General features: G+C 41.3%; 2 protein-coding genes across 2 annotated transcripts; both read right to left on the reverse strand.

Moving 5' to 3' along the window:
- Positions 1–25,661: 25,661 nt before the first annotated feature.
- Or10ak7f (olfactory receptor family 10 subfamily AK member 7F) lies at positions 25,662–26,609 on the reverse strand. Its single transcript, NM_001000411.1, has one exon. The coding sequence runs from the start codon at positions 26,607–26,609 to the stop codon at positions 25,662–25,664; it is 948 nt and encodes a 315-aa protein (NP_001000411.1).
- Positions 26,610–53,914: 27,305 nt separating this feature from the next.
- On the reverse strand, positions 53,915–54,862 carry Or10ak13 (olfactory receptor family 10 subfamily AK member 13). Its single transcript, NM_001000412.1, has one exon. The coding sequence runs from the start codon at positions 54,860–54,862 to the stop codon at positions 53,915–53,917; it is 948 nt and encodes a 315-aa protein (NP_001000412.1).
- Positions 54,863–72,089: the final 17,227 nt, after the last annotated feature.

Here is a 72,089-nt window from a genome sequence, read left to right on the forward strand (position 1 = left end):
GAGAAGGAGACCAAGCAAAAGTTCTGTTGTCAAGGTCTCGTTTATTGAGAGAAATGTATAGCATTTAAAGCTCTGAGGCAGGAATAGAAGCGGGAACTGAAGCTTAGGGTGGGGGAATTTGGGAAGTGCCCAAGGATATAAGGTGAATCACTACACTGCAAGATATCCTCCTATAACAAAGAGGCAACAGTCTTCCGGGGACATGTTCTTTGAAAAGGTCGAACCCTTCTCAGGAATCTGCTCAGGAACATCCTGTGTTTTGCTCAGGCTGAAACATCCTGTCATTGCTCCCAGAGTCTTCCTGGGAGAGGCTTTAGTTCAACAATCTCATGTCTGTATGGCAGTCATTTCAAGGTTGAACCTCTGTGGCCATGCAGCCCAGAGTCAAGTAGCCACCTTGAGCTATGCAGTCACAAAGCAGCCAGGCCCAAATCCAATACGGCTCCTTACAGGAGAAACCAAGACATTGATGAAAAAACCAAAGTTACATGATATCTTTCTACAAATACATCACTAAAAAAGATAATACAAAACTCTAACACAAGAAGGGAAATTACATGCTGGAAAAAGTAAGAGAGTAATCTAATTTCAAGTAAACAAAAAGAAGATAGCCACACAAACATAATTCTGCCTCTAACAACAAAAATAACAGGGAACAACAAACATTGGTCCCTAATATCTCTCAAAATCAGTGGACTCAATTCCCCAATTTAAAAAAAAAAACATAGACTAACTGACTGGATATGTAAACAGGAACCAGCATTTTGCTGCATACAGGAAACACACCTCAATGATAAAGACAGACACTAACTCAGAGTAAAGGGCTGGAAACCACTTTTCCAAGCTGATGATCTAAACAAACAAGCTGTAGAAGTCATCCGAATATTGAATAAGATCAACTTTCAACCAAAAGTTAGCAAAAAAGATAAGAAAGGACACTTCACATTCATCAAAGGAAAAATCCACCAAGATGAACTCTCAATCCTGAATATTTATGGTCCAAAAACAAGGGCCCCTACATTCAGAAAAAAACCTTACTAAAGCTCAAAGTACACATTGCACCTCTCACATAATAGTGGGAGACTTCAACAACCCACTCTCATCTATGGACAGATCACAGAAACAAAAACTAAACAGACACATAGAGAAACTAACAGAAGCTATGAACCAAATGGATTTAATGGCTATCTATAGAATAGTTCGTCCATACATACATCCTCTTCTCAGCACCTCATGGTACCTTCTCCAAAACTGACCACATACTAGGTCACAAACAGACCTCAACAGATACAAGAAGATTGAAATGATCCCATGCATCTTATCAGATAACCAATGACTAAGCCTGGTCTTCAATAACAACAAAAATGACAGAAAGCCTACGAACACATGGAAGTGGAACAATGCTCTACTCAATGATAACTTGCTCAAGGAAGAAATACAGAAAGAAATTAAAGACTTTTTAGAATTTAATGAAAATAAAGGCACAACATACTCAAACTTATGGGACACAATTAAAGCAGTTCTAAGAGGAAAACACATGGCTCTGAGAGCCTCCAAAAAGAAACTGGAGGAGGCATACGCTAGCAGCTTGACAGCACACCTAAAAGCTCTAGAACAAAAAGAAAGAAATACACCCAAGAGGAGTAGAAGGCAGTAAATAATCAAACTTCAGGATAAAGCCAACCAAGTAGAAATGAAAAGAACTATACAAAGAATCAACAAAACCAGGAGCTGGTTCTTTGACAAAATCAAGAAGATAGATAAACCCTTAGCGAGACAAAGCACTCGGCAGAGAGACAGTATCAAAATTTAAAAAATCAGAAATGAAAAGGGGTATATAACAAGAAAAACTGAGAAAATTCAGAAAATCATCACACCCTACTACAAAAGCATATACTACACAAAACTAGAAAATTGTGATGACATGGATAATTTTCTACACACATACTAGGTACCAAAGTTGAATCAGGATCAGATAAACCATCTAAACAGTTCCAGAACTCCTAAAGAAATAGAGGCAGTCTTTAAAAGTCTCCCAACCAAAAAAAGCCCAGGACCAGATGGGTTTAGTGCCGAATTCTATCAGACATTCATAGAAGACCTAATACCAATACTCTTCAAACTATTCCATAAAATAGAAATAGGCCCCGGCCCGCAGCAGCTCTCTGCTCCCAGACCCCGTGAGAGAGAGACCCAACCGCCTGGTCAGGTGGGCACTCCTGAGGCTGCAGAGCAGAAGAGACCACCAACACTGCTCACCCCTGCCCACATCCCTGGCCCAAGAGGAAACTGTATAAGGCCTCTGGGCTCCCGTGGGGGAGGGCCCAGGAGCGGCAGGACCCCTGCCTGAGACACCGCCAGAACCTGAAGGAAACAGACCGGATAAACAGTTCTCTGCACCCAAATCCCGTGGGAGGGAGAGCTAAACCTTCAGAGAGGCAGACAAGCCTGGGAAACCAGAAGAGACTGCTCTCTGCACACACATCTCGGACGCCAGAGGAAAAAGCCAAAGACCATCTGGAACCCTGGTGCACTGAAGATCCCGGAAACGGAAGCACAGGTCTTCCTGGTTGCTGCCGCTGCAGAGAGCCCGTGGGCAGCACCCCACGAGCGAACTTGAGCCTCGGGACCACAGGTAAGACCAACTTTTCTGCTGCAAGAAAGCTGCCTGGTGAACTCAAGACACAGGCCCACAGGAACAGCTGAAGACCTGTAGAGAGGAAAAACTACACGCCCAAAAGCAGAACACTCTGTCCCCATAACTGACTGAAAGAGAGGAAAACAGGTCTACAGCACTCCTGACACACAGGCTTATAGGACAGTCTAGCCACTGTCAGAAATAGCAGAACAAAGTAACACTAGAGATAATCTGATGGCGAGAGGCAAGCGCAGGAACCCAAGCAACAGAAACCAAGACTACATGGCACCATCAGAGCCCAACTCTCCCATCAAAACAAACATGGAATATCCAAACACACCAGAAAAGCAAGATCTAGTTTCAAAATCATTTTTGATCATGATGCTGGAGGACTTCAAGAAAGACGTGAGGAACTCCCTTAGAGAACAAGTAGAAGCCTACAGAGAGGAATCGCAAAAATGCCTGAAAGAATTCCAGGAAAACATAAATAAACAAGTAGAAGCCCATAGAGAGGAGACACAAAAATCCCTGAAAAAATTCCAGGAAAACACAATCAAACAGTTGGAGGAATTAAAAATGGAAATAGAAGCAATCAAGAAAGAACACATGGAAACAACCCTGGATATAGAAAACCAAAAGAAGAGACAAGGAGCTGTAGATACAAGCTTCACCAACAGAATACAAGAGATGGAAGAGAGAATCTCAGGAGCAGAAGATTCCATAGAAATCATTGACTCAACTGTCAAAGGTAATGTAAAGCGGAAAAAGCTACTGGTCCAAAACATACAGGAAATCCAGGACTCAATGAGAAGATCAAACCTAAGGATAATAGGTATAGAAGAGAGTGAAGACTCCCAGCTCAAAGGACCAGTAAATATCTTCAACAAAATCATAGAAGAAAACTTCCCTAACCTAAAAAAAGAGATACCCATAGATATACAAGAAGCCTTCAGAACTCCAAATAGATTGGACCAGAAAAGAAACACCTCCCGTCACATAATTGTCAAAACACCAAACACACAAAATAAAGAAAGAATATTAAAAGCAGTAAGGGAAAAAGGTCAAGTAACATATAAAGGCAGACCTATCAGAATCACACCAGACTTCTCGCCAGAAACTATGAAGGCCAGAAGATCCTGGACTGATGTCATACAGACCCTAAGAGAACACAAGTGCCAGCCCAGGTTACTGTATCCAGCAAAACTCTCAATTAACATTGATGGAGAAACCAAGATATTCCATGACAAAACCAAATTTACACAATATCTTTCTACAAATCCAGCACTACAAAGGATAATAAATGGTAAAGCCCAACATAAGGAGGCAAGCTATACCCTAGAAGAAGCAGGAAACTAATCGTCTTGGCAACGAAACAAAGAGAATGAAAGCATACAAACATAACCTCACATCCAAATATGAATATAACGGGAAGCAATAATCACTATTCCTTAATATCTCTCAATATCAATGGCCTCAACTCCCCAATAAAAAGACATAGATTAACAAACTGGATACGCAACGAGGACCCTGCATTCTGCTGCCTACAGGAAACACACCTCAGAGACAAAGACAGACACTACCTCAGAGTGAAAGGCTGGAAAACAACTTTCCAAGCAAATGGTCAGAAGAAGCAAGCTGGAGTAGCCATTCTAATATCAAATAAAATCAATTTCCAACTAAAAGTCATCAAAAAAGATAAGGAAGGACACTTCATATTCACCAAAGGAAAAATCCACCAAGATGAACTCTCAATTCTAAATATCTATGCCCCAAATACAAGGGCACCTACATACGTAAAAGAAACCTTACTAAAGCTCAAAACACACATTGCACCTCACACAATAATAGTGGGAGATTTCAACACCCCACTCTCATCAATGGACAGATCATGGAAACGGAAATTAAACAGTGATGTCGACAGACTAAGAGAAGTCATGAGCCAAATGGACTTAACGGATATTTATAGAACATTCTATCCTAAAGCAAAAGGATATACCTTCTTCTCAGCTCCTCATGGTACTTTCTCCAAAATTGACCATATAATTGGTCAAAAAACGGGCCTCAACAGGTACAGAAAAATAGAAATAATCCCATGCGTGCTAGCGGACCACCACGGCCTAAAACTGGTCTTCAATAACAATAAGGGAAGAATGCCCACATATACGTGGAAATTGAACAATGCTCTACTCAATGATAACCTGGTCAAGGAAGAAATAAAGAAAGAAATTAAAAACTTTTTAGAATTTAATGAAAATGAAGGTACAACATACCCAAACTTATGGGACACAATGAAAGCTGTGCTAAGAGGAAAACTCATAGCGCTGAGTGCCTGCAGAAAGAAACAGGAAAGAGCATATGTCAGCAGCTTGACAGCACACCTAAAAGCTCTAGAACAAAAAAGAAGCAAATACACCCAGGAGGAGTAGAAGGCAGGAAATAATCAAACTCAGAGCTGAAATCAACCAAGTAGAAACAAAAAGGACCATAGAAAGAATCAACAGAACCAAAAGATGGTTCTTTGAGAAAATCAACAAGATAGATAAACCCTTAGCCAGCCTAAAGAGAGGACACAGAGAGTGTGTCCAAATTAACAAAATCAGAAATGAAAAGGGAGACATAACTACAGATTCAGAGGAAATTCAAAAAATCATGAGATCTTACTATAAAAACCTATATTCAACAAAACTTGAAAATCTTCAGGAAATGGACAATTTCCTAGACAGATACCAGGTATCGAAGTTAAATCAGGAACAGATAAAGCAGTTAAACAACCCCATAACTCCTAAGGAAATAGAAGCAGTCATTAAAGGTCTCCCAACCAAAAAGAGCCCAGGTCCAGACGGGTTTAGGGCAGAATTCTATCAAACCTTCATAGAAGACCTCATACCAATATTATCCAAACTATTCCACAAAATTGAAACAGATGGAGCACTACCGAATTCCTTCTACGAAGCCACAATTACTCTTATACCTAAACCACACAAAGACAAAACAAAGAAAGAGAACTTCAGACCAATTTCCCTTATGAATATCGACGCAAAAATACTCAATAAAATTCTGGCAAACCGAATTCAAGAGCACATCAAAACAATCATCCACCATGATCAAGTAGGCTTCATCCCAGGCATGCAGGGATGGTTTAATATACGGAAAACCATCAACGTGATCCATTATATAAACAAACTGAAAGAACAGAACCACATGATCATTTCATTAGATGCTGAGAAAGCATTTGACAAAATTCAACACCCCTTCATGATAAAAGTCCTGGAAAGAATAGGAATTCAAGGCCCATACCTAAACATAGTAAAAGCCATATACAGCAAACCAGTTGCTAACATTAAACTAAATGGAGAGAAACTTGAAGCAATCCCACTAAAATCAGGGACTAGACAAGGCTGCCCACTCTCTCCCTACTTATTCAATATAGTTCTTGAAGTTCTAGCCAGAGCAATCAGACAACAAAAGGAGATCAAGGGGATACAGATCGGAAAAGAAGAGGTCAAAATATCACTATTTGCAGATGACATGATAGTATATTTAAGTGATCCCAAAAGTTCCACCAGAGAACTACTAAAGCTGATAAACAACTTCAGCAAAGTGGCTGGGTATAAAATTAACTCAAATAAATCAGTAGCCTTCCTCTACACAAAAGAGAAACAAGCCGAGAAAGAAATTAGGGAAACGACACCCTTCATAATAGACCCAAATAATATAAAGTACCTCGGTGTGACTTTAACCAAGCAAGTAAAAGATCTGTACAATAAGAACTTCAAGACACTGAGGAAAGAAATTGAAGAAGACCTCAGAAGATGGAAAGATCTCCCATGCTCATGCATTGGCAGGATTAATATAGTAAAAATGGCCATTTTACCAAAAGCAATCTACAGATTCAATGCAATCCCCATCAAAATACCAATCCAATTCTTCAAAGAGTTAGACAGAACAATTTGCAAAATCATCTGGAATAACAAAAAACCCAGGATAGCTAAAGCTATCCTCAACAATAAAAGGACTTCAGGGGGAATCACTATCCCTGAACTCAAGCAGTATTACAGAGCAATAGTGATAAAAACTGCATGGTATTGGTACAGAGACAGACAGATAGACCAATGGAATAGAATTGAAGACCCAGAAATGAACCAACACACCTATGGTCACTTGATTTTTGACAAAGGAGCCAAAACCATCCAATGGAAAAAAGATAGCATTTTCAGCAAATGGTGCTGGTTCAACTGGAGGGCAACATGTAGAAGAATGCAGATCGATCCATCCTTATCACCCTGTACAAAGCTTAAGTCCAAGTGGATCAAGGACCTCCACATCAAACCAGACACACTCAAACTAATACAAGAAAAACTAGGGAAGCATCTGGAACACATGGGCACTGGAAAAAATTTCCTGAACAAAACACCAATGGCTTATGCTCTAAGATCAAGAATCGACAAATGGGATCTCATAAAACTGCAAAGCTTCTGTAAGGCAAAGGACACTGTGGTTAGGACAAAACGGCAACCAACAGATTGGGAAAAGATCTTTACCAATCCTACATCATGTAGAGGCCTTATATCCAAAATATACAAAGAACTCAAGAAGTTAGACCGCAGGGAAACAAATAACCCTATTAAAAAATGGGGTTCAGAGCTAAACAAAGAATTCACAGCTGAGGAATGCCGAATGGCTGAGAAACACCTAAAGAAATGTTCAACATCTTTAGTCATAAGGGAAATGCAAATCAAAACAACCCTGAGATTTCACCTCCCACCAGTGAAAATGGCTAAGATCAAAAACTCAGGTGACAGCAGATGCTGGCGAGGATTTGGAGAAAGAGGAACACTCCTCCATTGTTGGTGGGATTGCAGACTGGTAAAACCATTCTGGAAATCAGTCTGGAGGTTCCTCAGAAAATTGGACATTGAACTGCCTGAGGATCCAGCTATACCTCTCTTGGGCATATACCCAAAAGATTCCTCAACATACAAAAGAGACACGTGCTCTACTATGTTCATCGCAGCCTTATTTATAATAGCCAGAAACTGGAAAGAACCCAGATGCCCTTCAACAGAGGAATGGATACAGAAAATGTGGTACATCTACACAATGGAATATTACTCAGCTATCAAAAACAACGAGTTTATGAAATTCGTAGGCAAATGGTTGGAACTGGAAAATATCATCCTGAGTGAGCTAACCCATTCACAGAAAGACATACATGGTATGCACTCATTGATAAGTGGCTATTAGCCCAAATGCTTGAATTACCCTAGATCCCTCGAACAAACGAAACTCAAGACGGATGATCAAAATGTGAATGCTTCACTCCTTCTTTAAATGAGGAAAAAGAATACCCTTGGCAGGGAAGGGAGAGGCAAAGATTAAAACAGAGACTGAAGGAACACCCATTCAGAGCCTGCCCCACATGTGGCCCATACATATATAGCCACCCAATTAGACAAGATGGATGAAGCAAAGAAGTGCAGACCGACAGGAGCCGGATGTAGATCACTCCTGAGAGACACAGCCAGAATACAGCAAATACAGAGGCGAATGCCAGCAGCAAACCACTGAACTGAGAATAGGTCCCCCGTTGAAGGAATCAGAGAAAGAACTGGAAGAGCTTGAAGGGGCTCGAGACCCCAAAAGTACAACAATGTCAAGCAACCAGAGCTTCCAGGGACTAAGCCACTACCTAAAGACTATACATGGACTGACCCTGGACTCTGACCCCATAGGTAGCAATGAATATCCTAGTAAGAGCACCAGTGGAAGGGGAAGCCCTGGGTCCTGCTAAGACTGAACCCCCAGTGAACTAGACTATGGGGGGAGGGCGGCAATGGGGGGAGGGTTGGGAGGGGAACACCCATAAGGAAGGGGAGGGGGGAGGGGGATGTTTGCCCGGAAACCGGGAAAGGGAATAACACTTGAAATGTATATAAGAAGTACTCAAGTTAATAAAAAAAAAAAAGAAATGAAAAAAAAATAGAAATAGAAGGAATACTACCTGATTTCTTCTACGTAGCCACAATTATGTCTGTACCTAAACCACACAAAGACCCAACAAAAAAGAGAACTTCAGACCAATTTCCCATATGAATATCAATGGAAAAATACTCAGGAAAAGTTTTGCAAACCAAATTCAAGAACACATGAAAATTATCATCCATCATGATCAAGTAAGCTTCCCTGGGATGGTTCAATATATAGAAATACATCAGTGAAATCCTCCATATAAACAAACTCAAAGAAAAAAGTCACACAATTATTTCATTACATGCTATAAAAAGCATTTGACAAAATTCAAATTCCCTTCATGTTAAAAGTCTTGAAAAGATCAGAAATTCAAGGCCCATACCTAAACATAGTAAAATCAATATACAGCAAACCAGTAGCCAACATCAAATTAAATGGAGAGAAGATTGAAGCAATCCCACTGAAATCAGGGACTAGAGAAGGCTGTCAGCTCTCTCCCAATGTATTCAATATAGTACTCAAAGTTCTAGTCAGAGCAATAAGACAACAAAAGGAGGTCAAAGGGATACAAATTGGAAAGGAAGAAGTCAAAATATCACTCTTTGCAAAAGGTATGATAGTATACTTAAGTGAACCCAAAAGTTCCACCAGAGAACTACTAAAGCTGATAAACAACTTCAGCAAGTGGCTGGATATAAAATGAATTGAAACAAGTCAGTAGCCTTCCTCTACTCAAAGGATAAACATGCTGAGAAAGAAATTAGGGAAATGACACCCTTCACAATAGGCACAAATAATATGAAATACCTCAGTGTGACTCTAACCAAGCATGAGAAAGATCTGTATGACAAGAACTTCAAGTCTCTGAAGAAAGAAATTGAAGATCGCAGAAGATGGAAAGATCTCCCATGCTTGTGGATTAGCAGGATTAATATGGTAAAAATGGCCATCTTGCAAAAAACAATCTACAGATTCAATGCAATCCCCATCAAAATTCCAACCCAATTCTTCATAGAGTTAGAAAGAACGATTTGCACATTCATTTGTAATCACAAAAAAACAAAAACAAAAACAAAACAGGTTAGCGAAAACTACCTTCGACAGTGAAAGAAGTTCTGGGGGAATCACCATCCCTGACGTCAAGCAGTATTACAGAGCAAAAGTGATTAAAAAAAAAGAAAGAAAGAAAAAAAACTGTAGGGTATTGGTACAGAGACAGGCAGGTAGATCACTGGAATAGAATTGAAAACCTAGAAATGAACCCACACACGTATGATCACTTGATTTTTGAGAAAGGGTCTAAAACCATACAATAGAAAAAAGCATTTTCAACAAATGATGCTGGTTCAACTGGCAGTTCGTATGTAGAAAAAATGCAAATACATCCATTCTTATTGTCTTGTACAAAGCTCAAGTCCAAGTGGATGGAGGACATACATATAAAACCATACACACTCAAACTAAGAGAAGAAAAAGTGGGGAAGAGCCTCAATCACATAGGCACTGGGGAAAATTTCCTGAACAGAATACCAATGGCTTATGGTCTAAGATCAAGAATCAACAAACGGACCTCATAAAATTGCAAAGCTTCTGTAAGGCAAAGGACACTGTCATTAGGACAAAATGACAACCAACAGATTGGGAAAAGATCTTTACCAATCCTACATCTGGTAGAGGGCTAATATCAAATATATACAAAGAACTCAAGAAGTTAGACTCCAGAGAGTCAACTAACCCTATGAAAAATGGGGTACAGAGCTAAACAAGGAATTCTCATCTGAGGAATATCAAATGGCTGAGAAGTACCTAAAGAAATGTTCAACATGCTTAGTCATCAGGGAATGCAAATTAAAACAACCCTTACATTCCACCTCACACCAGGGTAGAATTGCTAAGATCAAAAACTCAGGTGACAACAGATGCGAGCAAGAATGTGGAGAAAGAGGAACACTCCTCCATTGTTGGTGGGATTGCAAGCTGGTACAACCACTCTAGAAATCAGCCTGGATTCCTCAGAAAATTGGACATAGTTCTACCTGAGGACCCAGTGATACCACTCCTGGGCATATACCCAAATGATGCTCCAACATATAACAAGGGCACATGCTCCACTATGTTCATAGTAGCCTTATTTATAATTTCCAGAAGCTGGAAAGAACCCAGATGCCCTTTAACAGAGGAAAAGATAAAATTTCCTATATCTACATGGTGCAGTACTACTCAGCTATCAAAACCAATAACTTCTTGTAATTCATAGGCAAATGGATTGAGCCAGAAAAAAATCATCCTGAGTGAAGTAACCCAGTCACAATAAAATACACATTGTTTGCTTGCACTCACTGATTAGTGGATATTAGCCAAAAAGCTCAAATTACTCAAGGTACAATCCATAGACCACATTAAGCTCAAGAAGAAGGATGACCAAAGTGCAGATGCTTCAGTCCTTCTTAAAAGGGGGAATAGAAGTATTCTTAGGTGGAGATGTGAAGACAAAGTTTGGAGCAGAGACTGTAAGAATGATCATTCAGAGCCCCACCTGGGGATCTAGCCCATATACACACACAGCCACCAAACCTAGACAATATTTATGAAGCCAAGTTGTGCATGCTGATAGGAACCTGATATAGCTGTCTCCTCAGAGGCTCAACCAGAGCATGACAAATACAGAGGCAATTACTAGCAGCAAATCATTGAACTGAGAATGAGGACCCCACTGGAGGACTTAGAGAAAGGATTGAAGGAACTGAATGGGCTTGCAATCCCACAAGAACAAAAATACCAACTAACCGGAGCTCCCAGGGACTAAACCACTACCCAAAGACTATACATGAACTGAACCATGGCTCCAGCTGCATTTATAGCTGAGGATTGCCTTGTTGGGGACCAATGGGATGAGAAGCCCTTGGCCCTGCCGAGGCTTGACCCCCAATGGAGGGGAACATCAGGGTGGGGAGGTTGGACGGCCTGGGTAGGTGGGTGTGGGAACACCCTCATAGAAGAAGGGGCAGGGCTAATGTGATAGGGTACTTATGGGTGGGAAACTGGGAGAGGAGATACCATTTGAAATATAAGTGAATAATATCCAATAAAAAAAGAATTAAAGCTTCCTGGTTGCTGCCCCCGCGGAGAGCTCGTAGGCAGCACCCCACGAGCAAACTTGAGCCTCGGGACCACAGGTAAGACAAACCTTCCTGCTCCAAGCGACCTGCCTGGTGAACTCAGGACACACAGAGGCAAAATTACTCTAGGACTGGACACTTCCGGTTTTTAGCAGGATTCCCAAACCCGCGGATCCCTGCCCGCAGCAGCTCGCTGCTCCCAAACCTCGTGGGAGAGAGACCTCACCGCCTGGACAGGTGGGTACTCCTGAGACTGCAGAGCGGAAGAGACCACCAACACTGCCCACCCCTGCCCACATCCCTGGCCCAAGAGGAAACTGTATATGGCCTCTGGGTTCCCTTGGATAAGGGCACAGCAGCAGCAGGTCCCCTGCATCTGAGACACCGCCGGAACCTGAAGGGACCGACCAGATAAACAGTTCTCTGCACCCAAATCCCGTGGGAGGGAGAGCTAAACCTTCAGAGAGGCAGACACGCCTGGGAAACCAGAAGAGACTGCACTCTGCACACATTACTGATTCCTGAGGAAAACACCAAACGCCATCTGGAACCCTGGTGCACGAAAGCTCCCGGAAAGGGTGGCACAGATCTTCCTGGTTGCTGCCCCCACGGAGAGCTCGTAGGCAGCACCCCACAAGCAAACTTGAGCCTCGGGACCACAGGTAAGACAAACGTTCCTGCTCCAAGCGACCTGCCTGGTGAACTCAGGACAACAGAGGCAAAAATGCTCTAGGAACGGACACTTCCAGTTTCTGGCGGGATTCCCAAACCCGAGGATCCCTGCCCGCAGCAGCTCGCTGCTCCCAAACCCCGTGGAAGAGAGACCTCACCGCCTAGACAGGTGGGCACTCCTGAGATTGCAGAGGGGAAGAGACCACCAACACTGCCCACCCCTCCCCACATCACTGGCCCAAGAGGAAACTGTATATTGCCTCTGGGTTCCCTTGGATAAGGGCACAGCAGCAGCAGGTCCCCCACGTCTGAGAAACTGCCAGAACCTGAAGGGACCAACCAGACGCACCCAAATCCCGTGGGAGGGAGAGCTAAACCTTCAGAGAGGCAGACACGCCTGGGAAACCAGAAGAGACTACACTCTGCCCACATTTCTGATTCCAGAGGAAAACACCAAACGCCCTCTGGAACCCTGGTGCACGGAAGCTCCCGGAAAGGGTGGCACAGATCTTCCTGGTTGCTGTCCCCACAGAGAGCTCATAAGCAACACCCCACGAGCAAACTTGAGCCTCGGGACCACAGGTAAGACAAACCTTCCTACTCCAAGCGACCTGCCTAGTGAACTCAGGACACAGGCCCACAGGAACAGCTGAAGACCTTTAGAGAGGAAAAACTACATGCCCAAAAGCAGAACACTCTGTTCCCATAACTGACTGAAAGAAAACAGGAAAACAGGTCTACAGCACCCATGACACACAGGCTTATAGGACAGTCTAGCAACTGTCAGAAATAGAAGAACAAAGTAACACTAGAGATAATCTGATGGCGAGAGGCAAACGCAGGAATCCAAGCAACAGAAACCAAGACTACATGGTATCATCGGAGCCCAATTCTTTCACCAAAGCAAACACGAAATATCCAAACATACCAGAAAAGCAAGATCTAGTTTCAAAATCATATTTGATCATGATGCTGGAGGACTTCAAGAAAGACATGAAGAACTCCCTTAGAGAAATGCAGGAAAACATAAATAAACAAGTAGAAGCCTGTACAGAGGAATCACAAAAATCCCTGAAAGAATTCGAGGAAAACACAATCAAACAGTTGAAGGAATTAAAAACAGAAATAGAAGCAATCAAGAAAGAACACATGGAAACAACCCTGGATATAGAAAACCAAAAGAAGAGACAAGGAGCTGTAGATACAAGCTTCACCAACAGAATACAAAAGATAGAAGAGAGAATCTCAGGAGCAGAAGATTCCATAGAAATCATTGACTCAACTGTCAAAGATAATGTAAAGCGGAAAAGCTACTGATCCAAAACATACAGGAAATCCAGGACTCAAGGACAGTCCTAAGGATAATAGGTATAGAAGAAAGTGAAGACTCCCAGCTCAGAGGACCAGTAAATATCTTCAACAAAATCATGGAAGAAATCTTCCCTATCCTAAAGAAAGAGATACCCATAAGCATACAAGAAGCCTACAGAACTCCAAATAGATTGGACCAGAAAAGAAACTCCTCCTGTCACATAATAGTCAAAACACCAAATGCACAAAATAAAGAAAGAATATTAAAAGCAGTAAGGAAAAAAGGTCAAGTAACATATAAAGGCAGACCTATCAGAATCATACCAGACTTTTCGTCAGAGACTATGAAAGCCAGAAGATCCTGGACAGATGTCATACAGACCCTAAGAGAACACAAATGACAGCCCAGGTTACTGTATCCTGCAAAACTCTCAATTAACATAGATGGAGAAACCAAGATATTCCACGACAAAACCAAATTTACACAATATCTTTCTACAAATCCAGCACTACAAAGGATAATAAATTGTAAAGCCCAACATAAGGAGGCAAGCTATACCCTAGAAGAAGCAAGAAACTAATCGTCTTGGCAACAAAACAAAGAGAAGAAAAGCACACAAACATAACCTCATATCCAAATATGAATATAACAGGAAGCAATAATCACTATTCCTTAATATCTCTCAACATCAATGGCCTCAACTCCCCAATAAAAAGACATAGATTAACAAACTGGATACGCAACGAGGACCCTGCATTCTGCTGCCTACAGGAAACACACCTAAGAGACAAAGACAGACACTACCTCAGACTGAAAGGCTGGAAAACAGTTTTCCAAGCAAATGGTCGGAAGAAGCAAGCTGGAGTAGCCATTCTAATATCAAATAAAATCAATTTTCAACTAAAAGTCATCAAAAAAGATAAGGAAGGACACTTCATATTCATCAAAGGAAAAATCCACCAAGATGAACTCTCAATCCTAAATATCTATGCCCCAAATACAAGGGCACCTACATACGTAAAAAAAAAAAAAAAACCTTACTAAAGCTCAAAACACACATTGCACCTCACACAATAATAGTAGGAGATTTCAACACCCCACTCTCATCAATGGACAGATCATGGAAACATAAATTAAACAGAGACATAGACAGACTAAGAGAAGTCATGAACCAAATGGACTTAACAGATATTTATAGAACATTCTATCCTAAAGCAATTCTACCTTCTTCTCAGCTCCTCATGGTACTTTCTCCAAAATTGATCATATAATTGGTCAAAAAACGGGCCTCAACAGGTACAGAAGGATAGAAATAATCCCATGCATGCTATCAGACCACCACGGCCTAAAGCTGGTCTTCAATAACAATAAGGGAAGAACGCCCACATATACGTGGAAGTTGAACAATGCTCTACTCATCAATATCCTGGTCAAGGAAGAAATAAAGAAAGAAATTAAAAACTTTTTAGAATTTAATGAAAATGAAGGTACAACATACCCAAACTTAAGGGACACAATGAAAGCTGTGCTAAGAGGAAAACTCATAGCTCTGAGTGCCTGCAGAAAGAAACAGGAAAGAGCATATGTCACCAGCTTGACAGCACACCTAAAAGCTCTAGAACAAAAAGAAGCAAATACACCCAGGAGGAGTAGAAGGCAGGAAATAATCAAACTCAGAGCTGAAATCAACCAAGTAGAAACAAAAAAGACCATAGAAAGAATCAACAGAACCAAAAGTTGGTTCTTTGAGAAAATCAACAAGATAGATAAACCCTTAGCCACACTAATGAGAGGACACAGAGAGTGTGTCCAAATTAACAAAATCAGAAATGAAAAGGGAGACATAACTACAGAATCAGAGGAAATTCAAAAAATCATCAGATATTACTATAAAAGCCTATATTCAACAAAACTTGAAAATCTTCAGGAAATGGACAATTTCCTAGACAGATACCAGGTACTGAAGTTAAATCAGGAACAGATAAACCAGTGAAACAACCCCATAAGTCCTAAGGAAATAGAAGCAGTCATTAAAGGTCTCCCAACCAAAAAGAGCCCAGGTCCAGACGGGTTTAGTGCAGAATTCTATCAGACCTTCATATAAGACCTCACACCAATATTATCCAAACTATTCCACAAAATTGAAACAGATGGAGCACTACCGAATTCTTTCTATGAAGCCACAATTACTCTTATACCTAAACCACACAAAGACCCAACAAAGAAAGAGAACTTCAGACCAATTTCCCTTATGAATATCGACGCAAAAATACTCAATAAAATTCTGGCAAACCGAATCCAAGAGCACGTCAAAACAATCATCCACCATGATCAAGTAGGCTTCATCCCAGGCATGCAGGGATGGTTTAATATACGGAAAACCATCAACGTGATCCATTATATAAACAAACTGAAAGAGCAAAACCACATGATCATTTCATTAGATGCTGAGAAAGCATTTGACAAAATTCAATACCCCTTCATGATAAAAGTCCTGGAAAGAATAGGAATTCAAGGCCCATACATAAAAGCCATATACAGCAAACCAGTTGCTAACATTAAACCAAATGGAGAGAAACTTGAAACAATCCCACTAAAATCAGGGACTAGACAAGGTTGCCCACTCTCTCCCTACTTATTCAATATAGTTCTTGAAGTTCTAGCCAGAGCAATCAGACAACAAAAGGAGGTCAAGGGGATACAGATCGGAAAAGAAGAAGTCAAAGTATCACTATTTGCAGATGATATGATAGTATATTTAAGTGATCCCAAAAGTTCCACCAGAGAACTACTAAACCTTCATAAACAACTTGATAAACAACTTCAGCAAAGTGGCTGGGTATAAAATTAACTCAAATAAATCAGTAGCCTTCCTCTACACAAAAGAGAAACAAGCCGAGAAAGAAATTAGGGAAACGACACAATTCATAATAGACCCAAATAATATAAAGTACCTTGGTGTGACTTTAACCAAGCAAGTAAAAGATCTGTACAATAAGAACTTCAAGATGCTGAAGAAAGAAATTGAAGAAGACCTCAGAAGATGGAAAGATCTCCCATGCTCATGGATTGGCAGGATTAATATAGTAAAAATGGCCATTTTACCAAAAGCGATCTACAGATTCAATGCAATCCCCATCAAAATACCAATCCAATTCTTCAAAGAGTTAGACAGAACAATTTGCAAATTCATCTGGAATAACAAAAAACCCAGGATAGCTAAAACTATCCTCAACAAAAAAAGGACTTCAGGGGGAATCACTATCCCTGAACTCAAGCAGTATTACAGAGCAATAGTGATAAAAACTGCATGGTATTGGTACAGAGACAGACAGATAGACCAATGGAATAGAATTGAAGACCCAGAAATGAACCCACACACCTATGGTCACTTGATTTTTGACAAAGGAGCCAAAACCATCCAATGGAAAAAAGATAGCATTTTCAGCAAATGGTGCTGGTTCAACTGGAGGGCAACATGTAGAAGAATGCAGATCGATCCATCCTTATCACCCTGTACAAAGCTTAAGTCCAAGTGGATCAAGGACCTCCACATCAAACCAGACACACTCAAACTAATAGAAGAAAAACTAGGGAAGCATCTGGAACACATGGGCACTGGAAAAAATTTCCTGAACAAAACACCAATGGCTTATGCTCTAAGATCAAGAATCGACAAATGGGATCTCATAAAACTGCAAAGCTTCTGTAAGGCAAAGGACACTGTGGTTAGGACAAAACGGCAACCAACAGATTGGGAAAAGATCTTTACCAATCCTACATCATGTAGAGGCCTTATATCCAAAATATACAAAGAACTCAAGAAGTTAGACCGCAGGGAAACAAATAACCCTATTAAAAAATGGGGTTCAGAGCTAAACAAAGAATTCACAGCTGAGGAATGCCGAATGGCTGAGAAACACCTAAAGAAATGTTCAACATCTTTAGTCATAAGGGAAATGCAAATCAAAACAACCCTGAGATTTCACCTCCCACCAGTGAGAATGGCTAAGATCAAAAACTCAGGTGACAGCAGATGCTGGCGAGGATGCGAAGAAAGAGGAACACTCCTCCATTGTTGGTGGGATTGCAGACTGGTACAACCATTCTGGAAATCAGTCTGGAGGTTCCTCAGAAAATTGGACATTGAACTGCCTGAGGATCCAGCTATACCTCTCTTGGGCATATACCCAAAAGATGCCCCAACATATAAAAAAGACACGTGCTCCTCTATGTTCATAGCAGCCTTATTTATAATAGCCAGAAGCTGGAAAGAACCCAGATGCCCTTCAACAGAGGAATGGATACAGAAAATGTGGTACATCTACACAATGGAATATTACTTAGCTATCAAAAACAATGACTTTATGAAATTCGTAGTCAAATGGTTGGAACTGGAAAATATCATCCTGAGTGAGGTAACCCAATCATAGAAAAACACACATGGTATGCACTCATTGATAAGTGGCTATTAGCCCAAATGCTTGAATTACCCTAGATGCCTAGAACAAATGAAACTCAAGACGGATGATCAAAATGTGAATGCTTCACTCCTTCTTTAAAAGGGGAACTAGAATACCCTTGGTAGGGAATAGAGAGGAAAAGATTAAAACAGACACACAAGGAACACCCATTCAGAGCTTGCCCCACATGTGGCCCATACATATACAGCCACCCAATTAGACAAGATGGATAAAGCAAAGAAGGGCAGGCTGACAGGAACAGGATGTAGATCTCTCCTGAGAGACACAGCCAGAATACAGCAAATACATAGGCAAATGTCAGCAGCAAACCACTGAACTGAGAATAGGACCCCCATTGAAGGAATCAGAGAAAGAACTGGAAGAGCTCGAAGGGGCTCATGACCCCTTATGAACAACAATGCCAAGCAACCAGAGCTTCCAAGGACTAAGCCACTACCTAAAGACTATACATGGAATGACCCTGGACTCTGACCTCATAGGAAGCAATGAATATCCTAGTAAGAGCACCAGTGGAAGGGGAAGCCCTGGGTCCTGCTAAGACTGAACCCCCAGTGAACTAGACTGTTGGGGGGAGGGCGGCAATGGGGGGAGGGTTGGGAGGGGAGTACCTATAAGGAAGGGGAGGGGGAGGGATTAGGGGGATGTTTGCCCGGAAACTGGGAAAGGGAATGACACTGGAAATGTAAATAAATACTCAAGTTAATAAAAAAATAAATAAATAAAAAAACAAAACAAAAAAAAAAGAAATCAAAAAGGTAGAGATTGTTACAGGATTTGCAAAGGATTGATGAAGTTTTAGAACTTATGAGAGGATTACAGCCTGTTTGTTTACTCCAACTGCCATTTCAATATAGATTTAGAGGATTATTTTTATGCAGTTTGTTTACGTCCTGGCGATTGTGAGGAGTTTTCATTTCGTGAGCTTGCTTATAATTTTACAGAGCCCATGAAGTGATATCATTAAAAATTTTACAAAAAAAATGGCTAATAGCCTTATATTATGTACTTTTGTCACTTCTTCAATGTAAGAAGTTAAAACTTTAAATCTTTCAGTGTATATGGAAATTTTTACTACAAACCTCTGCTGTCAAAATGAGCTTTAATATTTGGGGATTAGCTGTTACACTACTCTAGAAAAGAATATTTGAAACTAATTTTAAGCTTCTAAGGATATGTTAATTGGCTAAGTACCTCACCTTACCAGAGGACTTAGGCCTTTGTTTGTTATTCATTGGAGATAAAGCTTCAGTTGTGTTAATACAGAATTGTAGGCTAGAGTCTTGAAAATATTTTAAAAAGAAACCTGGTAAAACATATCTTATTCCAAACAGCAATTAAATTGATTATTACAAATACTGATATTTGGCCTATTACATATACAAATCTTTCAGGCAAAATTGATACTTTTACTCTTTGCATGCTTTTGTATTTACTGTAAATTTGTACATACTGAAAGACCCTCAGACAGAGGAGACTCTCGCTCCAGTCCTGAGGACACTCACCACCCCACAAACACATGGGACTCAGTCTTGATGTAAAAACAAGAGGCTTACTTTGGGATACCAATGCATTGGGGCTCGTCACGGTCCTCACGCAGGAGGGATGTAAAGAGCCTCGAACAACAGCTTAAATAGTCATTTAAGATTACACAGTTTCATTAGCTCAGCTATTTCAGTGCCAGAGATAACTATGCAGATGTTTCTCGTCCTAGAATTCCTGGGATAAGGCTGTAACCCCATCAATGCAGCTATTTCAGTACCAAGGACGTCTGACTTGATATATGCTTTCTTATCCTGGGGTTCCCAGGACAAGGACCAAGGATATCTGTCTTGGCAGGTGTTTCTCTTCTGGAGTTCCTAGGACAAAGTTATAGCTATGTCAGCACAGCTGCATTCAGTACCAAGGACATCTCACTTCTATAGTGGTCAGTTAGCTTCCCAGAGATGTTTCTTGTCTTGTAATTGCCCTGCAGTAAATATGATCTATACTATCTGTTCTTATGGTCCGGCAGCTTCCTAGAGAGTGGGTAGGAATGTGCTTTCTGTACTTTCTGGTCTATTGTCTAACAACTAGGGGCTAAACAAGGGCTAGCTTAAAAGATTCTCATTCTTAAGAAATGGCTGCACTAATATCAAATGGGGATCTTTCAATACAACCCATAGAAAATGTGCTTATTGTATTTATAGGCGGTTCATCTAATAAAAATGCTACATAAATAATTGGACCACTTGTTAATTCTATTGAGTTCCCCTGCTTCAGCACAGATTATTTAATTACATGCTGTAGTCACTGTTTTTAAAATGTTAAAAAAAAATCAAGCTTTCAATTCATATACTGATAGCCAATGTGTGGCTTATGGTTTACAATTGATTAAAAAGTTTTCTTTTTTTTTTTAAAGATACTACTAACCCTCAAATTTTACAATTACTTAATGCTTTATCAGAGACAAGTTTTCTACATAAAATCAGTGAGTGATGATTTCAGTGTGAATGTCTGACAACTCACTGTCCTTTTAGTGCTCTGCCTCAGACAACTAAACAAAACCATAGACTCACACCCAGCTCTTTGGAAATGGTAATGGAGTTGATAGCACACCTTCACAGAAAGAGGAAGACTCCATTTGCTTACTCTCAACTCCCAGCCTCACCCTGCCAACTCAGGGATTTCTAAGTAAGGCTAAATGTGGACCTTGTTTACAGGATTTGGCATTTCTAATTAATACTTATGTTTAGGTAAATAAAGCTGGTGAGGGGCTAGAGAGATGGCTTAGTGGTTAAGAGCACTAAGTACTGTTCCTTTATAGGCCATTTAAGAACTCAAACTGGATTGCCTGGACTCCTTAACAAGGGAGGACAATGATACCAGACAGATTATAGGCCTTACATAGGAAAAATTAGTCAAAAAATCTCATTCTTTATATCACCAAAACAATAATGCTGGAGACAATAATTTGGTATAAAAGTCAATTTATAAATATAAGTGCTCAGTGTCCTCAATTTAATCCTCGAGGACTTATCTTAATAAATAATATCTTAACTATATCTTAATAAATAAAAAAGAGGGGAGTTATCCCTGTATGCTAAATAATGCTCCTTTTATTTCAATTTTAAAATTTGGATGCCAAGGGACACTCTGAGTTTATGGCACCCTACAACTAGGCATACTTCTGCCTAGGTGAAATAGAAAGATCCACATATTGGCATGATCCTGTCCAGGTGTTTTTATGCGGAAGAGGAAATCTTTGTGTTTTTTCTACAGGATGCTACAGGAGTGTGCCAGCTGCCTGAGTGGCTGGTGAGACATGCTGATCCTGGGAACATGAAGATTCAGCTCTCCTGGTTCGGGTCCCTGGAGTCATTCCTGTGCCATTGGAGGAAGATAGAGACTTTTTAAGATTTACCCTCACCGAGGTATCCGGGGTGGGAAATTGTATTTTGGGAGAACATATGCTCCCTCCTCACCAGCTGTTAGAAGTATACAACCATACCTTAGTTGTTAACAAACATCATGAGTACCTACTTGCCCCAAACCATACCTATCTGGCATGTTCATCAGGGCTGACTACCTATGTAATAATATCTGATTTCTTGCAACAGCGCGATTACTGCGTATTGGTACAACTACTCCCAAGACTCGGCATTCATAAACCAACAAGCTATCATTTACTCAGCGCTGCAATTGACCAGGACCTAGCTGAACTGAGAGAGGGCTTAGCCAATTTAAAAGATTCTGTTGCCTCCCTTTCAGAAGTAGTACTGCAAAATAGAAGAGGGCTTGATTTACTCTTCCTACAACAAGGAGGACTTTGTGCAGCCTTAAAAGAGGAATGCTGTATTTATGTAGATAAGACTGGACTTGTAGAAGACAGTCTAAGAAAAGTGAGAGATAGCCTGGAAAAACGAAAAAGGGAGAGAGAACAACAGGAGTCCTGGTATAAAAACTGGTTCTTCACATGCCCATGGCTCTCTACCCTGCTGCCTTCAATTTTGGGACCCCTTCTGGGCCTACTTTTGTTGATTTCCTTTGGTCCTTGGGCCTTTCAGTGACTTACACGCTTTATCAAATCACAAATAGATTCTGCTTTGCCTAGAAATTCTTTTTCAGTACATTATCATCGCTTGGAGACCAGAACAGCTGAGGAGAACCAGAGAGACAACAAACAAGATGAGGTGCCCACTACATATCGGGAGAGGCTCAATTTCCACAATCTCTTAAATTAATGCCATCTGGCCCCTACTCTTTCGCCCCTGGGCTTGAGTAAGAGGAATAAAACGATGACCCAATGTAGCCATCCTCAGTGACAGGCAACTTCCTCTGACCCTTGACCAATTTAAGACACGAAGCCCTGAGGGTGACCAGGTAATCCTATGACGGATAAGGCTAGAGTTTGAGAGGTCGATCCTAAGACAGAGGTGGCTGCACCCTGTTTAAACGTACGGGCCGGTCAAATGCTCCTCTGCCCAGTTTCTCCCCCAAAAGACACACACGTATAGCCCAGAACGGTGTGTTACAGCATAAGTTCATTCCTAGCCATTGGGGTGCAGTCCTAACTGCAAGAGTGGCTCACCATGGCCGAGCTGGGCACTCTGTGAAGCATGTCTGATCTCTCTCAGACCACTACTTCCACCTAATGGTCTTTTTATAAAAGAAAAATGGGAGAGATGTAGGGAGCCGTATTGGATTTGGGCCTGGCCGCTTTGTGACTATGGCTCAAAGTGGCTATGTGACTCTTGGCTGCATGGCCACAGAGGTTCAACCTTGAAGTGACTGCCATAAAGTCTTGAGATTGTTGGACAAAAGCCTCTCCTATGAATTTACAGCACAGAAAGATAACATTCACAGGATGTTTCGGCCTGAGCAAACACCAGACTCTGGTGTCTCCATCGCATGACCTCTTCACCTTCTGCTATTGCTGCTGGAATGCCCTCCTCCCTCCATCCTTTGTGTTTCACAAAGGACACTCCCCCTACCGAAAACCTTAAAACCTGTAACGCTCACCCCATTAAATGAGACCTTGACAACAGAACTTTTGCTTGGTCTCCTTCTTCTCTTCACCCCCATTGATACACAGGTAGAAGGCCTCTTCAGGACCCTGAATAACTGGACCCGCTGGATGGGTCACATGGCTCTCTAGGAGAACAGTGGGATGCATAGCCAGAAACCTGTACAAGTGCTGGCTGCGGAAGACATGCCTGTGTCTGTATGGTACATTCATCCTGTCAGGTTGGAAAAGTATGATCGTTAGGACCTTGTGCTTTCTAACTGTAGAATTTTAAAGGTATTTTGCTATTAAATATATCTGATATCAATAGACAAAAAAAAGTGTGTGGTGGCTGGAGACACTGGGCCACCACAGAATTGGGATGTGTATATCTGGCATGGTGGCAACCTGCCTTAGAAACTATATTGGTAGATAGATTGTGGCCAGGCTCAGAGAATAGCCACCGGAAGTGCAATATGGGTTGGAGCTAAGTGGGTGAGACACTTTGCTGACTGATATGAAAATATCTAGCAGATGTCATGGGGCACAATGTCCTGGACCTAGTGCTGGATAAAAGACATCATTTTTTATAATTTTACAGCAACACCAAGTCCAGGGATACAGGTTTTAAAAGCAAAAACTACTGAGATAGATTAGAATTAGATGATGGTGAGAGTAATCTTGAATTGCCTGTTCCTGAAGAGATTAGCAGGCATTTTAGGCATGTCTTGACAATTATTTTGGTCAATACATCTGGACTATAGTCAAGGACATGAAAATCTCAAATGTGTGGGCAAGGCAAAAATGATGAATTTAGGGAGGGAGAGAGGGTGGATAACTGTGTAAACAAAGAAAGAATGGAGTCACAATAGATGGCATTATGGTAGTCATATCACCATAAGCACTGAAATGTATCATCAATCAATAATTTTCAAGGATTAAATATCATGCAATGAGACAAGCACTGTTTTCAACGGCAATGATGAGACAATGGACATCCACACAAAAAAAGAATGAAATTGGACACTGAGCACATGCTGGGCACAAAATTATAACAAAATGAATCCAAATGTAGAGGAAATATTTAATATACAGGAGAACCTTTCATGACTTTGCATCAGGAAATGACTACTGAAATATATTCCAAGAGACAGAGATAAAGTGGATGAGTTGGATTTTATCAAAGTGAGACCTGAATGACAAAGGGCATCATCCAAAACCCCAAATACCAGCAGATCTTGTATTTATGATCAGAATCATAGTAACTGAGGAGTGGACACAGGATGACCTGAATTTCAAAAATTTTTAGGTACACTGGAAATTCCAAGCCAGCATGGAATGGGTAAGACCTTCTCTTAACATAAATCCACAAATAATAATAAATCCTTTGACTGGATTCTATTCAGTACCTCCCCAAAAACATGGCTAAAGAAGAAAATCAGAAGGCAGACATCATTAAGGGAAGAATAAGTCAAGCACGAAGCACAGAGGAATTTGCTGATTGGTCAGACAAGAGCTACTCTGGAGCAGACAGGTAAAGGATACCCACCACCTCAGTGTAGAAAAGGACCAGCGTCAGCTGTCACAGGGGAGACGTGTCCTCAGATGCTTTATGTCACTTGCAGGAAATGCTGGGACTTCTGCAATGAAATCCAGCTCCCTTAACTTCTGTTTTACCACACAATTCAGACTTCATTAGGTTTAACCAGAGACTACATTGAATATATGCAGGAAACCTGGTCTCCAGCCTGTACTTCTGTTCCACACACTACTGCTTGAATTTTAATGACAACCTGTGCTGTATTACTCAGCCTATAGCACCTCAGCCTCAACTGTTTCTATTATAAATATCACTGACAACATTTCTCCTGCTGACTTGCGTGTACACAGTTTGCTTCTGGGAAAATACAACAGACTACCAAACTCCTGTTATTTTTCCACTTCTCTGTACTGGAAGTGTACACACCAGATCATTGTCACATGACTTTCATTATTACTCTGCGGAAGTAAAATAAATCCCAACATCCTGACATCTTGTTGTCAGGCTGGACCATGATGCTTTCATTGGAAAACAATGTGAGCAAAGAGAGGCTGATGACTATTGAGAAGCTTAAGTGTTATAGGTTTTAACCACTATTCCTTTCCTTCTGTTCTTGATGGACAGATCTGAGACTGACTATACAAGGACATTTGCAATCTACCACTAACATAAGTGGGTCCCAAGGGAGCCATTGAATTGAGAACCACTGATGTGTCTACGGCCATACCACCCTGAACGCGCCCGATCTCGTCTGAGAACCACTGATGTTTACATTTTCTGTTGCACTGTGATGTAGTCGTCTCATCAGTATAGTATTCGATGTTCAGGAATGTTGTCCCGAGTTATTAAATCATATATTGTATCAAATGCATAATGTTGCTCTCATGCAACAGTTTCTGTGATGAACATTCATCCAGTGTTCATGTAAGGGTTCATCATCCTGGTTCACCAGTGCACCCTACCATGTACCATCACCTTGAGAAATGCCCTCTTGATATCCCTGTTTCTCAGACTATAGACCACAGGGTTGAGCAAGGCTGTGAAGACATTGTAAAAGAGTGAGATCTGCTTGTCTTGCTCAGGAGAGTAGCTGGAGTTGGGCCTCATGTAGACGTAAGTGGCAGGAATGTAGAAGAGTGTAACCACAGTCAGGTGGGAGGCACAGGTAGAGAAAGCCTTGCAGCGGCCTTGGGTGGACTTGATCTTGAGAATTGCCTTGGCAATGTGAATGTAGGAGGCCACAATGAGGGAGATTGGAGTAACGACCACAAAGACACTCAACACAAAGTCCACAATCTCAATGAGGTGGGTGTCCATGCAAGCCAGGCTCCGCACTGAAGGACCTTCACAGAAGTAGTGGTTGACTCTGTTGGGCCCACAATAAGGTAAACTCATGGTGAAGAAAGTATGCAATAAAGAGGAAAAGAAACCACAGATCCAAGACCCTGCTGCCAAACGTATGCACAGGCCCCAGCTGAGGATGACAGTATAGCGCAGTGGATAGCAAATGGCCACATACCGGTCATAAGCCATCACAACAAAGAAGGTGCACTCAGTTATACCCAGGGCCCCAAACACATACATCTGCACCCAGCAACCAGCAAAGGAGATGGTCTGAGAGTGAGCAAGAAGATGCACTAACATCTGGGGCACAGTGGTGGTGACATAGCTCATATCCAACAGGGAGAGGGTACAGAGGAAGAAGTACATGGGAGTGTGCAGCTGTGTGTCCAGGCAGACCAGCATGATGATGAGCCCGTTGCCCAGGACTGAGCTCTGGTAGATGAGAAGGAAGACAATGAAGAGGATGCTTTTGGTTGTGGGGTCACTGGAGAAGCCAATCAGGATGAACTCAGAAACCCAACTTTGGTTCTTGCCTGGAATCATCCACATGTTGCAGGCCATAAAAGAGTCCATTATTCTCTGTGTCACCTGACACATGTCAGCAGTAGAGGCAGCAAAGATGGCTCAGAGGTCAACCATCGAGTGCTCTTCCAGGAGAACAGACAGCTCAACACTCGGTCTATCCCAGTTCCAGGGATCTGGCTTCATGCTCTCACCTCCAGAGGCCAGGTACACATATGGTACATAAGCGTGGATATAGGCAAAACTCATATACATAAACTGAAAAATAGTAGCTTTTATTCAAAAATAAATCAAGGCTGGGATGTGGCTTGTGAGCTCAGTGGTCAGATCCTCTGCACTCTCCTCAAGTTGCTCAACATCCCAGTGCCTCAGTCTCCTCACCTATCCAGTGAGGCTGATGGCAGTCATGGCTCAGGATCACGATGAACATCTAATGCACCTCACAGAACTCCTGGAAACACCACATACACATGACAGGTCACATGCCCTCTCACACTCTGGATCCATCTGCGGGAAGACAGAGACAGGGGATCCCATAGCAGCAGGGCTAATGACTCTCGCTGAAATGATGGGCACTGGGTTCACCTGAGAAACCCTGCTTTAAACAAAAAGGTGCGAGCAATTGTGGAAGAATCCCATGTTGGTATCCAAACACACACACACACACACACACACACACACACACACACACACAAGATACCTAAGATACGTATACAGGAACATGCATGCATTCTAGATATCACAAAAATAAAAAAAAATTAAAGAAGCACTTACAGTCCTATGAGAAATGGCAGATGTTCTTTTATGCAACAACTAGAAAAACTGTAGCTTTCCCAGGGATAGGTGGTGGATCCTACTGGTATTTCATCAAGAAAATTATTTCTTCCACTTTTACTTCCATGTCTCTTAGCCCAAGGGGGGAAAAATCAATTCTGAGTGTATAGTATACTCAGGTAGTAAATCTAAAACAATTAAATTTTAAGAATCAAATCTAGATTAAGCCAAGGTAATATTGATTTTAAAGACAACTTTCCATAAAGAGAAAATCCATCGTGAGCCAGAAAAACAAAAAAGTACTCAAAATATTTATGCAAAGACTTAGAAAAGCACAAACATAACATCAGACGCTCCAGGAGAACAGAGAGCACTCACAAAGGCATTTCACGGAGGCAGCTGTCTCTTAAGCACACATGAGGGTAAGAGGTTCTCACACCATCACTCATCTGGACACTGCAGAACTCCACAGAGCCACACCCACCTCTGCTTCTCAATCCCAAATCCCCACACACCTACCAGCACAGCTGCAATAACATAGTGTGACTAAATGGAATGGGAGAGAAAATTAAAATGAGCCCTTCAGTGTGTGCTTGGCTGTGCTCTCTAAGGTTGAACACATTCAATGCATTGCACAGCAATACAAATATTGAGTATAATTCGGCAGCGAGTTGTAAACACATAGACACATACAAACATATGCTCAAGGAAAGACTTGTAGAGGAAATTTCCAAACACTCCTCTGAATAGTCTGAACTAAAGTTCCACTCATATGCTAATGAACAAGACAGTGGTTGAGGCAGGAGTTGCTTTTGATGGGAGTAGAACCATGAGAAGACTTGAAGCCATCCCAGTCTTCACTTTCCTTGTCCCCATCCTCCCTCCTGACCAGTCACTACTCATCCCCCTCACAGCCATCCTGTCTTTCACCCAGGTCAGGGGACCATCCTCTCCTCTGGAAGTTTTTGCATCTGGCCCTTCATGACCCTTGACTCTAATTTTTTCTTCTTCAATGTAGTCCTTTTTTTAATTAAAAAGATTTCCAGGGGCTGGAGAGATGGCTCAGGGATTAAGAGGATCGGCTACTCTTCCAGAGGTGCTTAGTTCAATTCCCAGAAACCACATGGTGGCTCACAACCACCTATAATAGGATCTGATGCCCTCTCCTGTTGTGCCTAAAACAGTGGCAGTGTACTCACTTTAAATAAATGAGTCTAGAAAAAAATCTTTAAAAATTTTTTCATATATGATCACATTCTTCCCTTCCCCCAAATTCTCCCAGATCCTCCCGACCCAACCTCATGTTCTTTCTCCACCATACTTTCTTTCAAGACAAAACAGTGACAAAAAAAAAAAAAAAAAACAGGAGTGATAAAAATTTGAAGAAAAAAAACACAGAAAGGAAAAAAGCAAACAAAACAAAACAAAAACTATGTGGTTACTTTCCTGTTGGCCATGTGGTTTACCTTGGGGTCTGATTGTTATACATAGTAAGACTCTCTCTACTGGAGACAAGGGACCTCCATATTCGTAGTAGGAATCAGTTGCAAATGAGTTCTTGTTTGTGTCCACTTTGTGTCCACTTTCCTTGTTCAGGGCTGGGCATTCATCAGCTTCAATACATGCTTCATGAGACAGCTGCAGGGGTTATTTGAGAATAATAAGGTAGAAACTGACTTGCTAGAGAGGAGGATCTGGCAGAATTTGGGGGAGGGGAAGAATGTGATCATATATGAAAAAAATTTTAAAGATTTTTTTCTAGACTCATTTATTTAAAATGAGTGCACTGTCACTGTTTTAGACACACCAGAAGAGGGCATCAGATCTTATTATAGCTGGTCCTATCTGGCCCCAACTGAAAGACTTTTAACAGCTCTAAAGCCCCATCATTTGAGGCAGACACACTTGCCATTCCTAGTCTATCTGCTCTGTGAAGACTAAGCCTTAGTATGCAGCTGTCTCCACCTCCCCTCTCTCCAGGCACAGATCTCCATGCCAGCACTCCCTGTGTCCTGTACACCTCACCTCTTTCTCCCCTTAGGGCACTTGCCCAGTTTCTCACCGTGGAAGGGCAACCAGCACCTGCAGTGTTGCTCATCCAGTGGCCACAGCTCAGCAGGAAGACTTCCATTCTGTGCTACCACTCCCACCCTTAACCCAGGCAGGAGACATCCTGCATTTCTTGTTCAGTGGCTGGTTAGAGTCTGAAGAATCCTAGAGGAGTCTTTCTTCCTCTCCTATTAACTGATTTCCCAGACCACTGAGAAAGAGTTGTCTACAGTAGGGTATGACTGAATGGATGATTCCTAGTCTTTGCAACAATAAAAATAAGTAATATTTATTCTGGACAATTTCGAAATTCTAGCTAATGTTGCCCTAAAAGGCTAACATGACAACTCATTGAAGGAAGTATTTTTGCCCATGTGTTATAGGTAGAAATTGACTTGTTAGAGAGGACAGTTTGTTCCAGATTACAAGCTTGGCATGAGAGAAGTAAGTGGAGGTGAGGTAGTCTGGCCTCAGAGCCTGGCCCTCGGTCACTGCCTTCTCTGCTCTGGTGCACAGGCTCTTGAGTGAAAGGTGAAGAGAGCAAAATCTTCACAGTGTCCTCTGGTTGAGCTCATTGAGATTCAGCACAAACCAGATCACCTAGGATAGAGCTGGATGGCTACCCACAGACCTGCTCTCCTGGTGAGAGTTCCCTCCTGTCTGAGTGTGGGGACCCTGGAGTGTACTGAAAGGAGAAGAATCCAAGGAAAGAGTATCTGAGGTGGGGTTTCCATAGTATGGGAAAATCAGTTAGTCATACAATCTATTATGTTTTCCCGGCTAGTGGTCTCTTATTTAGCTTACAGTATTCCAGCCGGCCTGATGGCCCAAATATGTATGCCCAGTACCACAAATAAAGACATCAGGATTGAGTTCCAGACCTGATGATGCTACACATGGTAACCCCAACTTACAAAGCCAGCATCTGGAAGGCTTACGATCAGTAGTTTAAATAAATTCAGTACTATATCATGAGTTTGCAGCCACGCTGGGCTACAGCAGACTTACATTCCTCAGCTGCACCACCACCACCACCACCCCAAAAAAAGAAAAAAGAAAAGAAAATCATGATGGCCATGTCCACAAAGAGCATCAAGCTGTGTCTCTGTGGAGTGGGAAGACACCTTCAGAGACACTGACTATCACCGCTCTCTCATGCACAGGGCTTTCTGTTCACTTAAGATCTTTGAGCTCAGGCCTCTACGTTCTTTATTTATAACATGATTTGAAAGAGACAAACTCTCTGTAAATATTAAGTTAATATAGGGGAGAAGAAGAAGAAGAGAGAGAAGGAAGGAGAAGGAGGAGGAGGAGGAGGAGAAGGAGAAGGAGAAGGAGAAGGAGAAGGAGAAGGAGAAGGAGAAGAAGAAGAAGAAGAAGAAGAAGAAGAAGAAGAAGAAGAAGAAGAAGAAGAAGAAGAAGAAGAAGAAGAAAGAAGGAAACAAGGTTGAGAAAGAAAAGAAAGGAGCAAAGGGGGAAGAAATCTGGGTGTTTGAGATGTACGCAGAGAGGACAAGGAGATGGAGGGCTTGACTGCTGCAGTCCATCCTATGTCTGAACCCCACACACAAGCCAAACACCATTGACCATCTTACCACTTATAAATCCAGGGAATGTCTCACAGAGTGACCGCTTCTGAGTCTTACAAGAAGAAGACCAGGGGTTGGGGATTTAGCTCAGCGGTAGAACGCTTGCCTAGCGAGCGCAAGGCCCTGGGTTCGGTCCCCAGCTCCAAAAAAAAGAAAAAAGAAAAAAAAAAAGAAGAAGAAGACCAAAGGGGAATTCCCCCTAAAGGAACAGAGGTGAGAGGAACAGGATGATAGGCAGCACAGTCTGCAAAATGTTTGTGAGGTGCTATGGAGTTTGAGGGCTGAGTCTCTCAATTCCTTTACAAGTAGCAGGCAACCCTGGCTCCTGAAGATGGTGTCTATAAAATCCTGACTAACAAAGACAAGCTCAGACATCTTCCCAGTGGGACCAGCAGCTGAGGTTTCATGTCCCTGCCTCCTCTCTGAGCCTCCCTCTGAGAGCACAGAGAGACTCATCTCTGCTCCCAGTAGGGATGCTGGGATGAATCCCAGGATGCTGACAACAAGAGCACTACAAGTGAGACCCTTGGGGCAGAGCAGGAGGAAACTGCCTATAGGTGAGGGGGTAGTGACCTGTTCCCTTTTCTGAACTAACTGGTGAATAAGAGCAGTTCAGGGAACAGAAGATTGAACCTGGTCACCTGTTACACAGGTCAAGAAAAACAAGTTCTCAGTGTGATTCCTTCTGCTGTCCAAACCCTGAGCCAAGACAATCAATAATGAGACCATGTTTGTTCACACTCCTCTTGCTTCCTCAACTATCTTGGGGCAAATCAAAATCCTTCCTCCCTGCTGTGTATCTGAGCAAGTTACTGAGCCACTCTGGTGCTAATGAAGAGACAAAAACAATGGCGGCTGGAAGTTAGCTATAATAAAAGGATGATTTGCTGCTCTTGAAGAGGACCCATTGTGGTCCTCTGCATGCTCATGGCAGCTCACAGCCATCTATATTTAGAGTTCTAGCAGATATGGTAGCCTCTTGAATTCCCCAGGCAGCAGGCATGATACATGTAGAGTACACAGAGACCTGGAGACAAAATGCTCATGCACTTAAGCAGAGAGAAAGAAGAAAAAGAGTCAATATTTTGGGTTAAATTCTTGAGTTTTAAGTTGTTTATTGGTATTAGAATTGATAGAAGGTGTTTAAGTTTGTTTTAAGGAGAGTAAAGAGATTACCCGAATCACGTGGAGATTTTCATCAATGGTTCAGAACTTAGATAGGGAAAAATTAGTCACTAACTCCAAGTAGAGAGTTGTGATGAAATGTCTGTAACACCAAGGAGAGTGAATGCAGGCATATATTTTAGAAGTTATTAAAGTTAAAGAAAAATCTGTGGCTCCAGGTAGAGAGCTTAACAGATTGAGATATTTTGGGCTAAAGTCCTGGTTTGATGTGTTGCTTATTGATACTGGAATTGATAAAAAGGTATTTGGTTTGTTTTAGGAATTACACAACTAAAGGCTATATGGCTCGTTGATGATGGCTAGTGAGGGTTTGTAGCTACTTTTGATATATACGACAACAGGAAGCTCAAATTCTCTTAACGTTGGCTCCACGGGAACTTTGGGATAATTTCCCAATATTACAGAGTACAAAAGCCTATCAGGCTCATTGTTGAGCTTACTTCCTTTTTTAAAAAATTGTTGAAAACCCCCGGATCCCTGCCCGCAGCAGCTCACTGCTCCCAAACCCCGTGGGAGAGAGACCTCACCGCCTGGTCAGGTGGGCACGCCTGAGACTGCAGAGTGGAAGAGACCACCAACACTGCCCACCCCTGCCCACATCCCTGGCCCAAGAGGAAACTGTATACAGCCTCTGGGTTCCCTTGGATAAGGGCACAGCAGCAGGTCCCCTGCATCTGAGACACCACCGGAACCTGAAGGGACCGACCAGATAAACAGTTATCTACACCCAAATCCCGTGGGAGGGAGAGCTAAACCTTCAGAGAGGCAGACATGCCTAGGAAACCAGAAGAGACTGCACTCTGAACACATTACTTATTCCAGAGGAAAACACCAAACGCCATCTGGAACCCTGGTGCACGGAAGCTCCTGGAAAGGGTGGCACAGATCTTCCTGGTTGCTGCCCCCATGGAGAGCTCATAAGCAACACCCCACGAGCAAACTTGAGCCTCGGGACCACAGGTAAGACAAACCTTCCTACTCCAAGCGTCCTGCCTAGTGAACTCGGGACACAGGCCCACAGGAACAGCTGAAGATCTGTAGATAGGAAAAACTACACGCCCGAAAGCAGAACACTCTGTTCCCATAACTTGCTGAAAGAAAACAGGAAAACAGGTCTACAGCACCCCTGACACACAGGCTTATAGGACAGTCTAGCCACTGTCAGAAATAGAAGAACAAAGAAACACTAGAGATAATCTGATGGCGAGAGGCAAACGCAGAAATCCAAGCAACAGAAACCAAGACTACATGGCATCATCGGAGCCCAATTCTCCCACCAAAGCAAACACGGAATATCCCAAACACACCAGAAAAGCAAGATCTAGTTTCAAAATCATATTTGATCATGATGCTGGAGGACTTAAAGAAAGACATGAAGAACTCCCTTAGAGAAACACAGGAAAACATAAATAAACAAGTAGAAGCCTACAGAGAGGAATCACAAAAATCCCTGAAAGAATTCCAGGAAAACACAATCAAACAGTTGAAGGAATTAAAAATGGAAATAGAAGCAATCAAGAAAGAACACATGGAAACAACCCTGGATATAGAAAACCAAAAGAAGAGACAAGGAGCTGTAGATACGAGATTCACCAACAGAATACAAGAGATGGAAGAGAGAATCTCAGGAGCAGAAGATTCCATAGAAATCATTGACTCAACTGTCAAAGATAATGTAAAGCAGAAAAAGCTACTGGTCCAAAACATACAGGAAATCCAGGACTCAATGAGAAGATCAAACCTAAGGATAATAAGTATAGAAGGGAGTGAAGACTCCCAGCTCAAAGGACCAGTAAATATCTTCAACAAAATCATAGAAGAAAACTTCCCTAACCTAAAGAAAGAGATACCCATAAGCATACAAGAAGCCTACAGAACTCCAAATAGATTGGACCAGAAAAGAATCTCCTCCCGTCACATAATAGTCAAAACACCAAACGCACAAAATAAAGAAAGAATATTAAAAGCAGTAAGGGAAAAAGGTCAAGTAACATATGAAGGCAGACTTATCAGAATCACACCATACTTTTCGCCAGAAACTATGAAAGCCAGAAGATCCTGGACAGATGTCATACAGACCCTAAGAGAACACAAATGACAGCCCAGGTTACTGTATCCTGCAAAACTCTCAATTAACATAGATGGAGAAACCAAGATATTCCACGACAAAACCAAATTTACACAATATCTTTCTACAAATCCAGCACTACAAAGGATAATAAATTGTAAAGCCCAACATAAGGAGGCAAGCTATACCCTAGAAGAAGCAAGAAACTAATCGTCTTGGCAACAAAACAAAGAGAAGAAAAGCACACAAACATAACCTCATATCCAAATATGAATATAACAGGAAGCAATAATCACTATTCCTTAATATCTCTCAACATCAATGGCCTCAACTCCCCAATAAAAAGACATAGATTAACAAACTGGATACGCAACGAGGACCCTGCATTCTGCTGCCTACAGGAAACACACCTAAGAGACAAAGACAGACACTACCTCAGACTGAAAGGCTGGAAAACAATTTTCCAAGAAAATGGTCAGAAGAAGCAAGCTGGAGTAGCCATTCTAATATCAAATAAAATCAATTTTCAACTAAAAGTCATCAAAAAAGATAAGGAAGAACACTTCATATTCATCAAAGGAAAAATCCACCAAGATGAACTCTCAATCCTAAATATCTATGCCCCAAATACAAGGGCACCTACATACGTAAAAAAAAAAAAAAAAAAAAAACCTTACTAAAGCTCAAAACACACATTGCACCTCACACAATAATAGTAGGAGATTTCAACACCCCACTCCCATCAATGGACAGATCATGGAAACAGAAATTAAACAGAGACATAGACAGACTAAGAGAAGTCATGAACCAAATGGACTTAACAGATATTTATAGAACATTCTATCCTAAAGCAATTCTACCTTCTTCTCAGCTCCTCATGGTACTTTCTCCAAAATTGACCATATAATTGGTCAAAAAACGGGCCTCAACAGGTACAGAAGGATAGAAATAATCCCATGCGTGCTATCAGACCACCATGGCCTAAAGCTGGTCTTCAATAACAATAAGGGAAGAATGCCCACATATATGTGGAAATTGAACAATGCTCTACTCAACTATATCCTGGTCAAGGAAGAAATAAAGAAAGAAATTAAAGACTTTTTAGAATTTAATGAAAATGAAGGTACAACATATCCAAACTTATGGGACACAATGAAAACTGTGCTAAGAGGAAAACTCATAGCTCTGAGTGCCTGCAGAAAGAAACAGGAAAGAGCATATTTCACCAGCTTGACAGCACACCTAAAAGCTCTAGAACAAAAAGAAGCAAATACACCCGGGAGGAGTAGAAGGCAGGAAATAATCAAACTCAGAGCTGAAATCAAGAGAGTAGAAACAAAAAGGACCATAGAAAGAATCAACAGAACCAAAAGTTGGTTCTTTGAGAAAATCAACAAGATAGATAAACCCTTAGCCAGACTAATGAGAGGACACAGAGAGTGTGTCCAAATTAACAAAATCAGAAATGAAAAGGGAGACATAACTACAGATGTCCCCACCAGCGGGGACCCAGTTATTCAGGGTCCCGAAGGGGTGCTACCCTTGGGCCTAAATGGGGGGCGAGAGAAGAAGGAGACCAAGCAAGATTCTGTTGTCAAGGTCTCGTTTATTGAGAGAAATGTACAGCATTTAAAGGTCTGAGGCAGGAATAGAAGCGGGAACTGAAGCTTAGGGTGGGGGACTTTGGGAAGTGCCCAAGGATATGAGGTGAATCACTCCACCGCAAGATATCCTCCTATAACAAAGAGGCAACAGTCTTCCGGGGACATGTTCTTTGAAAAGGTCGAACCCTTCTCAGGAATCTGCTTAAGGACATCCGGTGTTTTGCTCAGGCTGAAACATCCTGTCATTGCTCCCAGGGTCTTCCTGGGAGAGGCTTTAGTTCAACAATTTCATGTCCGTATGGCAGTCATTTCAAGGTTAAACCTCTGTGGCCATGCAGCCCAGAGTCAAGTAGCCACCTTGAGCTATGCAGTCACAAAGCGGCTAGGCCCAAATCCAATACGGCTCACTACATCTCCCCCGTTATTCTTTTAAAAAGGACCATTAGGTGGAAGTAGTGGTCTGAGAGAGATCAGACATGCCTCACAGAGTGCCCAGCTCGGCCATGGCGAGCCACTCTTACAGTCAGGACTGCACCCCAATGGCTAGGAATGAACTTATGCTGTAACACACCGTTCTGGGCTATACGTGTGTGTTTATTGGGGGAGAAACTGGGCAGAGGAGCATTTGACCGGCCCGTACATTTAAACGGGGTGTAGCCACTTCTGTCTTAGGATCGACCTCTCGAACCCCAGCCTTATCTGTCATAGGATCACCTTGTGGCCCGCAAGGCACCATGTCTTAGATTGGTCAAGGGTCAGAGGAAGTTGCCCGTCACTGAAGAAGCTACATCTGGTCATCCTCATTCCTCTCACTTGAGCCCAGGGGCGAAAGAGCAGGGGCCAGATGGCATTAATATAAGAGATTGTGGAAGTTGAGCCTCTCCCGATAAGTAGTGGGCACCTCATCTGGTTCTCCTCAGCTGCTATGGCCATATCACCAAGGGCCTAGTCAAGCCTCTCCTGTAATAAAATTTAGGATTCCCAATTGTTAGCAACTACTCCAGAAAGTTCACCCACTGTGCTTACCTAACAATAGATTGGGGGAGGGTAACTCCAGACACTGCAAACACAATGGCTGCAGCGGTAATGGCTGCTACAATGGCAGCGAAAGTGCCAAGGTCTTTCCCAGGACAGTTCAGGATCGGTCATTCTTCTCTGGAACAAGCAGCAGGCAATGGAACCATGTCTGAGATCTGCAGAACCAGGGCAGAGTTCCCCAGTCCACAGCAGCTTCACGCAGGTGGCATTCCTGTGAAGTTACAGACTGCAAAATGACAACACCAGTTAAGGCAACAAGAGTCACCAGAGGAATGAGGGGGGCAGGGGTAACAGCTGGAGTCCAGTCTTCTTCAGCAAGCAGCAGTGCACAGAGGGTTGGAGCGCAGGCCGCGGTGGGGCGGGACACACGCAGTGGTAACACTGACTGCAGCAATGCCAAAATCTCTGTGATGACAAAAGATGAGAGTGAATCTTCCATTTTCCTCTCAGGGCAGAGGAATGACTTCAGGGACCTGAACCACAAGAGCTGAATCTTTATGCTCCCAGGATCAGCATGGCTCACCAGCCACTCGGGCAGCTGGCACACTCCTGTAGCATCCTGTAGAAAAAACACAAAGATTCCCTCTTCCCCATATAAAATATCTGAACAGGATCATGCCAATATGTGGATCTTTCTATTTCACCTAGGCAGAAGTATGCCTAGTTGTAGGGTGCCATAAACTCAGAGTGTCCCTTGGCATCCAAATTTTAAAATTGAAATAAAAGGAGCATTATTTAGCATACAGGGATAACTCCCCTCTTTTTTATTTATTAAGATATAGTTAAGATATTATTTATTAAGATAAGTCCTCGAGGATTAAATTGAGGACACTGAGCACTTGTATTTATAAATTGACTTTTATACCAAATTATTGTCTCCAGCATTATTGTTTTGGATATATAAAGAATGAGATTTTTTGACTAACTGTTCCTATGTAAGGCCTATAATCTGCCTGGTATCATTGTCCTCCCTTGCTAAGGGGTCCAGGCAATCCAGTTTGAGTTCTTAAATGGCCTATAAAGGAACAGTACTTAGTGCTCTTAACCACTAAGCCATCACTCCAGCCCCTCACCAGCTTTATTTACCTAAATATAAGCATCCAGACTCAGTCGTACTAGAAATCCCTGAGCTGGTAAGGTGAGGATGGGAGTTGAAAGTAAGCAAATGGAGTCTTCCTCTTTTTGTGAGGGAGTGTTATCAACTCCATTATCATTTTCAAAGAGCTGGGTCTATGGTTTTGTTTAGTTGTCTGAGCCAGAGCACTGAAAGGACAGTGAGTTGTCAGACATTCACACTGAAATCATCACTCACTGATTTCATGTAGAAAACTTGTCTCTAGTAAAGCATTAAGTAATTGAAATCAACTGTAAACCACAAGCGGCACATTGGCTATCAGTATGTGAATTGAAAGCTTGATTTAAAAACAGTGGCTAAAGCACGGAATTTAATAATCTGTGCTGAAGCAGCAGAAACTCAAGAATAAACAAGTGATCCAATCATACATGTAGCCTTTTCATTAGATGAACCATCTATAAATACAGTGAGCGCATTTCCTATGGGTTGTATGCACAAATATACAGGAAGTACAAAAGCATGTAAAGAGTAAAATTATTAATTTTGCCTGAAAATTTGTATATGTAATAGGCCAAATATCAGTATTTTGTAATAACCAATTTAACTGTTGTTTGGAATAAGATATGTTTTACCAGGTTTCTTTTTAAAATACTTCCATGACTCTAACCTACAATTCTGTATTAACACAACTGAAGCTTTATTTCCAATGAGGATAACAAAGTTAAGTCCTCTGGTAAGGTGAGGTACTTAGCCAATTAACATATCCTTAGAAGCTTAAAATTAGCTTCAAATATTCTTTTCTGGAGTAGTGTAACAGCTACTCCCCAAATTAAAGCTCATTTTGAGAGCAAAGGTTTGTAGTAAAAATTTCCATATACACTGAAGGATTTAAAGTTCTAACTTCTTACATTGAAAAAGCAACAAAATTACACAATACAAGGCTATTAGCCATTCTTTTGTAAAAAAATTTTAAGGATATCACTTTATGGGCTCTCTAAAATTATAAGTGAGCTCACGAAATGAAAATTCAAAATCAATCCTCTAAATCTATCTTGAAATGGCAGTTGGAGTAAACAAACTGGCTGTAATGCTCTCACAAGTTCTAAAACCTCATTAATTCTTTGTAAATCCTGTAACAATCTCTACCTGTTTGATTTTTTCTCAAGTATAAATAAGTTTGAGTTAGTCAATGTAACACTGGCAATCCTTAATCACAATCCTTAAGTTCTCCTTGTAACACCAGAGCACAACCACAACTTTGGAAAGTCACCTGAGTTCTGAGTATGTGACTAGGCAGCTGTTCTTGGGGCAGTGGAATTAGCATCAAAATACAGTAACTTCAGGGCAAACCACAACTTTGGAAAGCAAAACTCAGCCTCCAACAAACGATCTAGTCTCCAAAATCCAGTCTCCAAAACGCTGAGTCTGTCCTTCACGCTACAAAATTTGACTGCCAATTCCTACATATGAACGCACGATGGTGCGGTTTCTGATACCTCAACAAAGAGACATTGCCCCAAATTCTTTTAGAAACCTGGTTTCTAGAATAAGACTTCCATAAAAATATTATCTCAATTTAGACCTGTTTCCCTAGGTTGGCTCATGCCACATGTTGTCTAGAATGACTCTATCCAAATTACCAGCTTTATGTCAACTTTCTGTTACCAATATTATACCTTTTTAACCATATCCAATAACTTAAAAGCCAACAATCCATGACCAAGGCAAGTAGAGCAAATTTATACATTTAAAACCAATGAGAAACAAAATTGAAGTGGCTACACATATCTTTAATATTTAGACCAAGCACCATTTTTACCTTTTTAGCTATGATTTTAAGAGAAGCACCTTGTCACCTTGTTGAGTCTAATAATCAGCTCATGTAGACGCTCACCCCTGGGCAGCTTCTCCAGCTGACCTAGACACCTGGCTACAGGTACAGGGCTCTAAGGGCCTGATTGAAACTGCTTTTTATTCATTTGTTCCTTTTTGAAACGAGTTAAAATCAAATCAAGGTGTGAACGACTAGCAGATAAAGTTTTTTTTAACCATTTTCTCTTTTGAACATGAAACATAAAACATTTAAACAACGAGAAACAAAAACCACAGACATAAACTGACAGATATGGACAGCTTGGTGCACCAAGGACAGACAATAGACATAGAGGGGAAAAACTAGATGGTGTCCCACCGAAGGGACCCAGATATCCTACCTATGGAACCCAGAACCAGAAATAAGCATTTCTTCAATAGGAGCCAGCAGAGAGGCAGGACGTCTCCTGCCTTTCTTTTGTTCCTAGGAGAGCTCTGAAAGTTTTTCTCTTTCTCCAAAGCATCCGTGGAGAGTCCGGGAGGACTGTTTTTCCCAAACCCATTCTCTCTCATGTAAACTATCTCTAATCAGGGTCCAAAGACTAAACTATAACTCTAAAAGAACGCATGTGCAAAAACACTTTACCATTACCTTGTCCCTTTTTTATTACAAGTTTTACTTAAGCTAGCCCCACACTACTTAAGATTAACCAGGGACACCTTTCATCAATAAAACAAAAAAACTTGATTAAATCCTTTTTCTAAACTCTTAATCCTCTCTCCCTGAGTGAGCGCTTGATCTCTCCTATGAAACAAGCCTCCTAAATCCATACCTACCCCATGGCGATGGGACAGGAACAGATAAACCAGATAAACAACCCCATAACTCCTAAGGAAATAGAAGCAGTCATTAAAGGTCTCCCAACCAAAAAGAGCCCAGGTCCAGATGGGTTTAGTGCAGAATTCTATCAGAACTTCATAGAAGAACTCATACCAATATTATCCAAACTATTCCACAAAATTGGAACAGATGGAGCACTACCAAATTCCTTCTATGAAGCCACAATTACTCTTATACCTAAACCACACAAAGACCCAACACAGAAAGAGAACTTCAGACCAATTTCCCTTATGAATATCGACGCAAAAATACTCAATAAAATTCTGGCAAACCGAATCCAAGAGCACATCAAAACAATCATCCACCATGATCAAGTAGGCTTCATCCCAGGCATGCAGGGATGGTTTAATATATGGAAAACCATCAATGTGATCCATTAATAAACAAACTGAAAGAACAAAACCACATGATCATTTCATTAGATGCTGAGAAAGCATTTGACAAAATTCAACACCCCTTCACGATAAAAGTCCTGGAAAGAATAGGAATTCAAGGCCCATACCTAAACATAGTAAAAGCCATATACAGCAAACCAGTTGCTAACATTAAACTAAATGGAGAGAAACTTGAAGCAATCCCACTAAAATCAGGGACTAGACAAGGCTGCCCACTCTCTCCCTACTTATTCAATATAGTTCTTGAAGTTCTAGCCAGAGCAATCAGACAACAAAAGGAGGTCAAGGGGATACAGATCGGAAAAGAAGAAGTCAAAATATCACTATTTGCAGATGATATGATAGTATATTTAAGTGATCCCAAAAGTTCCACCAGAGAACTACTAAACCTGATAAACAACTTCAGCAAAGTGGGTGGATATAAAATTAACTCAAATAAATCAGTAGCCTTCCTCTACACAAAAGAGAAACAAGCTGAGAAAGAAATTAGGGAAACGACACCCTTCATAATAGACCCAAATAATATAAAGTACCTCGGTGTGGCTTTAACCAAGCAAGTGGAAGATCTGTATGATAAGAACTTCAAGCCTCTGAAGAAAGAAATTGAAGAAGAAGGGGTTGGGGATTTAGCTCAGTGGTTGAGCGCTTGCCTAGGAAGCTCAAGATTCTGGGTTCGGTCCCCAGCTCCGAAAAAAAAGAACAAAAAAAAAAAAAAAAAAGAAAGAAATTGAAGAAGATCTCAGAAGATGGAAAGATCTCCCATGCTCATGGATTGGCAGGATTAATATAGTAAAAATGGCCATTTTACCAAAAGCGATCTACAGATTCAATGCAATCCCCATCAAAATACCAATCCATTTCTTCAAAGAGTTAGACAGAACAATTTGCAAATTCATCTGGAATAACAAAAAACCCAGGATAGCTAAAACTATCCTTAACAATAAAAGGACTTCAGGGGGAATCACTATCCCTGAACTCAAGCAGTATTACAAAGCAATAGTGATAAAAACTTCATGGTATTGGTACAGAGACAGACAGATAGACCAATGGAACAGAATTGAAGACCCAGAAATGAACCCACACACCTATGGGCACTTGATTTTTGACAAAGGAGCCAAAACCATCCAATGGAAAAGAGATAGCATTTTCAGCAAATGGTGCTGGTTCAACTGGAGGTCAACATGTGGAAGAATGCAGATCGATCCATGCTTATCACCCTGTACAAAGCTTAAGTCCAAGTGGATCAAGGACCTCCACATCAAACCAGATACACTCAAACTAACAGAATAAAAACTAGGGCAGCATCTCGAACACAGGGGCACTGGAAAAAATTTCCTGAACAAAACACCAATGGCTTATACTCTAAGATCAAGAATCGATAAATGGGATCTCATAAAACTGCAAAGCTTCTGTAAGGCAAAGGACACTGTGGTTAGGACAAAACGGCAACCAACAGATTGGGGAAAGATCTTTACCAATCCTACAACAGATAGAGGCCTTATATCCAAAATATACAAATAACTCAAGAAGTTAGACCGCAGGAAGACAATTAACTCTATTAAAAAATGGGGTTCAGAGCTAAACAAAGAATTCACAGCTGAGGAATGCCGAATGGCTGAGAAACACCTAAAGAAATGTTCAACATCTTTAGTCATAAGGGACATGCAAATCAAAACAACCCTGAGATTTCACCTCACACCAGTGAGAATGACTAAGATCAAAAACTCAGGTGACAGCAAATGCTGGCAAGGATGTGGAGAAAGAGGAACACTCTTCCATTGTTGGTAGGATTGCAGACTGGTACAACCATTCTGGAAATCAGTCTGGAGGTTCCTCAGAAATTTGGACATTGAACTACCTGAGGACCCAGCAATACCTCTCTTGGGCATATACCCAAAAGATGCCCCAACATATAACAAAGACACATGCTCCACTATGTTCATAGCAGCCTTATTTATAATAGCCAGAAGCTGGAAAGATCCCATATGCCCTTCAACAGAGGAATGGATACAGAAAATGTGGTACATCTACACAATGGAATATTACTCAGCTATCAAAAACAATGACTTTATGAAATTCGTAGGCAAATGGTTGGAACTGGAAAATATCATCCTGAGTGAGGTAACCCAATCACAGAAAAACACACATGATATGCACTCATTGATAAGTGGCTATTAGCCCAAATGCTTGAATTACCCTAGATGCCTAGAACACATGAAACTCAAGACAGATGATCAAAATGTGACTGCTTCACTCCTTCTTTAAAAGGGGAACAAGAATACCCTTGGCAGGGAATAGAGAGGCAAAGATTAAAACAGACACAGAAGGAACACCCATTCAGAGCCTGCCCCACATGTGGCCCATACATATACAGCCACCCAATTAGACAAGATGGATGAAGAAAAGAAGTGCAGGCCGACAGGAGCCTGATGTAGATCTCTCCTGAGAGACACAGCCAGAATACAGCAAATACAGAGGCGAATGCCAGCAGCAAACCACTGAACTGAGAACAGGACCCCCGTTGAAGGAATCAGAGAAAGAACTGGAAAGCTTGAAGAAAGATTTTGTCTTTGTGTTTTTAAACACAAAAGCCTGTGATTAGGCTCTGGAAACCTCACAGAGTCATACTGATCAGATTTGATAGAGGTAGACCGCCTGAAAAATTTATTCAGGATAATCAAACAAAAAGATATCTCGATTCTAAACTTTTGTCTTCAGAGTTGTATTTTACAGAGTGTGCCTACTTGGAATCCTGGTCTCAAGGACTTTCAGCTGGGTCCAGTCGGGACACATCCTGCTACAGCATTTGCTTCATTCTTCCTACCCCCTACCCCTAAGGATATCTTAACGCCCATGTACAGCTTGAAGAAGTTATGGAGAATTCGTCGCCCCAATTCCCTGGACTTTGGGGGGCTAAAAGTGGTTATTCTAAAGTTGTTTTTATGAGAAATTTAGAAATGATTGTAATTTAACAGGGAGGAATTAGGTAGATTGAGTTATAGAGTTGTAATCTTATTTGTTAACTAAGCTAAAATCATATCTTTGTTTTGATATAGAATTTATTTGTTAAAAGAGATCAAAAGTACAAGGTTTAGAGTCAGTCCTTCTATTGATGTCATTACAAACTTAGGAGTTGATTACACATGTGAGTTAAGGGCCAAATAGCAAACATATTACTGACTTTGTGAGAGAACTTTCAAGATATTATTAAGATATAAAGACAACAGTCCAGATTGTCTTATATAGATAGATGGTTTTCAAAAACGTCAGAAATCCACAAAATTTGAGATTTAAAGTTATTTATCTTTTGTTGAGACATATCTGCTCCTAACAGTTAACCTTTGGTGGATTTAATGAAGAATGTGAACATCTCTACCTCCAGGTGAGGAAATACTTTGTGATTAGGCAGCCACTACACAAAACTGCCTGTTTCATCTGCAGACTAATACTGTCCGGAAAAGGACAAATTATGCAGAATAGTTGACTGATAAACTCTTCCAAGACATGGTGATCAGCCCTTCAAAATCTGCATTTCTAGAGTCTGTCAGTTGATTTTGGGTCAGAAGGCTGAAGACCTGTGCTCACATGTTGCTAACAGGGGACTGTGCTAGTGGAGATTTGTCTCTACAACCTCTCAGTTCTGGAAGCCGTGTTAGGCTTCCTGTGTGTATAGATATTTGGTCATTCCCAGATTTCTGACGGGGTTGAAGACATTGTAGTCTCATAGCCTATCAGGCTGTTTAACTCTAAATATACATATTTTATTGGATAGTTATCAGGTAGTATACAAGCTAGCCAAGATATAATACAGATTTTAAGCCTCTCTCAAGCTGGAATGGATAACTAAATATTCTGTTTAACTTATATAGTGTTGGACTGGGTGTTAGATATATTTTGTGCTCTTATTTACAAAATGATAGTAGTTGTCCTCAGCTTATATTTGAGAGAAAAGTTTTTTTTAATTAGACAAAAAGGGTGAAATGTTGTGGTTTGCCCTGAAGTTACTGTATTTTGATGCTAATTCCACTGCCCCAAGGACAGCTGCCTAGTCAAGAACTCAGAACTCAGGTGACTTCACCAGAACCACCTCTCCATTGAATTTGTAAAGTACTGGTGAGGGGCAGGTACAGGATAGAAGGAGGCCTGTCTTTGGAGGAGAAGGAAGGATAGGTGGGAGAGAAGTTTGAAGGAAAAGGAGGAGACTAGAGGAGGAGAAAGGGAGACATAGAGAGGGGAGAAGCCATGGCAGGTGATGCTAAGATTCTGCTCTGTGTATTTACAGATAGTTATTAATATTCCTAAGGGATGGATGGTACCGGGCTTTGTATGTTTAAGTGGGCAATTATATCTTACCGATTGGATCTAAAAAAAAAAAAAGTCAACCATGAAACAGCAACAGGGAAGTCATCAGTGACATCCCCAAGCCTGTGGACAGAGAAGACTCTCCATGTGTCTTGGATGCAAACAAGATTGGGAACCAAATATATCAACTTCTAGAGCATATTTTCTTTAACTTGCTGTTATTCTGCCTTGGTCTCCTCTTCAATAGAATTCCCCTAGTTATCGCTTCCCTTCCAGGTTTGCTAGTATAAAAGGTGATAATGTGCTGCACCTTCCACAATTTCTCCATGACCTTGAGTCTCCATCCTTGTCTTGTGCCTGTGTCTTCGATTCTTGAGTATCCAGAAGGAGAATGCGGGACTATAAAGTCATACCAAGTTAGAGTGATTAGTTGGTTGATAAGGTTTAGAGTTTCTGTGAGCACTGGGCAGTGGTGGTACACAACTTTAACCTCAGCACTTCAGAGGCAGAGACTGTAGGAGCTCTATAAGATCAAAGACAGCATAGTCTACAGTGCAAGTTCCAGGACACGAGGAACTCCTTGTTTGCAAAAACAACAAATAAACAAGAATTTCTCTGAGCTGCTCCTTAAATCCAGTTGTTTGTAATTTTTCTTCTTTAATTAAACTAAGGGGTTGGGGATTTAGCTCAGCGGTAGAGCGCTTGCCTAGCGAGCGCAAGGCCCTGGGTTCAGTCCCCAGCTCCGAAAAAAAAAAAAAAAACTAAAATGGGGGGATGTTAGTATTCTGTCTAAGCTCCAACCCCACAGTTACCTGGCAATACTCAGGATTATTCCACTCCACAGTTACCTGGCAACAGCCAGATATGCCTGACATTATAAAAGGGGCTGCTTGGCCCCTCCTCACTCTCTTGCTCTTGCTTCCTCTTGCTCTCTCTTGCCCTTTCTATCCTTCTCTCCCTATTCCCCTCCCCCTTCTCTCCATGTGTTCATGGCCTCATGGTTGGCTTCTATGTCCTCTACTCCTCTACCCCTCTACTCCTCTCCTTGTCTTCTCTATTCTTCTCTCCTCTCCTCTCTCTCTCTCTCTCTCTCTCTCTCTCTCTCTCTCTCTCTCTGCCCTACTACCCACTTAACTCCTCTCCCCATGCCCTGAGTAAACTCTATTCTACACTATACTATACTGTTATGTGGCTGGCCCTTCGGGGGGAAGGGATGCCTCAGCATGGACCCACTGAGGCACGCCCTTTTGCCAGACCTCCATAGAACATAATCCCCCCTCTCTCTTTATCATTTTATAAACACAACACTAGTGAATAGTTAATTATAAATAACAATTTAATAAATTATATTGGAATAAAAACAGAATGTCTGAAAATAGTTTTCAGCTCTATAACACCTGAGGGAATAGAATGCTTGAGTCTGGAGTTTGATTTATAGCATCAAAAAAGAGCCATAAAAAAGGCTCCAAAATTCTTCACATCCTGATGGTCAACTACTTTTTCCTGTAATCTGCTTTCTAGCAGATGTTGAGTGTGGTGCATTTGCTGGTTGAAATACTGTGGAACGTATAATCTCAACTGCTGTTCAGTGGGATGTTGGCAACCATGACATTGGCTATGATGGATGTATATCAGCAATGGCAATCAGCACTAATCAGAAGCAGCATGGCACAGCCCTGGTTCCCGCAGTATTGTTGCTGAGCATTGTCCCACAGCTCTGCCCCCAACTCTTCTTTCTAGCACTGGTGCTCCCCATTAGCTCTGGAGATGCAGTTGAATCCAGACAGAGACTCTTTTCCCTCAGGATCGATAAGGAGACAGAAGTTCAGAGAGAGACAGACAGAACTGAGAATCACATACAAAATTATACAGCCACCCAGAGTCTGCTGGTTTGTTCATGGAGATTTTATTACAGATTCAAAATGAGAGTCTCAACAAACAGTGAGAGAGAGACAGAGAGACATTTCACTTAGGCATAGATATCAGCAACATGGAAAAAAAGCAGTCACATGATAGGGATGGTACTTGAAAAAAGTTTCACAAAAAGTGTATTTGGGATCATGCCAAAAAAAGGGCAAAAAGTAAAATAAAATAAAATTGGAGGAGGGAAAATGTTACACCTTTCTGAGCGATATAAATATAAATGTTGGTTTTATTACCTCAGAGAACATTGTTATCTCAGAGGCTTGCTGCTGAATAAACTCATTTTTCTAGCTCTTTCTGAACACTGGCTAGCTGGTTCAACTCAGCTGTTCTGGCCCAAATGCCTCTCCAAGGTGACTGCCTCAAACTGGTTTGTCTCAGCTTATTGTTGGATTTCTCCGCTTGGCCACAAACTAACGTTGACAATCTGTTTTAATCTTCTGACTCCTCTCATCTCTGGCTCATTCTGCCTTCACCTGCAACCTGTCTCTGAAAAACTTGCCTAGTAAAACTGCCTCCCTTCCTTCTTTTTCTATCTCTCTATCTCTGTGTGTCTCTCTGCCTTCTTTTTTTGTCTTTCTTTATCTCTGTCTCTCTATCTACCCATCTATGTCTATCTCTCTTTCTCTGTCCACTGCTCTCTTAAATCACCTCTCATTCCTGTGTTGTTCTCCTGAAAGTTTTGCATATCCTATCTCTGATTCATTCTGTCAAAAATTTCTCTGATCCATCACTTTGTTGGTCACTCAATTAGACATCACTTTCAAACATGGCTACATCCTTCTACAAGCTTCAAATTTACCTTCAGTGTTTGGGATTACAGATGTATTCTAGGGTCTTGCCTGTATTCCTTCCAGAGGGATTGAACATGTGTCATTCCAGTGGATCATACCAACTTTAAAGATATTTATATGTTAAAAGAAAAATTCCTCTACAGAGTGGGGACTAAAAGGTAGGCAGACATGAAAGATCCTCATAGCTGCTCCAAGATACTGCACACCCTGGATATTTAAATGGATGTAGAACCAAGACATCAAGTATGGACCTACCTGCCCATTGCCCAGATAATAAACAATGACCCAAAAGACATGTGCAGGTTGGCAGAGGTCACCCATCTATTGAATGGTAGAACCAATTCCAGGGCCTGGCCACTTGCCTCTTGGGTGAAAATGAATCTGCCATCTCTAACACATGCTTAATTGTTTGAATTTGATCTACTGGCTGGACCTGGACTCTAACACAAATTCCTCCTGCAGCTCAGAGCAGGCCTGACCCATAAGGGACATGACACTACACCAAGGTCAGCATGAAGGAAAAGTCAAACTCTAGAAATTTTATAATGTATCACTGGTACCCACAGGTATTAAGGAGAAAATGGTGAGCTTTGAGAAAGGAGAACCAAGCAGATCCACAGCTCTACAACCAGGGACTCCCTCATTAGCCACCACCTGACAATACCTCATTAGTGAACCATGTGAGAATTGGCTCATTTCAGAAATTGAGTATGTCACAAGGTTTTCTTGATTTGTATTTTGTATGCATAATGTTTTTCTACATTGTGTAAACTTTACAGTTTTATTATTCAAATGGTGATTCTCTGCCCTCATATCTTGTTTATATCCAATGACTCTCCTGTCTCAAGTTTTTGTAAGCAATTCTTACCAATTACTCTCTGTCTTGTCAATGAATACTGATCACACAATGGCTGAGCAGAAGAGAGAATAGGGAAGAAGGTTACATCAGCCATGGGGAGGAGAGAGACCAAATGGAATTTCAGGTCAAGATGAAAAGGACAGCATCTGAGAAGACACCATGAAAATGAACATTTGAAGCTGCAGAGCCAGATCAGTAATAATGTTGATCAGTAATAATTCAGGTATCACTAAATTGTGAGTGGGAGGCTTAATGTTGAAAGTAGATCCTTTAACCTCTCAGATATTGAGGTTCAGCTTGAAATAAATCTTCTGTTCTCTGTTATAGTGGAATAGCAAAGACAAAGACATACAGATGCTGGATTAATTCTATTATTTACTCTTATAATAAAATAATTCATTTTACAGTGTCTGGAGAAGAAAGTGACAATAGTCATGACAAGCAGTGAGAGGATGGCCAGTGTGATGGCTTGTATATGCTTGGCCCAGGGAGTGGCACTATTAGTAGGTATGGCGTTGTTGGAGTAGGTGTTTCACTGTAGGCGTAGGCTTAAGACCCTCACCCTAGCTGCCTGCAAGTCAGTCTTCACTAGCAGCCTTCATTAAGAGAAGCAAGGCAAAGAATTTGCGTAGCATACTTGGTAATCCTGGTCCCTCTTGCTGACCTGCGCTGATTTAGCTGAGACCTGGCTATTTATGCTTGGTCATGCTACCACTGCTGATTCTGTTATACTATTGTGACACTAGTAAACTACTGGTATATATCCTGACAACATAGATTAATTTGAGAATTTCTAAATATGTCCACTGCTGCCATATCCTAATATTCTTTTTGATCACGGAACCTATGGTAGATGCTGGGCTAAAAGGAGAGTTAAAACATTTAAGAACCCTTATTCAAAGTGCATTTTAAAAAATAAAGCCCCAAGTGTTCAAATATATGAATCTCCAGGGGCCATATCTATTCAAACCATCACAAAGAGTGAGTTCATATGGTCTTTGAAGGCTTTCGGTTCACAAGAAGAAGAGTACCTCATGAAGATGTCAATACATCCTAAACGGATACACAGATTCAATGTACCTGTGTCATAATCCTAGTAGTCACCCTCTTGAAATTGCCAAAGGGATCTTAAAGTTCAATGTGAGGTCTAAGGGGCTGAGAAAATGTCTGTGGTGGTTGGAATAACAATGGCCCATGGGCTCACACATTTGAATGCCCCATCACAACTGAGTGGAACACTTTGAAAGGATTAGAAGGGCTAGAAGGTATGTCCTAGTTGGAAGAAGTGTGTCACTGGAAGTGGACTTGGAAGTTTCAAAAAGCCATGCCAAGTCGTGTGTCTCTCTGGCTGTGGATCAGGATGTAGCTCTCAGCTTCTGCTCCAGAGCCATGGGCGCCTCCATTTCCCTGCCATGGTGATAAATAATGGACGAAACCAGTAAGGGTATAAGCAAGCCCACAATCACAGGCTTTACTTGACAAGAGTTGCCATGGCAATCGTCTCTCCGTAGCAATACACAAGATACTGAGAGAAGACCAGTCACTAGAAAGAAGGAACAAGGGTAAACACTCACATTTAACACTTTCGAAACCATCCACAAAGCCATAGCAAATAAAAAGGATCATAGAGTCTAGTAGACTACAATTGTCACTTCAGATATCAGCACTAAAACTTACTAATAGTTTTAGTTAAGGACATAAATCTTTCAATGTGGGTTGGAGAGATGGCTCAGTGGTAAAAAGGACTGGCTGCTCTTCCAAAAGTCATGAGTTCAATTCCCAGCAATCACAGGATGACTCACAAACATTTGTAATTGGATCCAATGTCCTATTCTGGTGTGTCAAGGACAGCATGCTCATATACATAAAACAAATGATTCTTTTTAAAAAAATCTTTCAATGTTTAAAGCATTATGTTTTTTGAAAAATGTGGATTAGAGGCATGGAAATCTACATGAGAAGAATGTAATCCAGCCCTTACCATATAGTGTCCACAAAAATAATTTAGAATGGATCAAAACTCAAAAGAGAAATTAGATTCAAGATGGTGGGGTTTCTGGAACCTGCAGGATCACACAGCAGCTCTGTTGAGCCTGAGAGACACAGAGGCTCTGAGCAGGGACATGATCATGGTGGAGGAGACTCCAGAACCTGCGGTATCTTGTAGGACAACTTTCTTTAAAAGGCAGATCTTATGGGAAGATGCTTTTAGACAGAGGTATCATGAAATTGGAAGGAAATGGAGAAACGAGAGATGAGGTGCCAAAGCTTATGGGAGAGCTGTGCCAGTGTGGCCACTGCAAACAGAGAACATGCCATTGCTGAATATGGCTGGTCCTTGGCTTACCATGGGCCAGGGCTATCTGGACAGCAAGCAGCACTGAGCCTCCATACTGTAGCCCACACTGCTTTTTTTCCTGGGAGAAGGAAAGTATTGGGAAAGACAGATGGTTTATTGTCTCAATTGGGTAACCCTGAAAAACCACCACAGTCTGCATTGCCACTGGAGGCCATGTTGGTGTGCATGTTACATGCTCACACTATAATTCATGTGCATATCCCTGATAGATGCTGTCTTCAAAACCATGTGAAAGTCAATGATCCAGGATGCTGTAGGCTGTGATGGGTAAGGAAGCTTCCTTTGCAGTGGCATCAGTGAAGACTGCAGACTCACAGTTGATTGTGACAGACACTGAAGCCTTCTCTGACAGCCTCCCCACACACACCAGGAAAAAATATACTGTGGACAGGAATCCATTGAAGAGAGTTCACAAAACGAGTGATGGGGTGCTGGCTGACATGTAGATCATCACAGTTAATGGGTTCTGGCATGCGGTGGGGCTGAGGAACAACTCAGTTATCTTTTAGGGACTGGACATTGAGAGCTTAACAGTGATCTAATAAGTACATGAACAGCACTAAATAGATTGGTGTGGTTTTCCTTTGTTTTCTTTTTTTTATCGGTAGGGGACAGCACAAGGGTCAGGGAGTACATCTGGGAGGATTGGAAGTCAGTGTGATTGGGGTGCATTGTGTAAAATTTCAAATAAAAAAATCAACAAAAATTGAAAGCTGAAAAAATTAAAATAAATACCTAAAAGAAATTTTAAAAACAAAACCCAGGAGTAAATCTCCACAACATGGGATCAAGAAAAGAAACTCATAGATCTACTGAAAATAAAAAGAGATTCAATTGCTTGGCTAGAAACAATGGAGTATGCCTTTAATCTCACCAAGTAGGTAGGAAGCTGAAGGATCTCTGGGAGTTGGAATCTAGTTGGGTCTACACAGGGATTTCCAGGTGAATCAGGGTTACATAGAGTGTATCTTTGTCAAATAAAAAAAATAGTGCATGAATTGGGTTTTACCAATTTGAAAACCTTTATAATCAAAGGACATCATCAAAGAATCAACAATTTTCCCAGATATGGTACCCCATCTCATAATTCCAACATTGAATGGAGGTAAAAAGATAAAAGATTTAAGGTTATTTTTAGGAATGTGGGAAGTTCCAGACTACCTTGGGATATGTGAAACTTCTCACAAAATAAATAAATAAGTAAACAACAGTACTGAGCATTAACTATGCTCCAAAATATGTGCCTACAGAATAAAGTTGGAGGGGCTGAGCCCAAATAAGGAAAGAATGGTACAGGCACTGAACCACAGAGGAATTGCTGACTGGTGAGGGAAGAGGTACTCTGAAGATGATACACAGATCATATGCACTACCTCATAGGGTTGAAAGGGAATCAGCAGTGGACAAGCAAATGTGAGGCATGTCCTTTGGTGCTGCCTGCAATTTAGAGCAGGCATTGGGAGGTTCTGATGAGAACCCAGCTCTTTCTCTTTCAGCAGTACATCATTTCATGGGAGAGGTCACCAAGGTTACCCATAGACCACACTGAACTTATATGCGAAGTTTACTCTCTGAGCTGCATTAATTATGTGCCACATACTATCAGCATAATATTGTCATGACAACATATGCTGTATTACTTAGCATATACTGCCTCAGCCTTCTGCTGTCTCTAGTATCACACTATACACAGCTGGCATATTATATGTTGGTTTACAGATATCCTGTTGTTTCTGTGAACTATACAAGGTTACGTTATGCATATTGCTTGCTGCCTTGTAGGTAGGGGAACCAACATATCAGACTATGGCCACATGTACTACTTCTCAACAGACAAAAAATTCTCACATCCTGCTGTCAGTCTGGACAAGACTACTTGCTTTGGCCAAAAGAATGGGTGGACATAGAAGCAGATCACTGTTGAAAAGATGGGTCATTATGAGTTTTCCAGTCTTTCTTACCTTCTGTTATAGGATGGTATGGTGGTTTGAATATGCTTGGACCAGGGAATGGCACTATTTGGAGGAGTGGACCGTTTGGAGTAGGTATGTCACTGTGGGTATTGGCCTTAAGACCCTCATCCTAGCTGCCTGAATCTCCTAGCAGCCTTCAGATGAAGATGGAGAACTCCGAGCTCCTCCTGAACGGTGCCAGCCAGGACACTGCTGTACTCCCCTTCCCCCCTTGATGATAATGGACTGACCCTTTGAACCTGTAAACCAGCCACAATTAAATGCTGTTCTTCTAACAGTTGCGTTGGTCCATGGTCACTGTTCAAAGTAGCAAAACCCTAAGACAGATAACAGGTTGGATATAAGGTTCCTCCTTTGGGATGAATGTAAGAACAGAGAAGGTCACTCACAAGAGCTACGAATATGAGCGGAAAGTGAACCCTTGCCATTATGATGCAGTAACATTACTGAGGTATTTGGAATTATACCTTAGTGCCACCTGTCAATCAAGTCAGTTACTTTGGTTTCATGATATTTTGTCCCAATTACTAAGTGCTAAATTAATTGAAATGTATAGATCAATTTCACAAAAGAAAGACACTGTACTTTCTTTAATAGTGAATACTCTAAGTCAAACTCCCCAGGATACTGGCTCACCAGTCCATCCTACCATGTCCCATCACTTTGAGAAATGCCCTCTTGATATCTTTGTTTCTCAGACTGTAGACCACAGGGTTGAGCAAGGCTGTGAAGACATTGTAAAAGAGTGAGATCTGCTTGTCTCGCTCAGGAGAGTAGCTGGAGTTGGGCCTCATGTAGATGTAAGTGGCTGGAGCATAGAAGAATGTGACCACAGTCAGGTGGGAGGCACAGGTAGAGAAAGCCTTGCAGCGGCCCTGGGTGGACTTGATCTTCAGAATTGCCTTGGCAATATGAATGTAGGAGGCCACAATGAGGGAGATTGGAATAACAACCACAAAGACACTCAAAACAAAGTCCACCATCTCAATGAGGTGGGTATCCATGCAAGCCAGGCTCCTCACTGAAGGACCTTCACAGAAGTAGTGGTTGACCCTGTTGGGCCCACAATATGGCAGATTCATGGTGAAATAAGTATGCAACAAAGAAGAAAATAAACCACAGATCCAAGACCCTGATACCAACCGTATGCACAGGCCCCCATTGAGGATGACAGTATAGCGCAGTGGATAGCAAATGGCCACATACCGGTCATAAGCCATCACAACAAAGAAGGTGCACTCAGTCATACCCAGGGCCCCAAACACATACATCTGCATCCAGCAGCCAGCAAAGGAAATGGTCTTAGAGTGAGCAAGAAGATGCACCAACATCTGGGGCACAGTGGTGGTGACATAGCCCATATCCAACAGGGAGAGGGTACAGAGGAAGAAGTACATGGGCGTGTGCAGCTGTGTGTCCAGGCAGACCAGCACGATGATGAGCCCGTTGCCCAGCACTGAGCTCAGGTAGAGGAGAAGGAAGACAAGGAAGAGGATGCTATTGGTCATGGGGTCACTGGAGAAGCCAATCAGGATGAACTCAGAAACCCAACTTTGGTTCTGCCCTGGAATCACCTGCATGGTGGAGGCTGTAAGAGAATTCATTATTCGACGTATCACCTGACACATGAGAGCAGTACAGGCAGAAAGCAAAGATACCAGTGGAGGAGATGGCTCAGAGGTGAAGCACTGATGCTCTTCCAGGGGACCAGACAGCTCAAAGCTCTGTCCAACTATAGTTCCAAGAGGTCTGTTCTCACCTCCACAGGCCAGACATACACACATGTGTACATACATGCATGTAGTTAAGACACATACATAAAATAAAAAATAATAATTTTATTTAAAAAAAAGAAGAAGAAAGGCTAGAATGTGGCTTCAGAGCTCATTGGTCAGATCCTTGCACTCTTCCCAAGTTACTGAAACTCCCAAAGCCTCATTCTCTTCATCTATCTAACGAGGCTGATGACAGTCATGTCTCGGGGTTATGATGAATATCTAAATCATCTCACATAACTCCTGGATACAAAACATAACATAGGACAGGTCACATGTTGTTACAAACTCTCAATGCATCATGGGAAGGCAGAGACAGAAAGTCCCCACAGCAAGAGGGATAAGCTCCACTCACTGAAATGATGAGGACTCAAGTAACTGAGAGACCCTGCCTCTGTGAATAAGATAGAGAACAACTGAGGAAGGTTTGCATATCAGTCTCTAGACACACACACACACACACACACACACACACACTCGCACAAATACACACAGACTAAGGGAAAGAAGGACATACAGACACACAGACAGAGAGATGTTACACACAGACTAAGAGAAAGACAGACAGACACACACAGACAGACAGAGGTATGAACACCGCTGACATGAGAAAAATCTAGAAAACAGATGGAAAGGGTAAAACAAATGAAACCCAGGCCCATGCACATAAGGTCAAATGAACAAGGATAGAAGTTCATGTGTGCATCGGGACACTGTGAAGTGTATGTATGCACTGCACTGGGGACACTTGTCTCTGACAGGAAAATCCCCACATCTCTCAGCACACAAACGTCCATTGCAGGTACAGTGTGGATTTAAGACATAAATCTAAAGCAACCAAAATTTTTAGAATCAAACCTGATAAATATCTTTTTTGGGTAAGCAAAGAACTTCTTGAAGGATCATAAAAAATTACTTTCCCTGGAGGCAAAAATAATAGTAAACCTGACAACCAAAAAAGACATACGCAAAGTACTTTTACACAGACTTAGAAAACCAAAAACATAAGATCAGATGCTCTAGGAGAACAGAGAACACTAACATAGGCATTTCACGGAGACAGCTGTCTCTTAAGCACTCATGAGTGTAAGAGGTTATCACACCATCACTCATCTGGACATTGTTGAAGAACCCAACAGAGCCACGCCCACCTGTGCTTCTCAGCCTCACATCCCGACACACTTACCAACAGGGCTGCAATAACACAGATCTAGTATTAACAAGTATGATTAGATGCAATGGGGGAGAAAATTAAAATGAGCCCTTCAGTCTATGCTTGGCTGTGCTCATTCAGTGCATTGCCCAGCAACACAAATATTGAGTATAATTCTGAAACAAGGTATAAGCACTTAGACACATACAAACATACACTAGAGGAAAGACATGTAGAGGAAATTTCCAAAAAACTACTCTGAATAGTCTGAACTAAAGTTCTACTCCTATGCTAATGAGAAAGACATTCATTGAGGTATGAGTTCCTTTTGATGAGAGTAGAACCATGAAAGAGACTTGAAACCAACCCAGTCTTCACTTTCTCTGTCCCCAACTTCCTGACCAATCAGTGCTCATCACCCTCACAGCCATCCTTTCTTTCACCCAGGTCAGGGGACCATCCTCTGGCATTTCTGTATCTGTCTCCATGGGACCCTTGCCTCTAATTGTTTTCCTTCAATGCAGTCTTTTTTTAATTAAAATAATTTTTCAGGGGCTGGAGAGGTGGCTCAGGAGGTAGGACACTGACTTCTCTTCCAGAGGTCCTGAATTTAATTCCTAGCAAACACATGGTGGCTCACAACCATCTATAATGGGATCTGATGTCCTCTTCTGGTGTGTCTGAAGACAATGACAGTGTATTTATATTAAATAAGTCTAAAAAATATCTTAAAAACTTTTTTGTATAATGCATTTTGAACATATTCTTCCCCAGAACAGCTTCTCCCAGATCCTCCCTACTCAACTGCATGTGGTTTCTCCTCACAAACTCTATTTCAGGACAAAAGATAGAAAGGAAAAGGGGAATAACAAAAAGTTTAAAAACAAACAAACGAGAACAACTACAAAATAAAAAAACATAGACGAAACAAAGCAGCAAACAAAGGAGCAAACAAAAATCATGGGTTGCTTTCTGGTTTGCCAATTTCTCCTGAGCATGTGGCTTAACTTGGGGTCTGACTGCTATACACAGTAAAACTTTACTGGAGAAAAGTGGCCCTTCCATCCTCAGTGGGAATCAGTCGCAAATGAGTTCCTGTTTAGAGGCAGGATTTTGTGTCCACTTGCCATTCTCAGGGCAGGGCATTCATCTGCTTCAACACTTCTTTCATGAGAGCTTGCAGGGGTTAGTCAAGAATTTTTAAGCTGGCCCTATCTGGCCCCAACTGAAAGCCTTTTAACAGCTCTGAAGCCCTATCATTTGAGACAGACACACTTGTCATTCCTAGCCTGTCTGCTCTGTGAAGACTAAGCCTCAGGATGCAGCTGTCTCCACCTCCCCTCTCTCCAGAAACAGATCTCCATCTGCAAGCACTCCCTGTGTCTTGTACACTTCTGTGTCTTTCCCATCTTAGAGCACTTGCCCACCTTCTCACCCTGGAAGGGGAACCAGCACCTGAACTGTTGTTGACCTTGTGGCCACAGCTCAACAGAAAGACTTCCCTTCTGTGCTACCACCTTCCAACCCTAACCCAGGCAGGAGACACCCTGCTTTTCTTGTTCAGTGGCTGGTTAGAGTCTGATGAATCCTAGAGGAGTCTTTTCTCCTATTAGCTGAATTCTGAGACAACTGAGAAACAATTGTCTACAGTAGGGTATTTCTGAATGGATGATTCCTAGATTTGAAATAATGAAAATAACTTATATTTATTTTGGATAACTTCTAAATTCCAGCCATTGCTCCCCTAACTTTAGGCTAACATCACAACTTATTGAAGGAAGTATTTTTGCCCATGTCTTATAGGTGGAAATCTAATTACTGGAGAGGACGGTATTGTATAGAATAGAATCTTGGCATCAGAGAAGTGAAGTGAGGTGGTCCGGCCTCAGAGTTTGGATCTCTGTCACTGCCTTGTCTGCTCTGGCACACAGGCTCTGGAGTGAAAGGTAAAGAGAACAAAGTCTTCACAATGTCCTCTAGTTGAGCTCATTGAGTGTCAGCACAAATCACATCTCCTAGGACAGAACTGGATGGCTACTCACAGACCTGCTTTCCTGGTGAGAGCTCCCTCCTGTCTGAGTGTGGGGACTCTGGAGTATAATGAAAGCAGAAGAATCTAGAAAAAGAGTGTCTGAGTTGGTGTTTCCATCCTATGAAACCAGACCAATGGCCTCTTACTTAGCTTACAGTACACCAGCAGACCTTCTGGCCCAAATCCATGAGCTCAATACCACAAGTGAAGACGTCAGGACTGAGTTCCAGATCAGATGATTCTACACATAATAGCAGCAACCAACAAATGCAGCATCTGGAAGACTTAGAATCAGTAGTCTAAAGAAATTTGGTACTGTTTTATGAGTTTGAGGCCAGGCTAGGCTACATCAGACTAACATCCTAACCCCCCAAAAAGAAAATCATGATGGCCATGCACACAAAGAGCATCAAACTGTGTCTCTGTGGAATGGGAAGACACCTTCAGAGACACTGACCATCACTGCTCTCTCAACAGGGCTTTCTGTTTATCTTGAGATCTTGGGCTCAGGCCTCCATAATCTTTACTTATTAACATGATTTGAGACAAACTCTTTGTAAATATTTGTTAAGTTTAATAAAGGAAAAAAGGAGGAAAGAAAGAAACAAAGTTGAGAAAGAGAAGAAAGAAGAACAGGGAATGGGGGAAGAGGACTGGGAGTATCAGATGTGCGCACAGAGGACTAAAGGATGGATACATAGACTGCTACACAGCTGCAGTCCATTGTATATCGGAACCCCACCCACAAGCCAAACACCAATGACCATCTTACCATTTGTAAATCTTGGGAATGGCTCACAGAGTGGCTGTTTCTTGGTCTTATAAGAACAAGACTAAAAGAGAATTCCCCCTAAAGGAACAGAGCTGAGAGGAACAGAATCCGAGGCAGCCCAGTCTCCAGAAAAATTCCAAAGTCCTATGAAGTTTGAGGGTCTGAGTTTCTTACGTCCTTTGCAAAGACCAGGCAGCCTTGGCTCATGAGATGGTGTCTATAAAATCCTGCTTAACAAAGGCAAGCACAGACATTTTCACCTCTTTCCAGTGGGACCAGCAGCTGAGGTTTTATGACCCTGCCTCTTCCCTAACTTTTCAAGGAGAGCACAGAAAGGCTCATTTCTGTTCCCAGTAGGGATGAATCCCAAGATGCTGTCAACAAGAGCACTAAAAGTGAGACCCTAGGGTGCAGAGAAGGAGGAAAGAGCCCATGGGTTAGGGGTTCTCTTTTCTACACTAGGGGAATAAACACAGCTCGAAGACTAAGAGATGGAACATGGTTACCTGGTACACAAGTTAAATATTTATGTTTTCATTTTGATTCTTTTTGCTATCTGAACCCTGAGCCCAGACAAGCAATGATGAGATCGTGTTTGAGTCACACTCTTCTTCCTTCCTCAACAACCTTGGGCAAACCAAATTCCTCACTCCCTGCTGTATATCAGAGCAAGTTACTGAACCACTATCCTGCTAATGAAGAGACAAAACAATGGGAACTGGAAGTTTGTTATGAGAAAAACATAGTTTGGAGCTCTTGAAGAGGCCCAAAAGAAGATAGCCAAGCAAATATAATTCTGCCTCTAACAACAAAAATAACAGGAAACAAAAATCACTATTCCTTAATATCTCTTAACATCAATGGACTTGATTAACCAATAAAAAGACATACACTAACAGGCTGGATACATAAACAGGACCCATCATTTTGCTATATACAGGAAATGCACTTCAGTAACAAAGACAGTCACTTCCTAAGAGTAAAAGGCTGGAAAACAATTTTCCAAACAAATGGTCCCAAGAAACAAGGTGGAGTAGCCATTCCAAAATCAAGTAAAATTGACTTTCAACTAAAATCTATCATGTTAAGGAAGGACACTTCATACTTATCAAAGTAAAAACCTACCAAAATGAACTCTCATTTATGCTATGCTCCAAATGCAGGGGCACCCATATTCATAAGAGAAACTTTACTAAAGTTCAAAGCATATATCACACAAAATAATAGTAGGAGACTTCAACACCCCACTCTCAGCAATGGACAGATCATGGAAATAGAAACTAAACAAAGACACAGTGAATCTAACAGAAGTTAAAACCCAATGGATTTAACAGATATCTATAACATCCTAAAACAAAAGAATATACCTTTTTCTCAGCACCTCATGGTACCTTCTCCAAAATTGACCATATAATCAAACATAAAACAGGCCTCAATAGATACAAGATTGAAAAATCCCATGTATCCTATCGGATCACCATGAACAAAGGCTGCTCTTCAGTAACAATAAAAACAAAAGGAAGCTCACATACATATGGAAGCTGAAAAATGCTCAACTCAATGGCCACTTGGTCAAGTAAAAAATAAAGAAAAAAATTAAAGACTTTTTAGAATTTAATGAAAATGAATACACAACATAACCAAATTCATAGGATACAATGAAATCGGAGCTAAGAGGAAAACTCAAGTTTTCCTGAGTGCCTCCAAAAAGAAATTGGAGATAGCATACACTAGCAGCTTGACAGCACACCTAAAAGCTCTAGAACAAAAGAAGCAGATACTCCCAAGAGGAGTACATGCCAGGAAATACTTAAACTCAAGGTTCAAATCAACCAAGTAGAAACAAAAAGAACTATACAAAGAATTGACTAAACCAGGAGTTGGTTCTTTAAGAAAATCAACAAGATAGATAAACTCTTAGCCAGACTAGCCGGATGGCACAGAGACAGTACCCAAATCAACAAAATCAGACATGAAAAGGGATACATAACAACAGACACTGAGAAAATTCAAAAAATAATCAGATCCTATTGCAAAAGTCTATACTCAACAAAACTGAAAAGCCTGTATGAAAGGGACAATTTTATAGACAGATATCAGATACCAAAGTTAAATGAGGATCAGATAAACTGTGGAAACAGTCCCATAACTCCTAAAAAAATAAAAGCAGTCTCTCAACCAAAAGAAGCCAAGAACCAGATGGGCTTAGGGCAGAATTCTATCAGACCTTCAAAGAAGACCTAATACCAATACCCTTTGCACTATTCCACAAAATAGAACAGAAGGAAACTACCCAATTTGTTCTTTGAAGCCACAATTATGCTTAAACCTAAAACACACAAAGACCCTATAAAAATAGAACTTCAGACCAATTTTCCTGATGAATATTGATACAAAAATAATCCATAAAATTCTTGCAAACCGAATCCAAGAACACATCAAAACGACTATTCCCCATGATCAAATAGGCTTCATCCCAGGGATGCAAGGATGGTTCAATGTAGAGAAATCCATCAATGCAATTGATTTTATACACAATGTCAAGGAAAAGAACCACATGAAAATCTCATTAGATGCTGAGAAAGCATTTGACAAAATTCATCATCCCTTCATGTTAAAAAGTCTTGGAAAGATCAGGAAGTCAAGGCCAGTATCTAAACATAGTAAGAGCAGTATACCGAAAACCTGTGGCCAACATCAAACTAAATGGAGAGAAACTTGAAGCAATCCCAATAAAATCAAGGACTAGACAAGCCTACCTATTATCTCCCTACTTGTTCAATAGAGTGCTCAAAGTCCTAGCCAGAGCAATAAGACAATGAAAGAAGATCAAAGGGATACAAATTGAAAAGGAAGAAGTCAAAATATCACTATTTGCAGGTGATATGATAGTATACTTCAATGACCCCAAAAGTTCCACCAGAGAACTACTAAGCCTGATAAACAACTTCAGGAAAGTGGCTGGGTATAAAATTACCTCAAACAAATCAGTAGCCTTCCTCTACTCAAAGGATAAATAGGCTGAGAAAGAAAATAGGGAAACGACACCCTTCACAATAGTTCCAAATTACATAAAATACCTGGGTGTGACTCTAACAAAGTAAGTTAAAGATCTGTATGACAAGAACTTTAAGTTGCTGAAGAAAGAAATTAAAGAAGATCTCAGAAGATGGAAAGACCTCCCATGCTCATGGATTTGCAGGATTCATATAATAAAAATGTCCATTTTGCCAAAAGCAATCTACAGATTCAATGCAATCCCCATCAAAATTCCAACTCAATTCTTCATAGAGTTAGAAAGAGAAATCTGCAAGTTCATTTGGAATATAAAAAAAAACAATAAAAGAACTTCTGAGTGAATCACCATTCCTTACCTGTAGCAGTATTACGGATGAATGGTGATGAAAATTGTATGGTATTGGTACAGAGACAGGCAGGTAGATCAGTGGAATAGAATTGGAAGAGCCAGAAATGAACTGACACACCTATGGTCACTTGATCTTTGACAAAGAACCTAAACCTTCCAGTGGGAAAAGACAGCATATTCAAAAAAGGGTGCTGGTTTAACTGGAAGTCAGCATGTAGAAGAATGAAAATCAATCAATCCTTATCACCCTGGAAAAAGCTTAAGTCTAAGTGGATCAAGGACCTCCACATCAAACCAGATACACTCAAACTAATAGAAGCAACAGTGGGAAAGGGTCTTGATAACATAAGAACTGGGGAAAGTTTCCTGAACAAAACACCAATTACTTATGCTCTAAGATCAAGAATAGACAAATAGGACCTCATAAAACTGGAAAGCTTCTGTAAGGCAAAGGACACTGTTATTAGAACAAAATGGCAACCAACAGATTGGGAAAAGATCTTTACTAAGCCTATATTTGATAGACGGTTCATATCCAAAATATACAAAGAACTCAAGAAGTTAGACTCCAGAGAGTCAAATAGCCCAATTAAAAATTGGGTACAAAGCTAAACAAGAAATTCCCAGTTGAAGAATATCAAATGGCTGAGAAGTATCTAAAGAAATGTTCAACATCCTTAGTCATCAGGGAAATGCAAATCAAAACAACCCTGAGATTCCACCTCACACCAGTCAGAATGGCTAAGATCAAAAACTCAGGTGTCAACAGATGCTGGCAAGGATGTGGAGAAAGAGGAACCCTCCTCCATTGTTGGTGGGATTGCAGACAGGTACAACCATTCTGGAAATCAGTCTGGAGGTTCCTCAAAAAATTGGACATTCTACTACCTGAGGACCCAGCTAGACCTCACTTGGGCACATACCCAAAAGATGCTCCAACATACAACAAAGATACATGCTCCACTATGTTCATAGCAGCTTTATTTATAATAGCCAGAAGCTGGAAAGAACCCATATGCCCTTCAACAGAGGAGTGGATTCAAAAACTGTGGTACATCTACACAATGGAGTACTACTCAGCTATCAAAAACAATGACTTCATGAAATTCATAGACAAATGGAATGAGTTAGAAAATATCATCCTGAATGAGGTTACTCAATCACAGGAAAACACACTTGGTATGCACTCATTGATAAGTGGATATTAGCCAAAAAGCTCAAATTACCCAAGATGCAATCCACAGAGGAAACTCAATAAGAAGGATGATTGATCAAAATGAGTATGCTCCCACTCCTTCCTAAAAGGGGAAAAAAATATCCATAGGAGGGGATATGGAAGCAAAGTTTAGAGCAGTGACTCAAGGAATGGCCTTCAGAGCCTGTCCCACATGTGGCCCATATATATACAGCCACCAAAACAAGATAAGATTGATGAAGCTAAAAACTGCATGCTAAAAGGGACCAAATATAGATCTTTCCTGAGAGAAACATCCAGAGCATTCCAATACAGAGGTTAATGCTAGCAGCAAACCACTGAACTGAGAATAGTATCCCCTTGGGGGAAATCAGAGGAAGCATTGAAAGAGTTGAAGAAGCTTGGAACACTATAAAAACAACAATGCCAACCAACCAGAGTTCCCAGGGATTAAACCACTACTGAAAGACCATACATGGACTGACCCAGGGATCCAACTGCATATGTACCAGAGAATAGGCTTGTTGGGGCACCAGGGGAAGGGGAAGTCCTTGGTCTTGCCAAGGTTGGACCCACAGTGCAGGGGATTATGGGGGGGGGGGCAATAAAGAGGATGTATAGAAGGAATACCCATATGGGGGAGGGGGAGAGGAGGGAATGGGAGCTTATGGACAGGAAACCGGGAAGGGGACTAACGTTTGAAATGTAAGCTAAGAAATATATCTAGGGTAGCTGATCCCGACCCACAGCTCCCTGATCCCAAACTCCATGGGAGAGAGAGTTCATCACCCAGATGTGTGGGCACTCCTGAGACTGCAGGGCAGTAGAGACCGCCACTTCTGCCTACCATTGCCCACTTCCCTGGCCCAAGAGGAAACTGTATAGGGGATCTAGGAACAGGAAAATAGGGGCACTCAAGTGGCAGGAGCCCTGTGGCCCAGGCTGTGCCTGGATCTGAAGGGACCCGATCAAACAGCTCCCTGCACCCAAATTCTGTAGGAGGGAGAGCTAGACCTTCAGACAGGCAGACATGCCTGGGAAACCAGAGGAAACCTGTGGACAGGGACCCTGGAGAAGGAGGGGCAAGCACTTCTGGTTACTGCCTTCATGGAGAGATGAAACCTAGCCCTGAGGATCGACTTCAGGCCCGAGAAAACAGATAAGACCAACATTTCTGCTCCAAGTGATCTGCCAGGTGGACTCCGGACACATGCCCACAGGAATAGCTGAAAGTCAGTAGACAGGAATGACTACATGCCTGAAAGCAGAATATTCTTTTCCCGTAACTGGCTGAAAAAAAAAAAAACCAGAAAAACAGGTCTACAGCACTCCTGACACATAGGCCTATAGGACGGTCAAGCCACTGCCAGAAATAGGAGAACAAGGTAACACCAGAGACAACCTGATGGCGAGAGGCAAGCACAGGAACACAAACAACAGAAACCAAAACTACATGGCTTCATCAGAGACCAATTCTCCCACCAAAGCAAACACTGAATATCCAAGCAAGATCTAGATTTAAAGTCATATTTGATCATGATGCTGGAGGACTTCAAGAAAGGCATGAAGAACTCCCTTAGAGAAATGCAGGAAAACATAAATAAACAAGTAGAAGCCTATACAGAGGAATCACAAAAATCCCTGAAAGAATTCCAGGAAAACACAATCAAACAGTTGAATGAATTAAAAGTGGAAATAGAAGCAATGAAGAAAGAACACAGGGAAACAACCCTGGATATAGAAAACCAAAGGAAGAGACAAGGGGCCATAGATACAAGCATCACCAACAGAATACAAGAGATAGAAGAGAGAATTTCAAGAGCAGAAGATTCCATAGAAATCATCGACACAACTGTCAAAGATAATGGAAAATGGAAAAAGCTACTGGTCCAAAACATACAGGAAATCCAGGACTCAATGAGAAAATGAAACCTAAGGATAATAGGTATAGAAGAGAGTGAAGACTCCCAGCTCAAAGGACCAGTAAATGTCTTCAACAAATCAGAGAAGAAAACTTCCCTAACCTAAAGAAAGAGATGCCCATAAGCATACAAGAAGCCTACAGAACTCCAAATAGATTGGACAGAAAAGAAACTCCTCCCATCACATAATAGTCAAAACACCAAATACAAAAAATAAAGAAAGAATATTAAAAGCAGAAAAGGAAAAAGGTCAAGTAACATATAAAGGCAGACCTATCAGAATTGCACCAGATTTCTCACCAGAGACTATGAAAGCCAGAAGATCCTGGACAGATGTCACACAGACCCTAAGAGAACACAAATGCCAGCCCAGGTTGCTGTATCCAGCAAAAATCTTAATTAACATTGATGGAAAAACCAAAATATTCCATGACAAAACCAAATTTACACAATATCTTTCTACAAATCCAGCCCTACACAGTATAATAAATGGTAAAGTCCAACACAAAGAGGCAAACTACACCCTAGAAACAGCAAGAAACTAATTGTTTTGTAACAAAACAAAGAAAAGACGAGCACACAAACATAATTTCACCTCCAAGTAGGAAGATAACAGGAAACAACAGTCATTATTCATTAATATCTCTCAACATCAAATGACTCAATTTTCCAACAAAAAGACACAGATTAACACACTGGATACGTAATGAGGACCCAACATTCTGCTGCCTACAGGAAACACACCTCAGAGACAAAGACAGACACTACCTCAGAGTAAAAGGCTAGAAAACAACTTTCCAAGCAAATGATCTGAGGAAGCAAGTTGGAGTAGCCATTCTAATATCAAATAAAATTGATTTTAAACCAAAAGTCATCAAAAAACATAAGGAAGGACACTTCATATACATCAAAAAAATCCATCAAAATGAACTCTCAATCCTAAATACCTATACTACAAATATAAGGGCACCTACATACATAAAAGAAACCTTACTAAAGCTCAAAGCACACACTGCACCTCACACAATAATAGTGGGAGATTTCAACACCCCACTCTCATCAATGGACAGATCATGGAAACAGAAATTAAACAGAGACATAGACAGACTAAGAGAAGTCATGAACCAAATGGACTTAACAGATATTTATAGAACATTCTATCCTAAAACAAAAGGATATACCTTCTTCTCACCACCTCATGGTACTTTCTCCAAAACTGACCATATAATCGGGCACAAAACAGTCCTCAACAGATACAGAAAGAGAGAAATAATCCCATGCGTCCTATCAGACCACCACGAGCTAAAGCTGGCCTTCAATAACAATAAGGAAAGAATGCCCACATATACATGGAAGTTGAACAATGCTCTACTCAACGATAACCTGGTCAAGGAAGAAATAAAGAAAGAAATTAAAGACTTCTTGGAATTTAATGAAAATGAAGGCAAAACATACCGAAACTTATGGGACACAATGAATGCTGTGCTAAGAGGAAAGCTCACAGCTCTGAGTGCCTACAGAAAGAAAGAGGAGAGAGCATATATCAGCAGCTTGACAGCACACCTAAAAGCTCTAGAACAAAAAGAAGCAAATACACCCAGGAGGAGTAGAAGGCAGGAAATAATCAAACTCAGTGCTGAAATCAACCAAGTAGAAACAAAAAGGACCATACAAAGAATCAACAGAACCGAAAGCTGGTTCTTTGAGAAAATCAACAAGATAGATAAAGCCTTAGCCAGACTAAGCAGAGGACACAGAAAGTGTGTCCAAATTAACAAAGTCAGAAATGAAAAGGGAGACATAACTACAGAATCAGAGGAAATTCAAAAAATCATCAGATCCTACTACAAAAGCCTATATTCAACAAAACTTGAAAATCTGCAGGAAATGGACAATTTCCTAGACAGATTCCAGATACCGAGGTTAAATCAGGAACAGATAAACCATTTAAACAACCCCATAACTCCTAACGAAATAGAAGCAGTCATTAAAGGTTTCCCAACCAAAAAGAGCCCAGGTCCAGACGGGTTCAGTGCAGAATTCTATCACACCTTCATAGAAGACCTCGTACCAATACTATCCAAACTATTCCACAAAATTGAAACAGATGGAGCACTACCGAATTCCTTCTATGAAGCCACAATTACTCTTCTACCTAAACCACACAAAGACCCAACAAAGAAAGAGAACTTCAGACCAATTTCCCTTATGAATATTGATGGAAAATGCTCAATAAGATTCTTGCAAACCGAATCCAAGAACACATCAAAATGATCATGCATCATGATTAAGTAGGTTTCTTCCCAAGTATACAGGGATGGTTCAATATATGGAAAACCATCAATGTAATCCACTATATAAACAAACTGAAATATAAAAACCACATGATCATTTCATTAGATGCTGAGAAAGCATTTGACAAAATTCAACACCCCTTCATGATAAATGTCCGGGAAAGAATAGGAATACAAGGCCCATACCTAAACATAGTAAAAGTCATATACAGCAAACCAGTCGCTAACATTAAAATAAATGGAGAGAAACTTGAAGCAACCACACTAAAATCAGGGACTAGACAAGGCTGCCCACTCTCTCCCTACTTATTCAATATAGTTCTTGAAGTTCTAACCAGAGCAATCAGAAAACAAAAGGAGATCAAGGGGATACAGATTGGAAAAGAAGTCAAAATATCACTATTTGCAGATGATATGATAGTATATTTAAGTGATCCCAAAAGTTCCACCAGAGAACTACTAAAGCTGATAAACAACTTCAGCAAAGTGGCTGGGTAAAAAAAATTAACTCAAATAAATCAGTAGCCTTCCTCTACACAAAAGAGAAACAAGCCGAGAAAGAAATTCGGGAAACGATACCCTTCATAATAGTCCCAAATAATATAAAGTACCTCGGTGTGACTTTAACCAAGCAAGTAAAAGATCTATATGATAAGAACTTCAAGACTCTGAAGAAAGAAATTGAAGATCTCAGAAGATGGAAAGATCTCCCATGCTCATGGATTGGCAGGATTAATATAGTAAAAATGGCCATTTTACCAAAAGCGATCTACAGATTCAATGCAATCCCCATCAAAATACCAATCCATTTCTTCAAAGAGTTAGACAGAACAATTTGCAAATTCATCTGGAATAAAAAAAAACAGGATAGCTAAAATTATCCTCAATAATAAAAGGACTTCTGGGGGAATCACTATCCCTGAACTCAAACAGTATTACACAGCAATCGTGATAAAAACTGCATGGTATTGGTTCAGAGACAGACAGATAGACCAATGGAACAGAATTGAAGACCCAGAAATGAACCCACACACCTATGGCCACTTGATTTTTGACAAACGAGCCAAAACCATCCAATGGAAAAGAGATAGCATTTTCAGCAAATGGTGCTGGTTCAACAGGAGGTCAGCATGTAGAAGAATGCAGATCGATCCATGCTTATCACCCTGTACAAAGCTTAAGTCCAAGTGGATCAAGGACCTCCACATCAAACCAGATACACTCAAACTAATAGAAGAAAACGTGGGGAAGCATCTCGAACACATGGGCACTGGAGAAAATTTCCTGAACAAAACACCAATGGCTTATGCTCTAAGATCAACAATTGACAAATGGGATCTCATAAAACTGCAAAGCTCTGTAAGACAAAGGACACTGTGGTTAGGACAAAACGGCATCCAACAAATTGGGAAAAGATCTTTACCAATCCTGCAACAGATAGAGGGCTTATATCCAAAATATACAAAGAACTCAAGAAGTTAGACCACAGGGAGACAAATAACCTTATTAAAAAATGGGGTTCAGAGCTAAAAAAGAATTCACAGTTGAGGAAAGCCAAATGGCTGAGAAACACCTAAAGAAATGTTCAACATCTTTAGTCATAAGGGACATGCAAATCAAAACAACCCTGAGATTTCACCTCACACCAGTGAGAATGACTAAGATCAAAAACTCAGGTGACAGCAAATGCTGGCAAGGATGTGGAGAAAGAGGAACACTCTTCCATTGTTGGTAGGATTGCAGACTGGTACAACCATTCTGGAAATCAGTCTGGAGGTTCCTCAGAAATTTGGACATTGAACTACCTGAGGACCCAGCTATACCTGTCTTGGGTATATACCCAAAAGATACCCCAACATATAACAAAGGCACATGTTCCACTATGTTCATAGCAGCCTTATTTATAATAGCCAGAAGCTGGAAAGAGCCCATATGCCCTTCAACAGAGGAATGGATACAGAAAATGTGGTACATCTACACAATGGAATATTACTCAGCTATCAAAAACAATGACTTTATGAAATTCGTAGGCAAATGGTTGGAACTGGAAAATATCATCCTGTGTGAGGTAACCCAATCACAGAAAAACACACATGGTATGCACTCATTGATAAGTGGCTATTAGCCCAAATGCTTGAATTGCCCTAGATGCCTAGAACACATGAAACTCAAGATGGATGATCAAAATGTGAATGCTTCACTCCTTCTTTAAAAGGGGAACAAGATACATGGACTGACCCTGGACTCTGACCTCCTAGGTAGCAATGAATATCCTAGTAAGAGCACCAGTGGAAGGGGAAGCCCTGGGTCCTGCTAAGACTGAACCCCCAGTGAACTAGATTGTTGGGGGGAGGGCAGCAATGGGGGGAGGGTAGGGAGGGGAACACCCATAAGGAAGGGGAGGGGGAGGGGGATGTTTGCCCGGAACCGGGAAAGGGAATAACACTCGAAATGTATATAAGAAATACTCAAGTTAATAAAAAAAATTATTAGACATGTAAATTCCAGAACACACACACACACACACACACACACACACACACACACACACACACACACACAGGTTCAAAAACTGCAATTAAAACAGACTTCCAAGTAATTCCATTTTCACTTGACTTAGAAATCACACTGCGGTGTCCCACCATAAGAGTCAGGCCCACCAACCGACTGGGAGTCATGGTGACATGAGAGAGTCTCACCTTGGTCCTCTGCATACATGCTATGGCTGAGTCGCTTGAGTTTCCGTGGAAATCCTATCAGTGGAAGGAGGGGCTGTCCTTCCCTCTTTTGCCTACTTGTGGGACCCTTTTCCCACTACTGGGTTGTCTTGTCCAACCTTGATGTAAGAATATGTGCCTGGTCTTTTTGTGGCTGGTTATGCTGTGTTCGTTTGATGTTCCTAGGTCTGATCTTTTCTGAGGAGGCAGGTGGCAGAAGAAGGTGTTGACCTGGGAAGAAAGGGAAGATGAAGAGAGGGGAGGCTGGGAGGAGGGTAGAAACTGCAGTTGGGATATATGTAATGTATGAGAAAAATAAAATAATAGCGATAATAGGAAAAAAAGCGGAACAAGAATACCCTTGGCAGGGAACAGGAGGCAAGGATTAAAACAGAGGCAGAAGGAACACCCATTCAGAGCCTGCCCCACATGTGGCCCATACCTATACAGCCACCCAATTAGACAAAATGGATGAAGCAAAGAAGTGCAGGCTGACAGGAACCGGATGTAGATCTCTCCTGAGAGACACAGCCAGAATACAGCAATTACATAGGCGAATGCCAGCAGGAAACCACTGAACTGAGAATAGGACCCCCGTTGAAGGAATCAGAGAAAGGACTGGAAGAGCTTGAAGGGGCTGGAGACCCCATATGAACAACAATGCCAACCAACCAGAGCTTCCAGGGACTAAGCCACCACCCAAAGACTATGCATGGACTAACCCTGGGCTCCAACCTCATAGGTAGCAATGAATAGCCTAGTAAGAGCACCAGTGGAAGGGGAAGCCCTTGGTCCTGCTAAGACTGAACCCCCAGTGAACGTGATTGTTGGGGGGAGAGTGGTAATGAGGGGAGGATGGGGAGGGGAACACCCATATAGAAGGGGAGGGGGAGGGGTTAGGGGAATGTTGGCCCAGAAACCGGGAAAGGTAATAACACTCGAAATGTAAATAAGGAATACTCAAGTTAATAAAGAAAAAAAAAAGAAAAAAATGCAGGTGACAGCAGATTTTGCTGAGGATGCGAAGAAAGAGGAACACTCCTCCATTGCTGGTGAGACTGTCAGCTGGTAAAAATCACTCTGGAAGTTAATCTGGCATTTCCTGAGAAATTTGAAATAATTCTACTTGAAGACCCAGCTATATCACTACTAGGCATAAACCCAAAAACTGTTTCAACATATAACAAAGACACGTGCTCCACTGTCTTCATAGCAGCCTTATTTATAATAGCCAGAAGCTGGAAACAACCCAAATGTTCCTCAACAGAAGAATGGATATGGCAAATATTGTATATTTCCATAATTGAGTACTACTGAGGGAATAAAAACAATAACTTCATGAAAAATGCAGGAGAATGGATGAAACTAGAAAATATCATCCTTAGTGAGGTAACCCAGACACAAAAAGGTGCACATGGTAAGCACTCATTGATGAGTGGATATTAGTCCAATAGCTCACATTGCCACAGACCATGTGGAGTGTAGATAGAGGGAAGACCTTCCTAAGGTGTGGATGCTTCATTCCTGCCTTGAGGGGGGAACTGGATGATTGTGGGTGGTGGAGGGAGAGGGGAACATTG

This window comes from Rattus norvegicus, chromosome 5, assembly GCF_036323735.1.
Source record: "Rattus norvegicus strain BN/NHsdMcwi chromosome 5, GRCr8, whole genome shotgun sequence".
NCBI classification, from domain to species: Eukaryota; Metazoa; Chordata; class Mammalia; order Rodentia; family Muridae; genus Rattus; species Rattus norvegicus.

Excerpts from the sequence above, each read along its gene's own strand:
- Or10ak13 (NM_001000412.1), bottom strand. The coding sequence starts at position 54,862 with ATGCAGGTGATTCCAGGGCAGAACCAAAGTTGGGTTTCTGAGTTCATC.
- Or10ak7f (NM_001000411.1), bottom strand. The coding sequence starts at position 26,609 with ATGTGGATGATTCCAGGCAAGAACCAAAGTTGGGTTTCTGAGTTCATC.